The 72,089-nt window shown below is 39.4% G+C and overlaps 2 protein-coding genes across 2 annotated transcripts; one reads left to right on the forward strand and one right to left on the reverse strand.

The window, feature by feature from the left end:
• Nucleotides 1-13,207: 13,207 nt before the first annotated feature.
• Nucleotides 13,208-43,300, forward strand: LOC130876465 (zinc finger protein 431-like). The gene is made up of 4 exons (XM_057773021.1): nucleotides 13,208-13,305; nucleotides 39,833-39,959; nucleotides 40,165-40,225; nucleotides 40,699-43,300. Exons 1-4 carry the CDS (start codon nucleotides 13,303-13,305, stop codon nucleotides 42,287-42,289), a joined length of 1,782 nt encoding a protein of 593 aa, XP_057629004.1. The 5' UTR covers nucleotides 13,208-13,302; the 3' UTR covers nucleotides 42,290-43,300.
• Nucleotides 33,486-34,923, reverse strand: LOC130876466 (G1/S-specific cyclin-E2-like). The gene is given in 2 exon segments (XM_057773022.1): nucleotides 33,486-34,152; nucleotides 34,154-34,923. Coding segments are annotated over 2 exon segments (1,218 nt in total). The 5' UTR covers nucleotides 34,889-34,923; the 3' UTR covers nucleotides 33,486-33,669.
• Nucleotides 43,301-72,089: the final 28,789 nt, after the last annotated feature.

A 72,089-nucleotide genomic window follows, 5' to 3' on the forward strand; every position in this document is an offset into this window, starting at 1 on the left:
AAGAAGATTTCAGAAAATGAAAAGATCTCCCATGCTCTTGGACAGGTAGGACGAACATACTAAAAATGGCAATCTTATCTAAGGCAATCTAAAGACTCAATGCAATCTTCATTAAAATCCCAACACAATTCTTCACAGACCTTGAAAGAACAATACTTAACTTTGCATGGAAAAACAAGTAACCCAGGATAGCTAAAACAATCCTGTACAAGAAAGGAACCTGTGAAAGCATCACCATCCCTGACTTCAAGCTCTACTATAGAGCTATAGTAATGAAAACAGCTTAGTATTGGCATAAAAACAGACAAGTGTGCCAATGATTTCAAATTGAAGACCATGGTATTAATCCACATACCCATGAACCCCAGATTTTTTTTTTTTTTTTTTTTTTTTTGGTTTTTTGAGACAGGGTCTCTCTGTAGCTTTGGTGCCCGTCCCGGAACTAGCTCTTGTAGACCAGGCTGGCCTCGAACTCCCAGAGATCCGCCTGCCTCTGCCTCCCGAGTGCTGGGATTAAAGGCGTGCGCCACCACTGCCCGGCCGAACCCCAGATTTTTGACAAAAGTATTAGTTAAAAGTATACAATGGAAAAAAGAAAGCATCTTCAACAAATGGTGCTGGCATAACTGGATGTCGACATATAGAAGAATGTGATGTGGGAGTGATTTCTTTCTAATCTGTTGCTTTCATTGGTTAATTAATAAAGAAACTGCCTAGGCCCATTTGATAGGCCAACTCTTAGGTGGGTGGAGTAGACAGAACAGAATGCTGGGAGAAAGAAGCCGAGTCAGGCAGTCGCCATGATTCTCCCACTCCAGACAGACACAGGTTAAGATCTTTCCTGGTAAGCCAGCTCGTGGTGCTACACAGAATATTAGAAATGGGTTAGATCAATATGTAAAAGCTAGCCAATAAGAGGCTGGAACTAATGGGCCAGGTGGTGATTAAAAGAATACAGTTTCCATGTTATTATTTCGGGTAAAGCTATCCAGGTGGCAGGATGCAGCCCAGCCAGCCGCTCCTATCACTACAAGAATGCAAATAGATCCAAATCTATCCCTATGCAAAAACTCAAGTCCAAATGGATCAAGGACTTTAACATAAATCCATGCACACTGAACCTCTTAGAAGAAAAAGTGGGCAGTAGCCTTGAATGCGTGGGCACAAGAGACCACTTCCTTAATACAACCCCCAGTTAACACATATTGAGAGCAACAACTAATAAATCAGACCTCCTGAAACTGAGACGCTACTGTAAGGCAAAGGACACAGTCAGAAAGACAAAACAGCAATCTGCTGAATGAGAAAAGATATTCAATAATCTCACATCGGACAGAGGACTGATCTCCAAAATATATAAAGTACTCAAGAAACTAGACATCAAAATACCAAATAATTCAATCAAAATGGGGTACAAATCTAAACAGAATATTCAGGATAAAAATTGCAAATGGCTGAAAGACACTTCAGGAATTGCTCACACACTTAGCCATCAGGGAAATGCAAATCAAAATGACTCTGAGATATCATTTTACAACAGTCAGAATGACTAAGGTAAAAAATACCTTATGCTGGAGGGGATGCAGAATATCAGGGGAACACTCCTGTATTGTTGATGTAATGGCCAGAACCTGGAAACAATGTAGGTGCCCCTTGACTGAAGAATGGATAAAGAAAATGTTGCACATCTACACAGTGGAGCACTATTCAGAGGTCAAAACAAAACAATGACATCTCTAATTTTTCATGCAAATGAATAGCACTAGAAAAAAACATCCTGAGTGAGGTAACCCAGACCCAGAAAGACAAGCATGGTATGTATTCATTCACAAGAGGTTATTAGACATAAAGCAAAAGATAAACAGCATATATTCCATGACCCCAGAGAAGTTTGGTAACAAGAAAAAACCTAAGAGGGACATGCATGGATCTCCCTAGGAAGGTGAATTAGAGAAGAGCTCCTGAGAAAATTTGGAGTATGCAGAGGTGGGGTGGGGTAGAAGGAAAGACCAAAGGGGAGCAGGAGGGGGAAAGAATGAGAGGGAGGAGGAGAACATGAAGGAACTGGCTTGTTGAGATGGGGGAAGGACAGAGAGGGAGAGCAAGGAAAGAGAAATCTTGATTGAGGGAGCCATTATAGGGCTAGCACGAAACCTGGCACTAAGTAAATTCTCAGGACCCACAAGGATAACTCCAGCTAAGACCCTAAACAATAGTGGACATGGTGCCCGAACTGGCCTTCCCCTGTAATAAGATTGCTGCCTACCTTAATTGTCATCATAGAACCTTCATCCAGCTACTGGTGGAAGCAGTACAGAGATCACAGTTAAACACTGGGCTGAGCTTCCGGATACTAGTCCAAGAGAGGGAGGAGCAATACTATCAGCAAAGAGGTCATGACCATAATGGGGAAACCCACAGAAACAGTTGACCTGAGCTGGTGAGAGTTCACTGACTCTGGACTGATAGTAGGGAAACTTGTATAGGACCAAACTAGGCCCTCTGAATGAGGGTGACAGTTGGGTAGCTTGGGAAGTCTATTGGGCCACAGGCAGTGGGACCAGAATTTATTTCTAGCTTGAACTGGAATTTTGAAGCCCATTCTTTTTGGAGGGATCCTTTCTTAAGCCTAAATATAGGGGGAAGGCCTTGGTCCTGCCTCAAAGTGATGTGTCAGACTTTGTTGACTCCCCTTACCCTCCCTTATCCTCTCTGGGGAGTGGATGGGAAGCTGGGGTAGGGGAAAGGTGGGGGGACTGAGAAGAGGGGAGGGAGTGGGAACTGGGATAGGTATGTAAAATGAGAAAGGATTGTTGTAAAAAAATAAACTCAGGGACTGGAGAGATGGTTCAGCAGTTAAGAGCACTGGCTGCTCTTCCAGAGGACACAGGTTCAGCTACCAGCACCTACATGGCAGCTCACAACTGTCTATAACTCCAGTTCCAGGGAATCCAACACCCTCACACCAATGTGCATAAAGCAAAGCTAAATAAAGTGCTTAAAAATGTAAAAAATAATTCAATAAAAAAGAAAAAAAACAACAACAAAACAAAAGAAAACCAAAGGTAACGTGGTGGCCATCGTTCAGCTCAGCTTTGCTGGATCTTTGTCAAGCAGTTGTGCTGGCTTTATGGCTTTTGCTGTTCCCATCATACATGGCTGTGCCACCTAACCTACTCTCCCAAAGCCCTTATTACTCCAAACAATAACATGGTCAGACCTATTACAGCAATACCTCAGTCCTTGCTACCAACATCTTTCTCACTTAGAGTTTCTATTGCTGTGACGAGCACAGTAACTTTTATGAAAAAAAAATCATTTAATTGGTGTGGCTTACTTACGTTTTCAGAGGTTCATTCCATTATCATCATGGTGGGGAGCATGGAGGCATGTGCAGGCAGATTGAGTGCTGGGGAATTAGCTGAGATTCCTATATCTTGCCAACAACGGGAAGTCAAGTGAGACACTGAGCAGTATCCTGAGCACAAAAAACCTAAAAGCTCCCCACCACAATGACTTACTTCCTCTAAAAAGGCAATACTTATTTCAACAAGGGCATACCTCCTAAGTGTGCCACTTTCTATGAGATTATGGGAAGCCAATTACATTCAAACTATCACAAGATTGTACATCATTTTTAAAAAAAGAATTAGCACAAATATTAAAATAACACATATTAGATTTATCTCAGGTTTATTATTGTAATCCTTGGAACATTAGACAAAGAGGTATGAGACAAATTCTGGAAGAATATTGAAAAGACATATAAAAAAGGGGAAAGATTCCTGTTAAATTTTGGGTCAAGGGCATTAATTTATACTCTTATCAAAACACTAAAAGAAGACAAGCAGTATATCGATCATGAAAAAAAGATGGCAAATTCCTTAAATGAATATAAACTAGATGATCAAACCTTTAATTTGGTAGATAAGACCAAAAAGGGAATTTTACAGTGCAGGCAAAATTTAAAATAAACAGTGCCAAGGACTCCTATGCCAGTGAAGATCCCTGAGTTGCCTAACAGAAGCCTCTTTAAATATGAATCTTCTATCGCCTGAAGACAGCCATTGAGAACCTGGTGGAAAATCTGATAATATCATGCTGAATTCTCTGTATTGTTTGAGGAGGTTAAAGTGGAGCATATGAACATGCTAATTACAACCAAGGCATGCTTTGGCACAGCAGGGAAAAGGAATCCGTTTACCAGTTCATCCCAGACTCCTACAATGGGCTTGATGTTTCCAGTGCAATTTCACCAAAATCAAAATATTTTGCATGGATTAGATATGCTTTAAAAAGCACAAATTTCTTATGCACTTACTGTTTCATATAGTTATGAATATATTTTTAATTGCAGCGATGATGAAGAAGTGTTTCCATATGATTGCCATATAAATGATAAAATGGTTCTTAGCCCTTCCCAGTTTCTTCAAGGGAAAATGTGGCTTGCAGAAAAATCCCATGAAAAAGTCAACAACTAGGACTAAATGATAATCCTGGAAATGTCACATATGAAATAGTGAGAGGAGCTAGTACCTAGATAGCAACAGATAATCTGTTGCGTAATAAATCTCTTGCAGCCTTCCCACATATTAGGGACATAGCTGTGGATACATAGATGAATATTGATACAGAATCTCATAGTGGATCTGCTCATATAAAAATTAAGCAAGTTCCCTCTGAGCTGTATGCTGATTTCATAGGGAGACTCAAAGATGCTATAGAGCAACAAGTAAAAGGGGAAGAAATTCAAGAATTATTATTGAAACAGCTGGATTTTGGTGATATGAATAAGGGTCTGGTGCCCAATGTGGTCTACTAACTCCATGTAAAACCTAAGAGGACTTAAAAAGAAATTATAGAACAAAAAAATACAGAGTTTAACACAGCTTTTTGCTCTTTGCTGGTGGCATGGGCAGAGAGAATTTCCTGACTCAGCAGCTGTACAAAAAAAAAAAAAGCCACACGGTTTTAAAACACAGCTTCCTGGGCTGTGCCGCCAGTACAAATGCCAACTATTAAGCATTTCAATGGCATTTGTGGGCCCCGGGTGTTTCTGTGCCCACTAGGGTTGGGAGGAAAATGGCTGAGACCATGCCTGTGACTCAGTGCTCCCTGCCTAGGCAGGTGGAGGGATCACGTTTACTAGGCATGCACAAGCAGGAGAGCATGGCAGATTTCTGCCACCATACAGAGAGATGTTTCCAGGCTGTATAGTGCCCTGCCTGGCAGATTTGTCTAAAACTCAGATAAAAAAGAGTTTATGTGCTGTATGCTCATTCTCAGAGTTAAAGTGATGAGTGTGGCTCCTACCTGGCAGCCCCAGAGCTAGCAGAAATGGTACATCCACCATTTTGAAATTGGAGAGAGGTGGAGTCAACATCCAGAGCAGCTGCAACCAAGCTGCTTAGCATTTTAAAAGCTCTTCTGGACAGTAAAGAATTACAGATTCACAATAGGACAAATTCAGAAGTAAAAGACCTCTAAATGGGTCACAATGTTGAATAAATTGTACATAGGCTTGAAAGAGAAAAGAAATAAAGAGTATAGTCATAAAATAAAGTTAATGCTTAAAAAAGGGTAAAGTCTTTAAAGAGACAGAGTACAGATAGTCACATATTTAAAAAAAAGAAAAATAAGGCACATAAAATAGAAAATTCACAGAGTCTGGATTATGTATTTTATTGTGTTTTCTTTGAATTTTTTGACTGTAAAGGAGGTAAGTACAGACTCACATCTCATTGTGTGGACTACCAAGATAAACCAGGATGTATATTATAAAGGTAACTTGACTTCGGAATTTGGGTCTAAGGATATGATGCTTTGGAAAAGAGATTCTTCTTTTTTTTTTTTTTTCACAGAAGATGAGACCCTGTGGATTGCTTCTAGACCAATATGGTTTCATGGACCCCGCTCTCCTGAAATGTTGCTGTGAACACCCTCAAAAATTACTTCACTCAACTGCTGACTGAGATGAACCTAGCACACAGGATACACCATGAAAGACCTGATTAATGGCGCCCCCATACAGCACAGAGCAGTTTTGAGAGAAATAACTATGCCCATATTCCCAAATATTGTTTATAAATGTTCTTTTACATTTAAAGGGGGATATTGTATAGAGATGAATAATTTGCATTGGTATGGATTTTGCTTTATTGACATAAATTTAAGGTCAATCTTGTTTTTTTTTTGGTTTTGGTTTTGTTTTTTTTTTTTTGTTTTTTTTTGAGACAGGGTTTCTCTGTAGCTTTTGAGCCTGTCCTGGAGCTAGCTCTTGTAGATCAGGCTCAAACTCACAGAGATTCACCTTCCTCTGCCTCCTGAGTGATGGGATTAAAGGTGTGTGCCACCACTGCCTGGGTAAGGTCAATCTTGTTATATGTATATTTCTGCTCTTGATTAAGGTATTGTGATTGTGTAGCTCATTTAAAAATGTAATGTATAATTAGGAAATATAGGTTGTTAATGGATAATCATCTATAATAGTCAATCTTGTAGTCGTGTTAGTTAGATTTTCCAGATATGTGGAGATATGTTTCAGTTAGATAGGCATTCTTCATGTCTTTCAAAGACTTCAGAATATGACATTTAAAATGTTTTAATAACTTAGGGTTTTTCATGACAATGAGACACATCTGCTCCTGGCAGCACCAATCTACTTGAAGAGGAAGATGGGCATTGAAGAGGCTCCTTATGGAGTTGGTTAGCAGTTTGGGCAAGAAACTGCTCTTTCCTGGACTGCTGCATAAACTGGACATGAAGAACCCACAGAGAGAGGACTGCTGAACTTGCCTAAAGGTGAGATAATCCTTTGGAGTTCTTGTTTTGTGAAAGAGTCTGTGAAACATTCTGCAAGACACAGAAAAAAGTGACTGAACTGTCTTTAAAATTTCCTGCTTTATGGAAATGTCTGCTGGATACTATGGGCCTGTAGGCTGAAGATGGATGCCCCAATGGTAAAAAAGAACTTTGGGTGACTGACCAGCCAATGAGATGTCTCTGTCATTTCTAGAGTTTTGGAAGTTGCTTACAATGAGCTTCCTGTTTACTTAGGTAATATTATATTCTTCTGGAGTCTTTGACGGAGTTGAAGAATGGTTAGTTATAGTTTTCCTTTGTTATGATAAAAGATTAAATAGATATAAATGTTTTAACTGTAAATCTTGCTTGATAACTGTTTTGTTATATGTAATTTTACTATGTTAAAGTGAAAACCTTTCTTTTTTGTTTAAACAGGAAAAGGGGAAATGGTGTAGGAGGTCCTTCTATATTTATATTGCTTCCATTGGTTGAATAAAGAAACTACCTTATTCTTTTGATAGGGCAGACTTAGATAGGCAGAGTAGACAGAACAGAATGCTGGGAAGAAGGGAAGTGTGGCAGACGTCATGATTCTCTTGCCTGAGAGGGACGCTGGTTAGACTCATGCTGGTAAGCCACAGTTAAGTGGCGATACACATTAATGGAAATGGGTTAAATCAAGATGTGAGAGTTAGCGAATAAGAGGCTACAACTAATGGGCCAGGCAGTGTTTAAATGAATACAGTTTTTGTGTGATTATTTCGGGTGCAAGCTAGCTGGCCAGGATGAAAAGCAGGCCCTCTCTCCTTTCAACAGTTGGTGTGGGACCCAGCCCGCTTGTCCCCTCTACATATGTTAAACAGAGAAAGGGGAAATGATGTAGGAGGTTCTTCTATGTGTTGCTTTCATTGATTGAATAAAGAAACTGCCTTGGTCTTTTTGATAGGGCAGAACTTAGGTGGGCGAAGTAGACAGAACAGAATGCTGGGAAGAAGGGCAGTATGGCAGACTGCCGGAGACAGATGCTGGTTAGACTCATGCCGGTAAGCCACAGTCAAGTGGCAATACACATTAATGGAAATGGGTTAAATCAAGATGTGAGAGTTAGTCAATAAGAGGCTAGAGATAATGGGCCAGGCAGTAATTTAATTAATACAATTTCTGTGTGGTTATTTCAGGGGTTAAGCTAGCTGGGTGAGATGGAACAAAGGGTCCTGCACTCCTACAATAAGGGTTGCCAAGAATTAACCATATCTCAGAGAAACAGGAAATGTTATGGACATTCTAAATTATGTAACCATGTGGGGACCTATAAATATAAAACAAAATTATCTGCTTTAGAAACGTATGCTCTTCAAAGATAGATATTGGCAACGTGATTGAATTACTGCCATCCTTGCCATTTAAAGAGACAATGTAAATGGCCCTCATGGAAAATGAATGCTCAGAATCATTGGCCTTATGACTTATACCTTAAATGCATGAAAGGAAAAGAATGTGGTAAGGAACATAAAACTGAAAATGATAATGGGGGCCATGCATTGCCTAGTAATACCACCAATACTATAACAATACTAAACAAGGACTGGGAAATAGATTGACAGGCTCCCATGTCTTGGTTAGGGTTTATTGCTATGAATAGACACCATGACCATGGAGATGCTTATAAAGGAACACATTTAAATGGTGCTGGCTTGCAGTTTCAGAGGTTCCGTCCATTATCACTCATAGCAGGGAGCACCCTGGCATGCAGACAGACATGGTGCTGGCTACATTGTGATCCCAAGGCAACAGGAAGTAAACTGAGACACTGGGCATGACTTGAGCATATAGGGGACCTCAAATCTCTCCTCCACAGTGACATATGTCCTCCAACAAAGCCACACCCCTAATAACATCTCCCTATGTGATTATGGGGGCAATTACATTTAAAAAAACACATTACACTCCCTGGTCCTCATGAGCCTGTAACAACATACTAATGCAAAAATGTATTTAGTCCAACTTCAAAAGTCCCTGTAGTCTATCAGAATCTCAACAATGTTATAAAGTCCAAAGTTTAAAGTCTCTTCTGAGAGTCATACAATCTCTTAACTATGATCCCCTACAAAATCAAAAAGCAGGTCACCTGCTTCCAACATATAGTGGCACAGGACATACATCACCAGGTATCAACAATTTCAATAAGGCACACGGAGAATAACTCACACCCGTCTCAACTGCACAATATTGGCCCAAATTTTAGCAGTTGTCCAGCCTTCTGTGGTGGTTCCAGTCCATCATGCCAGCAATTTGGAGGTAGAAGCAGAACACTAAAATTTAAAACAGTTTGGTCTTGGGAGGCCTTGTCAGCCAGTCTTAACCCGATTGTACTGTTTTTTGCCTGCCCAGAAATGAACTGACCTATGCCAATCATTTACTCAGACCAGAGTAGTGATTTACACAGATACCCTGTGATAGGTAAAGAAACTTAATGTGAAACCAGGTGTGACTTAAAGGCCATTGACATTTACTCTGACTCCTAGTAGCCTGTAGGTGAGATAATAATAGGATAATGGCTGTGAGATATTAACAGCTACCTTTGTTTTTATAAAAGGGAAACTATGGAAAATGATGAATTGGTCTTTTTATTGCTGTATAGCAGGAAGTAGAACAGTGTTTCTGCCCAGCTGTGGAGTCCATGGATGGTTACAATACTCACTTTTCTGATATCTGCTTAAAATCCCCATTTTAACCCCCTTCCACACAGCATGCTGTCTTTCATCTAAGGCTGCCTTCCTTTTGAAAGCTGTAAGAATAAATTCATTTAATCTAAATTGGAATGCAGTCTAAGTCTTTGGTCTTTCCCTCTGAAATAGAACACCAAAAGATTCTATGATCAAAACCAACAGAAATTAGGGTCCCCAAAATGGAGGTGTCCCAGGTGAGGACCTGGGTAGAGAAGACAAAGATAGACGGTTGGAATTAGTAGGTCTCGTTTAAGCTGTTGGTTCGTGCTTAACAGAGCACAGTGCAGGAGGAGTTCCCAGCCATCCAGGGCGGCAGAGCGAGACTATGACAAAGAGAATGAATCAACTGCATCACGACACAAAAATACTTACGAGTGTGGCTTATTTTTTACTAGTGATGCAGCATTGAGAGAAAAATAAATCTGTAGCCTCATATGTCAAGTGGACAGTAAAATATGTATAATTTAGTCGTCAGAATATTAAGAGCCTCTATGGTAAATGTGGGGTGATTAAGTAGAAATACTGTAGTGGCATTTCATTTGTATTTTAATAAATAAAGCTTGCCTGAAGATCAGGTCTTCTCTCTCTGGGTTTTTATTAATAGTGCTTCAAAATACTTTGATCCTGTAGGGTTTAGTTGACTAAAATTCTGTATTTACATTGATGGGCCTTTCCTACAGAATAATTGTTCAAGAGATTGCAGATTTTTTTTGTAGCATGAATAATAAAAGCCTAGAGAAAGAAATTGGGGTTCAATCCGAAAACCAGAAAAGTAAAGCAGCCAAGCCACTAGAGAAGTGTTACTTTTACCAAGGCTGAGCGACTGCAAACTAAACAGACAGCCTCTTTCTCCCCTCATTTTATATCCCCTCTAGTGCTGGGATTAATGGTGTAGGCCACCACCACCTGGATCTGTTTCTGCATTGATCTTGTGTAGTCCAGGGTGGTCTTGAACTCACAGAGATTCTTCTGACTCCATCTCCCAGATCATGGGATTAAAGGTGTGCCACCGTTGCCTGACCTCTAGTGGCTTTAGCTTTGCCTCTGGTCTTCAGGCAGGATTTATTTATCAAAATACAAATAATATACCACTACAATTTCTGGTGCATACTTTTAATCAAACCTTCTTTTTGCAAAATTGAAAATCATAGCATGTTTTTCACAGCTGGTCTGATGCATGGCTGACTGTGAACCTGGCAGGTTTTTTTTTTTTTTTTTCTGTCATTTCTCAGTTTCATAGCAAATGCAACTAGTGCCTGAGAAACTACTCATCCGCTCCCATGAAGATGGTCAGAGTTGCTCGGATGGTTCGAACAAAGGTTCTAAATACCACAGTTTTTCTCTTTCTCTCTGGGATTTTTGGGAGCTTATCTCTTCACTCTGCAGGCTATCATAGTGTTACAAAGGGGGCAGGGTTGGCTTGCCAGTCCAGACACTTGCTCTGACAGTGTTCTGAAGGAGTTCTATTTTGGTCAATTGTTTAAGTACCATATAGCTAGCTATTTTTTTCTTTTTTTTTGGAGTTTTTAGTTTTGGTGATTTTTGTTTTTTCTGTTTTCAGTTTTCTTTTCACAAATTCTAAATTTGAGCCTTTTAGACGTGTGTGGACACACATGCCACAGCACATGCGTGAAGGTCAGAGGACAAGTTGAGTTGATCTCAGGCCCTCAGACTTGATTGCAAGAGCCTGTGCTCACTGAGCCAACTAGCTGGCTCCTGCCACAGTCCTCCCTTCTAGCTCACCTATTTCAGTATATTGGTTGTAGCTACTCTGTTTTATTTGGGGGTAGGAATCCTGGAAACTCATTCTAGAACTCGCTCATGGTTGGCAAGCATCTGCCCACTGAGATTTAAACAAAATGTTATTTAGAGGCAGGGTCTGGCTATGTTGTTCACGTTTTTTTGTCAACTCAGTCTGTAGCCATACCAGACCTTAAACTTGTGATGCTCCTGCCTCAACCTTCCATCTGGTGGGATTGCAGGACTGCACCACCACTCCCAGCTCTAAATTCATGTGAGAAAGTAGCAAGTTGAATCTGTCTTCTTTTAAAAGTAGCTTAAGGAAGAATCAATTACGGTTTTTAAAATTAACTTTTGGTGTCATCAATGTTTTCTTATTTCCTATTATGTCAGTTTTACCCCCAGCCTCGGCTAGTCTTTCTAAGCTTTTCTTTCCATGCATTGATCCCTTTGGTTCCATTTTTACTTAGGTTTGAGTTGGGCGTTTTGGGAGCCAGGCCAATCTAAGGCTCTCTCAGATGCCTTGATGAAAGCTCCAAGGGAACTCTAGTTCTCTGTGTTTGTCCAAGCGCTGACTTGCCAAGGTCTGGTCCAGTGCTTGAATGAGCATCTTGAAGGAGACAAAGGAAGCAGGCTCTTTAGCCTAAGAGGCTGTTGCTGTGTGTCATTCCTACTGTGAGCTCTGCCTGAGGTGCCCCGTGTTCCTCTAACAATATGTCTTAATTAGCTTTCTGCTGACGGCCCTATTCTGCCCCTACAGATGGTGCATCAAATGTGGACTTCTTAATAAACTTTCTTAGCATGAGCCATCAGCTTATGCACTACTGACTGGCACCTCCCTGGCACCTTATCTTCAGTGCCCCAAACCCTTGGTGTTTTGTGTCAGAGATTGAGCTGGTTTAAACTTTTGATGTCCTGTCTCCACGTACCCAGTGATGGCATGATACACCACTGCCACCACAGACACCTGGAAATGTGTCTTTGTTTGCATAACAATGTGTAGCTGAGGGAAGCAGGAGCAATTCCGTGAGCCTTATTGAAATTGCTGATATGTGGTGAATTTTAATAAGGTGGTTTAAATTTGACCCGGATGGACTGGGCATCATTTCAGCAGTCAGACAGGGGGACCACTTCAGTATTGGTGAAGTAATGAGTTGTGTATGATAGATTCTGTGAATGGGAGAAAAAAAGAAAGAAAAAAGGACAAGACTGGTCCCAGGTTTAGCCACCAGAAGGAAAGCAAAACAAAAAACAAAAAAACTAAAACAGCAAAGGACCTGACTGCCCCTAGGTCTGGTAGAGGAGAAAGTGTTTTTGATAATGGGAAGATGTAGTGAGAGGCAGGGACATCTGGGAGAGGCCAGAGTGGACATGAGCCTGAACCACATGAGAGGAGGAGGAAGGTAGAGGGTAGATGAAAAACAAAAACAAACCGGGTTATCAGATTGGGTAGATTATATAGGGTAGAGCAGCTCAGCTGCTGAATTGGAGAACTTCGGGGGGGTGGGGGGGAGGGGTAGAGCATGACAGTCATACCCTGTAACCAAGTAAGAACTGAAGGAGGCAAGGAGAATATGGCACCCCAGTGTCTGCTTTTATACGTTAAACATGCACTTTAGCCTTTTATCCGAGGTTTGAGTCCTAACACTCTGTGCCCAGGAGGAGAAAGAAGTGAATATTGAGTACAGAAATAGTTCAGGGCAGACTTTGCAGTTCAGGCCCAAGTTCTGCTGCATCGCCAGTCTCGGCAGGTCTGTGACAATTCTGTGCCTGGGGTGGCAGCCAGGGCTGGGAACCACTGTGCAGAGTTCCTTCACAACACTCTGTAAGGGAGTTGCTCCTGTCACTCAGATCACATTAGCCAATCAGGACTCCTAAGAGGACTGCTAGTCACAATAGGGGAGGGCATTTCCGGTCAACATACAGGAGGCTCTGTGGCTCTGGACTCCGGGACTCCTGTGTTCTTTGTGCTGCGCTGTGACCCGTTGTTGGGAGCTGTGGGGAGAGCGGGGCGAGCTCGGAATCCGCCATGGTGAGCGAGGGCCGCCGTCCCCAAGCGGGGTGGAGTCGCGGGAGCCGATGTGGGGTCCTCCCGGGGCTGTGGGAACCGGCGGCCGGATTCTGCGCCCCTAAGGTCCGTGAGGTCCCTGCAACAAATAACTTCCATCTGCGGGATGCGGCTACGGCTGCATCTAACACGATGGGGTACTGTACATGCCTGGTTCCTTATTGTGACGGCACCATGCAGCGTGTGCGTATGCACCACTTTTCATCATCGCCTTGAAAGGCAGATGATTTGCTAAGCGACAGAGCTACTTTCTCTAGCATCTTCTAGAAGTTCTGCACTTGGCACTGAACATTGAGGTGTCGGATCCGACTGCAGTTAATTCTGTGCAGGGTGTAAAGTCTGTGCCATGAACACATCTGCATGGAGATGCCAGGGTGGACCAGTCATGTGTGTCAGTAAGTCCTAGTGGGTTTCTTGGCCTCATGTGTTCAAATCGACACTGTTTTAATTGTGATTTTGTTTTCAAATTTTCTCTTATGTTCCGTTAAGCTGTTTATTCTTTCCCAGACAGTACAATCTTTATTGCAGTTGCACGGGAAGTTTTAAAGTCAGATGGTGTCACTGTGTGCTATTTACTCCGTCTTGTGTTGACCAGTGTTTCATTGATAATGATTTTTGTCATCATTTCTCTGTTGTAGATAGGAAAATTGTTAGACTTTATTGGAGTGTTGCTGAATCTATAGCTCAGATTCTATGCTGAAATAATATTTAGGCTTCCTGTCTACAATCATGGAATTTCTCTCTGATCAAGTTTCTTGATTTCTTTAATTACATAGGTATAGTTTTGGCTACAGATATTTGTCACATTTCTCTTCATTTCTTACTTTTTATCTATGATGACTTATAAGTATGTGTTTTTAATTTTTCTATATTATTTTATTTCATGTGTTTGAGTGATTTGTTTGCATATGTGTATGTTCACCACGTGTGTGTTTGGTGTCCACCGAAGACAGAAGGAGGCATTAGATCCCCTGCAACAGCATCTAGGGATGATTGTGTGCACCATGTTAGTGTTGGGAACCAAACCCAGGACTTCTACAAGAGCAACAGTGGTGGTACCTGCTGAGCCATTACTCCAGTTGTAAACTTGACAGATTTCCAAAACTTTGTGTGTGTGTGTGTGTGCGCGCACAAGTACACGCTGAAAAGCCAGTGTCAAGAGAGTTGAGGTTTGCTTAAAAATCTGTGTTTGGGGTTTGGGAGATGACTCAGTAGGTATGCTGGTTAGATTTGGTCAACTTGCCACAAGCTAGAGTCAGACTGGCCTGTAGGCAAACCTATAGGGTGTTTTCTTGATAGTGGTTGATAAAATAGGGTACTGTGGTTGGTGCCATCCTGGGCAGGTGATCCTGAGTTGTATAAGGAAGCAAACTGAGCAGGCCATGATAGCAGGGGGCAGTAAGCAGCATTTCTCCAGGTAGACAGATGTGTGGAATGTATAAACCTGTGGTGTATATCAGTTATTACATCTTTTCCTGGACAGATCCTCTCTTTATTCGGTCGAGCTGGAGACTTGTAATTACTGAAGGTATTTTTCTCAATTAATCTTTACGTGTGTGTTTCTCACGTTGATGGCACATTATTTCCAGAACAGCTGCACCTTCAAGCTTTCAGAACAATATTTTAAGACAAAGTTTGTTATGTTGACTTTCTCTGCCTTGATCTCAGGGTTGAGGCCCACAGGGCATTGACCTTGCTGTCCTCCTGATTCAACCTCTTCAATTCTTGATTAAAGGTTTGTAGCATCACACACTTCTAAAACTACCCATTGGAGTCACAGAGTGGACTGTCCACTGCAGTAACAGGAAAGGTGTTTGTGTGGACACAGCTTCTCCACTGAGACCGGAAGAGAAGGAATGGTTTATTGTGTGCACTGCAGAGGAGACTAGGCTGGGCCATAGCTAGGTTAGAGGTTGTTTAGTTCTTTGACCTGTAGGTGTCTCTGTTTTAAAACAGGATCTGATTGGGCTAAGTGAGCACCTTTCTGTCTATTTTTCCAGTGTGCATTAACTCATAGCCTGTGCATGAAGGAAAACCAAATCTGTGGGTGCACAATTTGGGGTGGTTATCTTGAGCCACTGTAATTTCCGACTGGGCAGCTCTCTCATATTGGTATGTACAGACCTCATTGTCTCAGTTTAGTCAGGTGAGAGGATTGAGACGTTGAGCATTTGGCTGTGGCTTGTGTGTTGGCATACAGTACTCAGCAGCTAACATTTTACACAGGGTCATACAGTCTCTTACACACGTGGACATGAGTTCTGTGCAGGATGATGAGTATAGATCTGTTTGCGTTCTTCTACACGCAGACATCCAGTTTGACCAGCACCGTTTGTTGAAGATGCTGTCTGTTCTCCAGTGTGTATTTCTGGCTTCTTTATAAAAACCAGATATCCATAGGAGTGTGAATTCATGTCTGGCTCCCCAGTTTTATTCCATTGACTGAGGTGTCTGTTTTTATGCCGATACCATGTGGTTTCTATTGCCATACATCTGTAGCACACATGCCGTCTGGAACGGGGAGACCTCCAGCAGTTCTTTTATTCTTCAGAATTGCTTTAGCTATCCTTGGTTTTCTTTCTTTTCCGTTTGAAGTTGGGAGTTTTCCTTTCAAGGTTGTAAAGAACTGTTTTGGGCTTTTGATGGGGATTGCATTGAATCTGTAGGTTGCTTTTGGTAGGATTGCCAGTTTTACTATGTTCATCTTACTGATCCATGAATGTTGGAGATCCTTCTATCTTTTCATATCTTCTTCAGTTTCTTTCTTCAGAGACTTGAAGTTTTTATCATAGAAGTCTTCTACTTGCTCGGTTAGAGTTACTGTGAGATATTTTATATAATTTGAGGCTATTTTGAAAAGCATTGTTTCTGTGCTTTCTTTCTCAGTCCCTTTTCCATTTGTTTATAGGAGAGTTACTGATTTTGCAAGTTAATTGTATATCTAAGCTACTTTGTTCAGAGTGTTTTTCAGCCATAGGCATTCTGGGGAATTTCTAGGTTCTCTTACATATTCTATCACATCATCTGCAAATAAAAATACTTCAACTTCTTCCTTTCCAATTTTATCCTTTTGATCTCCTTCAGTTGTTTTATTGCTCTAGCTAAGACTTCAAGTTCTATATTGAATAGACATGGTGAGAGTAGATGACCTTGCTTTCGTCCTGATTTTAAGCAAATAATGTTGAGATTTTCTCCATTTAATTTGATATTGGCTACAGGCTTGTTGGAAATTACTTTATTCTGATTAGGTATGTTTCCTTGTATCCCTTATCTCGGCAGAACTTTTGTCATGAAGGGGTGTTGGAGTTTGTCAAAGGCCTTTTCTCCATCTAATGTGATAATGTAGTTTTTTTTCTTTCTGATTGTTTATATGGTGAATTACATTTTCCGATTTTGTATCTTGACCCATCCCTGAATGTCTTGAATAAAGACTACTTGATCATGGGTAGATGATCTTTTTGACATTCTTGGATTTGGTATGTTGAGTGCTTTATATTGACATTAGGTTCATAAGGGGAAAAGGTCTTTGATTCTCTTTGTTGTGCCTTTATGTGGTATGGGTTTCAGGGTAACTGTTGCATGGAAGCTAGGGTGCTGGGGGCATAGGTCAGAGCTAGAACACTTTTAGTATCTATGATGATGTAAACAAATACAACTAGACCATGCTCTTAAATAGCACTGGTCAACCCCATACTACTGATGTAGCTACACGTTAGTGATGAACTAGATTTTGGTGGGCTTGTGTCCTCATTACAGGAGTTGAGTGCCTTGAATGAGACAGATGGTCAACAAGCTAAGCTGTAAGGTGGGGTGGGTGGAGCGTGGCATGTACCTTTCATCGCAGCACTGGGGATGGGAAATGAAGCTGAATCCTTGCCAAGTTTGAGGGTATGAATGACTTCGCTTATGAGACTGTAGACATCTTTTAATTTTTAAAATGATAATTATTTGTTTACCAGTTTGTATGGTGAGGGGATCCCAGATAACAACTTACATGAGTTGGTTCTTTATTTTCAGTTTGTGGGTCCTTGGGATCAAAAAAGTCAGAATTCCCAGCCATCAGGAAGCTGGGTAGGAAGATCAAATCTGAGGCCATCAAGCTATCATCCTTTAACCACCTTTTCACACATTTTAAGTTCCTGACTGTACTCAGCCCTCACACCTTATTGCCCTTAATCCGTCTAGTCAGTCACCTCTGCAGTTCTAGGCTAAGTTCAGTCCCAATGGATTCTTTTTCTCACATCAATAGTATGCTAAATCTGTCTTACCCAGAGGCTGCCTTTACTTTGACACTCCCCAGTTCCTAATCTATTCTATAACATCATACCTTTACAAACACAAGCCTAATCCTCTCATCTTCCTGATTCTGACCTTGAAATAGCTTTTCATGACACTAAAATAACAAGACAGTGGGTACCAGCATCTTGACACTACCGTCTCTATTCAGGTTTTACTTTTGGCCACTTTTTGTTTAAGGATACCAAAGTGTCAAGCGCATCCTGTAAATTCTGTTCTTTATAGCCAATGATGTTAACAGCATCCCTTTAACCCCAGTGTTCTGGAGGCAAAGTTAGACAGATTCCTCTGAGTTCTGGCCGTGGTCTAATGGTGAATGTCATTCTAGCAAGAATACACAGTGTAATACTGTCTCAACAACGTAGCCAAAGAACAAAGAATCAAGGCTGCATATAATTTGATAGCTTGGGCCGAGGAGATGACTCAGTGAGCAAAGGTGTTTCCGGGCATATGGAGCACATGATGACCTGAACTCAGTCTCCAAAGCCCATGGAAATTGCAGCTGTAAGGAGAGACTCCACAAAGTTGTCTTTGAGCCTCACAAGCACCATGGTGTGCAATGCCTCCTCCCTCACAGAAACACAGGAACAAAGTAGGTCAGGCTGGCCTTGTGGTGAGTTTTGTGTGTTCCTGCACCATGGATCCAGAAGATCCTGTGTTTCTGTTCTTAAGATATTAAATTTTATTATGTGTATGGGTATTATTCTTTTTTTATTTTTTGTTTTTTTTGGTTTTATTCTTATATTGTATGTGTGTGCACCACATGCATTCAGTGCCCTAAAGAATCTAAAAGAGGGTGTCAGGTCCTCTGGGACTGCAGATTCAAGTCATTTTAAGCGGACATGTAGATACAATGAATTGAAATTTGGTCCTTTGCAAGAATAGACAGTGATCTTAACGTGATGAACCCTCTCTCCAGCTCTTTATTCAGATATGTGCTACTGTATTTTTATTCCCAGGAGCAACTTAGGACCCAAGATTAGGTCAAAACCATTCATTGCAGGCTGTTTTGAAAGCTTAATTCTGCCTGGGCTGGAGAGATGGCTCTACAGTTAAAAGCACTGACTGTTCTTCCAGAGGATTTCGGTTCAGTTCCCAGCACCCACATGGCAGACATCAGCTACCTGCAATTCCGGTCTCAGGGGATTCACCAAACCTCTTCTGATCTCCGAGGGCACTTCACAGATATGAAGGATAAACATATATGTAGGCAAAGCGCCCATATATGTTGAACAAAGTTTACAAACACTTCTGTCTACCACTCACTACTTTCTGTTCCCAGATGCCGAAGAAGCAGGTCTAGGAGCACAGCAGGGCTGGGGAAAGGAGCAGGGTATCCCTTCACCCGCCAGGCAAGAGATGTCCTGGAGCGGCATACCGGCATAGCCCTCCGCAGTACAGGATGTGGCTACTGTTAGACAGCGCAGCATGCTGCTCGGCAGTGTCTCTCAGGACTGCAGAGTGGGGTCTGTCAGATGGAAGGCAGGCAGTCAAGCCCCATTACACCTCTCCCACATCTATACAACACAGCAGTAAGATGGGAGCATGTGTGGTTGTCACCTCTCTGCATCTGTGTGGAGATCCCAGGGGTGTCTGTAAGTGTCAGAGGCACCGGACAGCTGTTAGTTACAGCTGTTAGGAGGACTCATGCATGATCCAGCACTTCAGCCCCAGGGAGTCACTGCAGATGTGTGTTGAATGGCCGACTCTTAAGATTACTATTCTCCAAGGCAGGAAGTGTGCACAATAAACTGTTCCCAACAGAAAGAAACGCTATAATGAGCTGATGACCACAGAGCAAACTCAGTCTTCAATCTGGATGCTGTGTAAGCACTGCCTGAACAGGTCTGATGCAAAGTCCATACCACAGAGACAGACCTCCATCATCCTGCTAGGGGACTGATTTAACAGACCCTGTATCCATCATTCTTGTTATAAATTTCTTTGCTTTCCATCTTTCTTTCTTTCTTTCTTTTTCTTTCCTTTCCAGTTTGGAGTAGAGTTAGTTGTTTAATCCAAAGGGAAGTGCGCCAGAGATAAGTATTGCTGTGAGAAACTATTTGTTCCCCTTTAACCTTAGGGGAGCTCTGCAGTGCTAACTTGATGACTTGGTAGGAAGTGACCTGTAAATGCTTTGCTTCCTATGGCCCTCCTGGCCATGTTCTGAAGGAGTTCTGTTCTGGTCAATGGTTGAGCTACAACAGAGCTAGCTGTTTTACTGGATGTTTTAGTTTGGGTGCTTTTTTTTGTCTATCTTGTTTTCAGTTTTCTTTTAAAAGATTGTGAATTTTGACCATTGAGACACATGTGAGCACACATGCCACAGCACATGTGTGAAGGTGAGGGGACAAGTTGGAGATGTGGGTTTTCTCTTGGGTGTTGGTCTCAGGCCCTCAGACGTGGACAAGCATCTTTCCTCACTGAGTCACTTAGCTGGTTCCTGTCACAGTCCTCCCTTCTAGCCCGCCTATTTCAGTATATTGGTTGTCATTGCTCTGTTTTCATTTTTGGGGTAGAGAATCCTGTATACTCATTCTAGAACTCGCTCATATATGGCAAGCATCTGCCCCCTGAGATTTAAACTAAAAGTTATTTTGAGGTTGGGTCTGGTTATGTTGTCCACGTTTTTTGTCAACTCAGTCTGTAGCCATACCAGACCTTAAACTTGTGATGCTCCTGCCTCAACCTTCCATGCTGTGGGATTCCAGGACTGCACCACCACTCCCAGCTCTAAATTCATGTGGGAGATTAGCAATATGAATCTGTCTTCTTATAAAAGTTTTATAACTAAAGGTATATCAACTACAGTTTTTAAAATCACCTTTTGGTGTCATTGGTATTTTTTTTATTCCCTATTATGTGGATTCCACCTCCAATCTCTACTGGTCTTTTTTCCTAAGCCCTGTTTTTCCATGCGTTAGTCCCTATGTTTCCCCTTTTATATGTGTATTTGTTTGTGTAGATTGAAGTTGGTACTTTTGGGAACCTGTTCATGGTTTTGTCAGATGCCCTGATAAAAGCACCAATGGAGCACTACTTTTGTTTCCCGCCCAAGGGCAGACTTGGGAAGTTCTGGTCTAGTGCTTGAGTGAGCATCATGAGGGAGTCAAGGCAACCAGGCTTTTCATGGCCACTGTGAGCTCTGTATGAGTTATCTTGTGTTGCTTTTTCCAACGTTACTAAATTATCTTTCTGCTGACTTTCTCTACGTGCAAATAGTGTATGAGAACTGTCCGTCTTAAGGAACTTAAACACGAGCCATCGTCACCTTATCCAAGACATGTCGACCCAAACTTTCTATGCTTTACATCTCCTCTCACTCCTTACCCTGGTCACCTTCTCTTTTGTGACCCTGATTGTTGGGCTTTGGTATCCTAGACGAAGGTGTCTTGACCTCCCAAACGCTGACATCATATGCCAATGCCAGTACAGAAGACTGGGAAGGTGTTACTGTTTGATTAACAGTGTGCAGCTGAGAGAGGTGTGAGAAAATATAGATGGGGCCTTTTTAAAATTGCTAATTCCTGGGGAATATCAATTAGGTATTTTAAATTTGACCTGGATTCACTGGGTTCCTTTTCAGCTGTGAGGCAGGGGGATTACTCCCTAGCACATTGAGTAATGGTTTGTATATGCTAGAGACCCTGTGCAGAGGAGGAGCGAGGTGAGGTGCCTACTGACTGAAGGGAGGTTTTTAGGGCCAAGATTTTGAGGCCAGGCACACGTTTTATTGCAATGTAAATCTTTGCAAATCCAGGACAGTTTTTCCTGGGGTAGAAGCCAGGGCTTTGTTCCACTAGGCTATATCTCTTCACATTACTCCATCCCTGAGAGAGGTGGTCCTGTCATTCACAGGTTTTTAGATAATCAGCCTTCAGACAGAAGCACTAGGCTAATCCACCTACAGAGTGGGAGGACACTTCCGGTCTACCATGCTTCAGGCTAAGAGGTCCAGGGTTTGTGGTGGTGGGGCTCTGGTGTTCCTGTGTGTTTACATGTGATCTGCTGCCAAGAACTGTGAGGAGAGCAGGGAGAACTCTGAATTTACACCGAAGTCTTCACAAGGGGAGGTGCTACGGGAGCACTTCTAGTGTTTCTCCAGGGTAGGGAGCACTGATGGGAAGCCATGGCCAGACTTCCTGTCTGATGCCATACTGTTTGGTTCCCTGAGGCCTTCAACCCTTACCTTTGAGTAACTTAGTTGCAGTTGTTGGCATTTACAGAGCATGGGGGACAGGAACTCTTGTGTAGAAACATCCTTGTTGCTGACATAACCATGCGATGAGCCTCAGCTGCCTGCCAACCCTTTGTTTCTCTAGTAACTTCTTGAAGTTCTACATTTGGAATTGAGCATTCAGGTGTAGGGTCCACCTGCTAATTCCGTTCATTGCGTGAAGTCTGTGTTATTAATACATTGGCACGTCCATGCCGTGGTGATACTGTGTACCTGTCTTAGTAAGGCCAAGCTTATTGGGTTTCCTGGCCACATTTGTTAAGAATCAACTCTATTTTAATTGAAGTTTTTTCTCATGTTCTGATGATCTCTGATTTTTCTCAGATAGTGCAGTCTTCATTGCAGTTGTATGCTGAGTTTTGAAGTCAGTCAGTATCACTGTCACTGTGTGCACCATTTATTCAATCTTACGTTGTTCATTTTGTCTTTCATGATGACCTTTTGTCATCAGTTTTCTAGTTGTAGTAGAATAAATTGTTAGACATTTTATTGGCCTGTTCCTGAAACGCTAGTTTAAATTCTGTATTGTTGTAATATACTGTTGACATAATAGCCAAGAAGGCGGCAAACCACAAGATTGTTTTTCACTCAAAGTTAGCCCAGCTCATTGCTGAGGCATTCTCATTCTCCATCTTATCCATGTCCAAGTGAGATCTACACTTCTCCAAGGTGCATTGTCACACCCTTTTCTTTCTTTTTTTTTTTTTTTTTTTTTTGGTTTTTCGAGACAGGGTTTCTCTGTAGCTTTGGTGCCTGTCCTGGAACTAGCTCTTGTAGACCAGGCTGGCCTCGAACTCCCAGAAATACGCCTGCCTCTGCCTCCCAAGTGCTGGGATTAAAGGCGTGTGCCACCACCGCCCGGCACACCCTTTTCTTTAAAAAGACACTTTTGTGCGGTAAGCATGAATATAGGAGGAGATGTGACCTATGACCATGGCTGGTGGGCCCTACACAGATAAGGAATAGAGGACAGAAATCCGTGGTCTCGGGTAGAGCGAGTAGAGTCCATCCATGTGTCCTACCACAAACTGTACTGCGGAGCCCAAGCGTTGCCATCCAGGTCTTTCACATTCTTCCCAGTACCCAAACACAAGTTGTTGCTTGGCCCCATTTTATCCCCATTGATTATGGTCTCTGCTGTGATCACACAGGTTTCTGACTATCCATGTTGGCTGTAATTGAAGACTTTCAGGTTTTATCTTGTTCAAATAGTCAGATTTAGATCTGCAGTAATCTTGTGAGGTGCTTCTAACCAGTTAGAATGCAGCTCCAGCGTGGCATCATGTGCAGCAGTCACACTTAACCTCACCAAGAGACGGACGGACTTCATTGCCTCGACTAGACCTGATCAAGGTTTCCCAGGTTCTCTGAGGGAACTGGGTAGGGAGGGAAGCAAGGGATAATGTCATGCACTCAGAGAAAAGATAGAGATGTAAACTTGAGTTTGGAGGCTTTGCATTGTTTAATCTCTTCTTAGATGGGGTATGAAATATTTTAGTAAGGAATCCTTCAACCAGCCAGAGAGCCAGAGAAGTTGGCTCTCTCCCCCATTTGGAAGAAATACTCTCTCTCTCTCTCTCTCTCTCCTCCTTCCCACCCTTCCTCCCTTCCTCCCTCAATGGACTTTAATTCTTTTCCTTTAAAGATCTTTCTTCTTTAGCTTGTGTTCCTGTCAGGTTTAATATTTGCTCAACACCCTTAGGCTCCTGTCACCAAATTTTTGGTCCCCAGTGAGTGGAACTAATGGTGTAAAATTAGGAGGGATGCCCTTGTGAAAGTAGGTATGTCTTGTTTGTATAGCTCTGTCACTGTAGTTGGGCTTGAGATTTCACAATACAAGTGGAAGGCAAGTGTTTTCTTTCTGCCTTCATGCACATCAGGATGTAGCACTCAGCCCCATGCATGCCCACTGAGGCTTCCTTTCAGGGTGATAATGGACTAACCCTCTGCCACTGTAATCCATCCCAAAATTTAATGCCTTCCATTATAAGAATTGCCTTGGCCATTGTGCTTCTTCACAGCAATTTAACAGTCACTAAGACAGGTTTGTGTAATATTTTGGTGCATTATTTTGCTGTATTCTGCCCATTTCCTGTGAAATTTAATATGGCTCAATGAGAGAACCATGGACTGATTTCTTGACCAAACATTCTATCTGCAATATGGTTATTTCTAGAAAGTCTTTAATTTCTTACCTTATTTCTATCTTGTTCCCTTATTTATTTTGTAGAGAGGTGTTGAGGTTCCACAAGTTTATAAGCGTTTTAATGTTTCTACTGTTATTGATATCCAACTTTAATCTGTGATGGTCTGATAGGATGCAGCGGTTATTTCAGTTTTCTTGTATTTGTTGGGACTTGGTTTGTATCCGAATTTGTAGCCAATCTTGGATAAAGTTCCATGAGGTGCTGGGAAGGTCTATTCTTTTTGTGTTTGTGTGAAATGTTCTGTAAATATTCGTTAAGTCCCTCTGTTAGCTCCATAATGTCTGTTAGCTCCATTTGGTGTATAATGTCTGTTAGCTCTGTTTATTTTTTTTCTAGGTTACCTTTCTATGGGGGAGAATGGAGTATCACTATCTCCCACTATCAGTTTGTGAGCGCTAGTAGTGTTTATTTTTTATTTTTAACTAATGAAGGCACCCCTTTGTTTGGGGAATACATGTTAAGAATTGAAACATCTGCTTGGTAGATTTTTTTCCATTGCTGAATATATAGATATAGTTTCCTTCCCTGTAGGCTGAGGCTGCTCAATTCATTTCCCAGCTTCCCAGACCTGAAATAATCACATATGTATTATTATAACCCTGCTTGACCAATTAGCTCATGCTTCTTATTGACTAGCTGTTATATCTTAAATTAACCCATTTCTATTAATCTATGTATTGCCATATGGTTGAGGCCTACTGGTAAGATTCCATCCAGCGTCTGTCTCTTGCAGCAGCTACATGACTTCTGTCTGACTCTGGCTACTCTTTCCTCTTCTGTCTGCTTGGAATTCCTGCCTTGCCCTATTCTGCGCTGCAATAGGCCCAAAGCAACTTCTTTATTAACCAGTGGTATTCACAGCACACAGAGGGGAATCCCATATCACCTCTCCTTTTCTGTTTAAATAAAAAGGAAGGTTTTAACTTTAACATAGTAAAATTACATATAACAAAACAGGTATCAAGCAAGAATTACAGTCACAATATTTATGTCTATCTTTTATCATAACTAAGGAAAACTATAATTATAATCATCTATTCTTCAACTCCATGAAAGACTCCAGAAGGATATAATATAACCTAAGTAAACAGGAAGCATTGTAAGCAACATCCAAAACTCTAGAATTGACAGGGACATCTCACTGTGTGGAGAGTCACCCAAAGTTTTTCTGCAACACTGGGGCAAATCCATCTTCAGCTTACAGGTCCATAATATCTGGCAGAATTTTTCATGAAGCAGAAAATTTCAAAAAACAGTTCCACCTACTTTGGCAGTTTGTCAGTCACTTTCTTTTGTGTCCTGCAGAATGTCTGTCAGACTCTTTCATGAAAAGGAATCTTGAAGAACTGTCTCACCTTTAGACAACTTCAGCAGTCATTTTTCTGTGGATCCTGCATGTCCAGTTCATACAACATAACATCAAGGAGTCCAGGCAAGAGCAGTTTCTTGCCCAAATGGCTAACCAACTCCATAAGGATTTTCCTTGATGCCTATCATCTTCTTGAAGTAGCTTGGTGCTGCTAGGAGCAGATGTGTCTCACTGTCATGAAAAGTCCTAGGTTTTTAAAAAAAAAATTTAAATGCCATATTTTGTAAGTCTTTGAAAGGTTTGAAGCATAACTATCCATCTGAAATATATCTCTGTATATCTAGAAAACCTAAATAACATGACCACAAATGACTATTATAGATGATTATCTATTAACCTGTATTTCTTAGTTATACATTACCTTTTTAAATGAGCTGCACAAACACAATATCTTAATCAAGAGCAGAAATATATACATAACAAAGCTGACCTTAAATTTGTATCAGTAAACCAAGATCCATACTAATGCAAAGTATTTATATCATATCCCCCTTTAAATGTAAATAAACATTTATAAACAATATTTGGGAATTTGGGCGTAGTTTCCTCCAAACTGCTTCCTGCTTTTTGTTGGGTGAAGTATTTTTTAGGGTTCATGCCAAGAAGTTCTTTATTAAGCAAGGCAAAGAGACAGGTAGCTGAATCTGAATTGGACAGAAACAGTAGTAGGCAGCCTGGTAACTATTCAAGAGGAAAAAGAGGTATGTATTAGAATGAGCTGGAATATGTTGATAAGTTCTTTTTGGGCATTTTGATTAGGTTAGTCAAAATAATGAATTTCAGTCACTGGAGCTTGACATTTTAATAGTTGGACCTTGGTGATCTATTGCTGAAGGAGGCTGTTAATTCATCCCTGGCCATTCAGGCCTGAAATAATCACACAGAAACTATATTATTTAAATCACTGCTTGGCTAACGACTTAAGCATATTGCTAGCTAGCTCTTATATTTTTGGCTAATGCATTTTTATTATTTTATCTTTTACCATGAGGCTAGTGGCCTACCAGCAAGGTTCCAGCTGTTGGCTCACATTTTTCTTCTCTGACGGCTCCATGGCAACTCTGTTGGGTGGGACAGAAAACCTCAGTCAACGAATGGTGCCCAACATGTAGACAACTACATCCACATAAGCCTGAGAGAGCTTGGGAAGTTATTCTAGATAGAAAAGAATAGAGTTAAGCATGGCTTCTTGATAAGCATGGCTACTTTCTCAGGTAGGCTGTACTTGCTAGAGGCAAGCACTCTCATTTAAGATAGGCTTCCTTACTCAGCTTTAGGTGCAAAACCTGGCAGCTCTTTTAAGAGGTCCTGCCATGAAATGGTGTTGATGAGAAGCTGACTGCATGCTTTTCGGTGGTGGCAGGGACCTTGAAATGCCATAGAGTTGTGGCAATAAACATGGCTCCGACTGGTACCTCCTCCATAAGTCTGGAATCTCAGAAAGCTAAGGAATGGACTGGATCCAGCCATCAAAGCCATGGCTTTAGTCCTAGCCATATTGCTTAGCAAATTAAAGTGTTGTCAGAAAAAGAGATATAAAGATAGATTCAAAGACAAAGAAAAACTCTAAATGGTTTACAGTGTGTTTAATTATATATGTAGGCTTGGAAGACAAAGGAAAAGGATAAAGTCCTTAAAATAAAAAATAAAGAGAGTAGTTGGGTATGGTGGCACACACCTTTAATTCCATCACTTGGGAGGCAGAGGCAGGCAGATCTCTGTGAGTTCAAGGTGTGGTGGCCCACACTTTTAATCCCAGCACTTGGGAGGTAGAGGCAGGCAGATCTCTGTGAGTTCAAAGACAGTTTGGTCTATGGAGTGAATTCCTGGACAGCCAAAAATACACAGGGAAACCTAGTCTCAAAAAAACAAAAATTAAAAATAAAAATAAAAGAAATAGAGTTTAAAAAAAGGCCACATAAAGATAGAAAATACACAGAGTGTCTGAATTATGTATATTATTGTGTTGTCTTTGAATTGTTTGATGGCTGAGGAAGGAGCAACATCTGCTAAAAGACATTTGTTTATATATGCTGCTGAATTAATCAAAGATAGGTATTTTGGAAATACCTTGACTTCAAAATTGAAGTCAAAATATATGTTACTTTAGAGAAGAGGTTTTGCTTTTGTTTCTCTAGGAGAGGCCATAGATTCATTCTGAGTTAAGAAAAATCAGGTTTGATCAAGGAAGACTATCTGAGAAATCTCTGGTAGGAACAGATGGCCCAGATGTCAGAGTTCTGCATCCAGAACAGATTCAAGACTGCTGCCTGAGATGATCAAGCCTCATAGGATAATCCAGTCATGACTTGATAATAATTCTAAGTTTTCTTCAGGTCCCCATAAGATTATCAGCACCCCCAATCAGCAGGAAGTAGCCTGGAAAACTATGCCCACATTCCCAAAAAATAGACTATGGATACTTTCCTTTGTTTAGAATGTTGGTTACAAGTTGTTATGGATAATGGTCTGGAGAAAAGCCAAACAAAGGAGATTAGATTCAGAGTTCTTGTTTTAAAAAAAATGGGGGGGGGTGCTGTGGGACAATGATCTTTTATCTTGTCACTTGTATTATTTTTAATAAAATGCTGATTGGCCAGTAGCCAGACAGGAAGTATAGGTGGGGCAACCAGACAGGAAGTAGAAACAGGGCAATGGCAATTCTGGGAAGAGGGAAGTTTAAGTCCACAGTTGTGACCCAGCCTCAGAGGAAGCAAGATGTGACTGCCTCACCGAAAAAGGTACCAAGCCAAAAACAGGTACCAAGCCACATGGCTGACTCAGACAAGAATTATGGGCATGTAAGTTATAAAAATTAGTAAATAAGAAGCATGAGCTAATGGCATCTTTCTCCTTCAGAAACTACATGGCATCTCTCTAACTCTGCCTCCTTCCTCCCTGCATTCAGTTTAGTTTTCCTGCCTATCTGTATTCTTCCCTGCGATAGGTCAAAGGCGCTTCCTTATTAACCAATAGTAATAAAACATATTCACAGCATACAGAGGGGAATCCCACATAACCCCTACATTAATGCTGAGCAAGGTATCCCACTTTAGGGAATGAGCTTCAGAAAGCCTGTTCATGCACCAGGAATAGATCCTGGTCCTACTGCCAAGGGCCCCACAAACAGACCAAGCTGCAAAACTGTCACCCACATGCAGAGGGCCTAGTTTGGTCCCATGTAGGCTCCCCAGCTGTTGGGCCAGAGTTCATGACATACCACTTGCTTGGATAGCTGTCTCTGGGTTTCCCCATCATGATCTTGACCTGCCTTGCTCATATAACCCCCCTTTCCTCTCTTCAAATGGACTTCAGGAGCTGGACCCATTGCTTATCTGTAGGTCTCTGTATCTGCTTTCATCAATTACTGGATGAAGTTACTATGATAACATTATAGTAGTCACTAATCTGATTACAGAAGTCCAGTTCAGGGACCCTCTCCACTATTGCTAAGAGCTGGGGTCATCTGTGTTGATTTCTGAGAATTTTCCTAGTACCAGGTTTCCCCGTAACCCCATAATGGCTTCTTCTATCAAGATATCTCTTTTATTCCTCTCCCTCTCTTTCCCTACCTCAACTAGACCATCCCATTCCATCATGTTTTCATCCCTTAACCCCTCCCCACTTTCCCCCACTCCCAGTTTACCAAGGTGATCTTATCTATTTCCCCTTTCTAGGGCAATCCATGTGTGTCCCTCTTGGGGACTCCTTGTTACTTAACTTCTCAGGGACTGTGAATTAACGCCCAGTGATCTTTTGCTTTACATCTAATATCCACTTATGAGTGAGTACATACTGTATTTATCTTTCTGGGTCTGGGTTACCTCACTCAAGATGATTTTTTTCTGGTTCCTTTCATCTACCTACAAATTTCATAATGTAGGTAATTATGCAGAGATCTGCAGACAAGCAATGGGTCCAGCTCCTGAAGTCCATTTGAAGAGAGGGAAGAGGGGTTATATGAGCAAGGCAAGTCAAGACTAAAATGTCATTGTTTTTTCACAGCTGAGTAATACTTCATTGTACAAAAGTACCACATTTTCTTTATCCATTCTTTGGTTGAGGGGCAGCTAGGTTGTTTCCAGGTTCTTGCTATCATGAATATCGTTGATCAGGTGTCCTTTTAGTATATTGAGCATCCTTTGGGTATATGCTCAAGAGTGGTATCACTGGGTTTTGAGGTAGATTGATTCCCATTTTTCTGAGAAACCAACATACTGATTTCCAAAGTGACTGTATAAGTTTGCATTCCCATCAGCAGTACAGAAGTGTTCCCCTTTCTCCATGTCTCTCCAACATAAGCTGTCATCAGTGTTTTTGATCTTAGTCATTCTGACAGGTGTAAGATAATATCTGAGTCATTTTGATTTGCCTTTCCCTCATGACTAAGGATGTTGAGCAGTTCCTTAAATGTCTTTTGACCATTTGAGATTCTCCTGTTGAGAATTATGTTTAAATCTATACCCCATTTATTAATTGGATTATTTTGTATTTTGTTGTCTAGTTTATTGAGTTCTTCATTTATTTTGGAGATCAGCCCTCTGTCAGATCAGACAGATGTGGGGTTGCTAAAGATCTTTTCTCATTTTGTAGGCTACCATTTTGTCTTATTTACCATATCCTTTGCCTTACAGAAGCTTCTCAGTTTCAGGAGGTCCCATTTTTTAATTGTTGCTCTCAGTGTCTGTGTTCCTGGTGTTATAGTTAGGAAGTATTCTCCTGTGTCAATGCATTCAAGGTTACTTCCCACCTTCTCTTTATCAGTTCAGTATACCTGTATTTACATCGAGGTCTTTGATTCACTTGGACTTGATATGGATCTTTTTGCATTTTTCTACGCATTGACATCCAGCACCATTTGTTAAAGATGCTTTTATTCATTGTACAATTTTGGCTTCTTTGTCAAAAATCATATGCTCTTAGGTGTGTGGATTAATGTCAGGGTCTTCAATTCTATTCCATTAGTCCACCTGTCTGTTTTGATGCTAACACCAAACTGTTTTATTACTATAGCTTTATAGTAGAGCTTGAAGTCAGGGATGGTGTTGCCTCTGAAAGTTTCTTTATTGTACAGAATTGCTTTGACTGTGCTGGGTTTTTTGTTTTTCTATAAAAAGTTGAGTATTGTTTTCTTGAGGTCTGTGAAAACTTGTGTTGGGATTTGATAGGAATTGTATTGAATATGTAGATTGATTTTGGTAAGATTCCAATTTTTACTGTGTTGATCTTACCTATCCATGAGCATGGGAGATCTTTCCATTTTCTGATATCTTTTTCAGTTTCTTCAAAGTCTTAAAGTTCTTGTCATACAGACTTTTCACGTGTTTGGTTAAAGGTACCCCAAGATATTTTATGTTATTTGTGACTATTGTAAAGGGGGATATTCCTCTGATTTCTTTCTCAGCCCATTTACCATTTGTATATAGGAGGGCTACTGATTTTTTGACTTACTCTTGTATCCTGCCACATTAGTGAAGGTGTTTATCAGGTGTAGGAGTTCCCTCATATAATTTTTGTGGTTACTTATGTATACTATCATATCATCTGCAAATTGCAAAAGTTTGAAATCTTTCTTTCCAATTTCTATTCCCTTGATCTTCTTTTGTTCTTATTGCTCTAACTAAAACTTCAAGTACTGTGTTGAATAGATATATAGATAGTGGACAGCATTGTCTTCATGATTTTAGTGAGATCACCTTAACATTTCTCTCCATTTAGTTTGAAGTTTGCTGTTGGCTTGCTGTATATGGCGTTTATTATATTTAGGTATGTTCCTTGTATCACTGCTCTCTCATGAAGGTGTGCTGGATTTTGTTGAAGGTTTTTTCAATACTTAGTGAGATGATCATTTTCTTTCAGTTTGTTTATATAATGGATTACATTGACAGATTTTCATATGTTGAACCATCCCTGCATCTCTGGGATAAAGCCTACTTGATTATGGTGGATGATTTTGTTGTTGTTGTTGTTGTGTTCTTAGATTCTCTTTGTCAGTAGTTTATTGAGTAATTTTGCATCAATGTTCTTGAGGGAGATTGGTCTGTAATTCTCTTTCTTAGTTGTGTCTTTTTGTGGTTTGCATATCAGGCTAACTGTAGCCTTATAAAAAGAGTTTGACAGCGTTCCGTCTGTTTCTGTTATGTGGAACACTTTGAGGTGTATTGCTATTAGCTCTTCTTTGAAATTCTGGTAAAATTCTATACTGAAACCATCTGGCCCTGGTCATTTTTTTTTTTTTTTTTGATTGGGAGACTTTAAATGACTCTTTCGAATTCTTTAAGAGTTATAGGTTTATTTAAATTGTTTGTGTGGTATTTAATTTTGTTATGTGGTACCTATCTATAAAATTATGCATATATTTTAAATTTTCCAATTTTTGGAGTACAGGTTTTTGAAGTACAACCTACTGATTTTCTAGATTTCCTTAGTGTTACGAGCTGGGGGACTTCAGCTCCAGGTTCTTTTTGAGTAATATCTATGAGGACTCTGTGCCCTTCTCCCCAGAGAGTGATGAGTAACCAGACCAAGCAAGAGAATTGTTTTTATGATGATTCTTTACTAGTAACTTCAATATCCAATACATCAATGGGGTTTACAATCCTAATAGGCATGGGGGATTGATGATGGGCAACACACAGGCAATTCAATATCACAATTATTAATCCTACTAAACCTAATACATAAAACCAATTCATAACTTTAATCTAACTTATCACTTATCTATAAAATACTTCTTAACCTTAATACAACTTATCCATTACTTATCTATAACCTTAATACAACTTATTCATTATTTATTTATAAAACACTCCTTAACCTTAACTTATCCATTAATTATCTATAAAACGCTTTTTAACCTTAACTTATCCATTAATATTTCCTAATCTTATCAATTATCCATAAAATATCTCTTAACATTTCACACACTAAACTTACGTATTAACACGTCTATACTTTTCTCTTAACATCTCATACACACATGAAATAGCATCATATGACCTGGTATTCCCTGGCTTAAAAAGGGCTTTTTGAATTTCTTCAGGCTGGGCTCTTGTCCGTGCTGGGGGCTGGGTAGCGAAGATCGACTCTTTTTTTTTTTTTTTTTAATTTTTTAAACTTTTATTTTTTAAACATGGGCTAAAAGTAAACAGTATTAAAAGATTAAGTTTATATAATACATATGTACAATTTAGTGGTGTTTTCTTTTCAGACAAAAACTGAAGCAAACTAGTTTTATAAACAAAAACTACACAAGAACGTCACACATTAACAAATAGTTCACAATTTCTTCAAAGAGAGAAAAGGTTTACATGTCTGGTAACCTGGCATCAATTTTTTTCTGATGAAATTGACTTTAGGCCCAAATTTCTTTTTCAAAGGCTAACTTATAAAGTGACTTTCCTATATAAATAGTTTGAAAAGGCATTAAAGTTTTACCCAGATTGTGATGTATGAAACGACCATAAAGCAACCTTTAGATCAAGTAAAACCCCATAGAAGCCAAAGCATTTATCTTGTTTATAATTTCTTTGGTTCTCCCATTGTTTAGAACAGTTTAAACATTTGGTTCATGCCTTACTGATTAAGAAATATTATGGTAAGACAAACTAAAAACAGATTGAACTTCACCATTTGTAAAAATTCAAGTTTTATCATTGTTTGTTACAAACAGCTTTAGATAAATTAGTCACTGTATTACAAAACAATCTTTGTAAATAAGTTTAAATTTCATTTTCAAAAGACAAATTGCACCATTCAAGAGTATAGGAACTTAGGAATCAAAGTTGTGTGTCAGCGATGTATCTTTTAAGTATCACTAGTTTAGTCCATATTCCAATGATAAAATAAATCCTAGTTTATCAAAAGAAACACAGTAACGAACAGAAACTGCTATAGCACCAATTGTTGCTGGCATCTAGCCACTGTCCTTGGGCGTGAAGTCACCCTGTAAACAAGTCCTCTTTTCTTTTAAACAGCTAGAGGAAATTTCTTTAGTGCCAACTTTTTTTTTTAAGTTTGTTTTGTTCTTTTGTAGTGCTGGGGATTGAGCCCACGGCTTCATGTACCCTAGGCATTTATTGCCAAATTGATGTAGTTTTTAAACAACATGGCAGCATAACTCCTCAGTGGGCAAGGATAGCCACAACACTACTTTCCTGTAAAACTTACTCATTTGTATGAACTTTATCCAGTGTCTTTTCAATTCCAATTTGATGTTAACTTCAGGGTTTTATTGATGGTTTTTCAGTACTCTTCGGAGGTGTCATAATGCCGCCATTACACACTGGTGACAACTGCCCTCCTTTTCTGAAGGTGTTCACATAGTTTACTTCACTCAGCAAAGCCAAATAATTTGTATGTGTCTGGATATTGTGCCTGTCTTCCATGGCTATCTTCTTAAAGGTCTTCAGCTTCACTGGACTTACACTTTTTACTACACTGACAAAAGGCACCATCCAGTCTACACACTTGGAAATGTCCTCCCATTCCAAACCTGAGACTTTCTTAACCACTTCAATGGAGGTAAAATGGCATAAGGCTGCAGCTGCCAGAATTCTGTACTGGAATTCTAATGAGTCAATAGCGAGGATACACAGATCTAAAAGCTGAGCTATCTGGATGAATGTCTCCTGGGAATACTGAGGTAGAAGAACCTTAGGAACATCTTTAACAGCATCAACTTGGAGAAAAAGATTCAACCAGGAAAATGGCTGTTACAGGACAAAGTTCCCATTTTAAAGCCTTTAAGATATTGAATTCCATCTTTAAGATATCTACTTCACTGCAAGCACCATCAGTGACATAAGCAAACTCTTGGAGTTTGGGAGCGTAGATTTCCTCAAGTTTAGAAGCAATGAACAATGAGGTAATCCCAATGAGTTGAAGCATATTTTTATTTACATCTTTTTGTGTCAACATAAATCTGTCAAAAAAGTCTTGGGCAAGGTAGAATGTCTCCCTATGAAGTGTGTAGACTTCACATACCTCTAAAAGCCAGTCTAAAAGTATTGCCCTCATCTGTGGTTCCAGGTCAGAGTGAAGAACTTGAAAATGTTTGCCATGTACGTATCTGCTCTCCTTCTGCAGCATGTTGTGCCAAACCTCCTGCGAACATCCCCAGCTTAAATCTGGCAGAGGTGAAGGATTAATAAAAAGGTTTTTAAATCTGTAATTTGTAAATCTAGAGAAGTCGCTTGTTCCTATTTCTTTATGGGGTGTTTCAATGATAATGCAAGGACTGATTCCTCCAGACAGTACAGGCGGCCAACAATTCCGAATCTCGTACTGATGCTTCTTGCTGATTTCCTCTTTTCCTTTTTTGATATCCTGTGCTGTTTTCCTCTTCTTGGCCTGAATTATCTGGGCTTCTTGTGGGGAGTCTGGCTGGCTGGGCTGGGCATGCTGCTGCTTAGCTTGTAAACGGCTACTGCGTCTCGACATTCTCTTCTTAAGGTCTATGAAACCCTCCTCACCGCCAGACCCTCTACAGCTCGGCTCCTCGACTCTTGACCCCATAGTCTGCACTCGGGAGATAAGGTTCTGATGTTCCAGGCTGGTATCTGGTAGGGCCTTGGACTCGGCTACTTGGGTGACTGAGTCTCGGGAGACAAGGCTTTTAGCTCTCTACTCTCGAAGACGAGGCTTTGCTCTCGGGATGGCAAAGCGTTCTGAAAGGCAGAGCATCTAGTCTGTTCTCGGGAGACAGACCTTCAATGTCCACTCTCATGGAATGAGGATTTGCATTCGGGATGCAAGGTGTTAAATATCTGTTTTCGGGAATTGAAGCTCTGTACTCGGGAGACAAAGCATTAAATGTTTAGGCAAGGCGTTTAATATTGCTGCTTTTCGGGATGTAGGCTAGGAGGATCTCTCTTTCCACAGAGGCCTGGTGCCAGAGCCATTGTGAGAAGTGAGATAACCGTCCTGCTTCAGCTACCTCTTTTAAGTCAGTTTGAAATTGCCCCTCATTTGATCCTTCCGATAACCAGATGTCCTAGGTTATCAGTATCGACTGGCCACAGAAGGGTGGGGGTCCCTCTTGTGTGGCAAGATTATTTCGTTACCACGGTTGCTGGGTGCAGCCCCCACATCTGGCAGGGCCAGATGGGTGTGGCAGCCTTCAAGCGGGCAAATGTTCTCTTAATATTTCACCTTAGTAATTTTCCATACCACACACAAGAAGAAATGCTTTTACATTACACCAGGTTACATTCATTCTTATTCTATAAATTTTCTGCTCTATCTACACTACAGATTCCCCTTTTTTTATTCATTCAGAGGAATCTGCTTCCATGCTCATTACACTTAGCATCTGTTGTTGTATCCCCTTTTCATTTCTGAATTTGTTAATTTGTGAATACTATGTCTTTTGGTTCGTTTGGATAAGGGTTTTTCCACTGTTGATTTTTTTCAAAGAACCAACTCTTTGTCTCATGGATTGTTTGTATTGTTCTCATTGTTTCTTTTTTATTGATATCAGCCCTCAGTTTGAATGTTTCCTGTCATCTACTTCTCCTGAGTGAATTTGCTTCTTTTTGTTCTAGGACTTTCAGGTGTATTGTTAAGTCACTATTGTGAGATTTCTCCAAATTCTTTATGTAGGCACTTAGTACTATGAACTTTCCTTTTAGCACTGCTTTCATGGTGTTCCATGTGTTTGGGTATGTTGTGTATTTAGTTTCATTGAATTCCAGGGAGTCTTTGATTTTTTTTTTCTTACTTTACCCAGGGGAATTCAGTTGAACAGTGTTCAATTTCCATGAGTTTTTAGGCTTTCTGTAATGTGCGTTGTTGTTTTATTCTAACTTTAAGCCATGGTGGTCCAGTGAAATACAAGGGGTTATTCCAATTTTTGATTCTGTTGAGATTTTCCTTGTTACTGAGTATGTGGTCACTTTTAGGGAAGGTTCCATAATGTGCTGAGAAGAAGATATATTCTTTGTTGTTTGGGTGGAATCTTTTTATAAATGTCTGTTAAGTCCATTTGAGTCATGACGTCTGTTAATTCTCTTATTTCTCTGTTAAGCTGCAATGTGGCAGACCTGTCCGTTCGTGAGAACAGGTTGTTAAAGTCTCCCACTATTAGTGTGTGTGGTTTGATGTGTGATTTAGCTTTAGTAATGTTTCATTTACAAATATGCATGCCCTTGTATTTGGGGAATAGATATGTTCAGCACTGAGATTTCATGTCGATGGATTTTTTTGTTTGATGATTATTAAATGTCCTCCATCCCTTTTGATTAAGTTTAGCTTGAACTCTACCTTTTTATATATTAGGATATCTGCACCAGCATATTTCTTAGGTCCATTTGATTAGAAAATTTTTTCCCCAACCATTTACTCTGTGGTAATGTCTGTCTAAGACCTTCTGGCTTTCAGAGTCTCCATTGAGAAGTCAGGTGTTACTCTGATAAGTCTGTCTTTATTTATTACTTGTCCTTTTTTTTAGCTTTTAATATTCTTTCTTTATTTTGTATGCTTAGTGTTTTGACTTTTTTCTGTTTAGTCTATTAGGTGTTCTGTAAGCTTTTTGTATCTCCATAGGAATGTTCTTCTTTAGGCTGGAAAGGTTTTCTGCTGTGATTTTTTTTTGAATATATTTTCTGTGCCTTTGAGCTGGTATTCTCCTTCTGTCCCTATCATTCTTAGGTTTTGTCTTTTCATGGTGTCTCAGATTTCCTCAATGTTTTGTGTTAAGGATTTGTTGGACTTAACCTTTTCTTTGACCAATGAATCTCTTTTCTTTATCTTATCTTTAATGCCTGAGATTCTCTCTTCCATCTTTTGCATTCTGTTGCTTATGCTTGCATATGTAGTTCTTGTTCATTTATCCAGAGTTTTCATTTTCAGAATTCAGTCAATTTGTGTTTTATTTCCTCTATTTGAATTTTTAAATCCTGAATTGTTTCCTTCACCTGTTTGATTCTTTCTTTCTCTTTGGTTTCTTGGATTTCTTTAAGGACTTTATTGATTTCTTCCAATTTTTGTTTGTCTTTTCTGTGGGGAGTGTGAGTTTTACAGCTCTGGAGCTGCAAAAATGTCCTTACTTACCAGGAAGCCAGACTATACTTAGAGCCACAACAGGACAGCTCTGGGGGGGGCGGGGAGGGTAGAGCCACAACAGGACAGCTCTGGGGGTGGTGGTGGTAGAGCTGCAGTAGGAAGCTCTGGATGGGTAGATATGCAGTAGGACAACTGTGGAGGGATAGAGGACAGCTCTGGAGGCTGGAGCCACAATAGGAGGGCTCAGCCCTAGAGGAAAAAGTGTCCCGAATTGTAGGGAAGCGAAGCTACCTGAAGCTGGGACTCATTATGGCCCTTCCGTGCCTGCCCTAACACACACATGATACACACGCAATTCTAAATGTTTAATTGTCTAGATGGGATAACGGAATACACTTTGGTCTTTAATCACACTTAAAATTTTTGATGGGATTAAAATATCCCATCAGTTTATGTATAGATATTATTAAACAGTTAAGTATTACAATGAAAAATGAAGTGTTTTATGTGGCACTGTTTCTCGATTTTTTCCTAGAGCTCCTTTTAATCAATTGGGACCTTTATGTTTGTTTTTCTTTCCTTTTTGAGATAGGACCTTTTGGGCCAAAATCTGGCCTTGAAGTCCTGTCCCTATTCTCTTGCTTCCTTCCACTTCCCACTTGGTGAGATCAGGGATTTCAGGCCTCCGTGTCTATCTGAAGAAGACCTTTTCTAAAGACTTGATTTTAGGGAGACCTCTTTTTTGCAGACTACAGTCTTTAACCCAAATGTCAATATTTTGGTTTCAGAACTATATATAATTATATAGGGATCTGATGTTGTTAACTTGACAAGCAAGAACTGTTCATTTGGTCCTGTGGATTCTTGCTGGTGGACAGTAAAATCCTGTTTCCTTTAGATACAGCCCTTTCTGGGACATTCTGAGGGTCTGCTTTCTCCAAGATAAATATATCTTCTGCTGGTGATAACAGTCAGAAACTGAAACCACATTGTACATAAACAGTTTCTAGGAGCTGAAAAGATGGCTCAGTGGAAAGAATCTATATAAACTTTGCAGAAGACAGAGTTCAGTTCCCATACCCATTTTGCCATTTCTGTTGACTAGGATCCATTCCTATTCCAGATTTGTGGGCTTTCAAAAAGCTCTAATAGCTTGTATCCTATATTCTTTTCTTTCTCCTGGGATATTCTTGTGTTAATTTCTTTTGTGTTGTTTCTAAAGGCAATGTTTCATATAGGCCAGGCTGCCCTCAAACTTCCTATGTCCCCAAGAATGATTTTCAATGTCTGATCTTACTACATCCACCTCTTCACGTGTTGTGATTAGAGGCATCCCAATCCTTGTCCCCTTTCTGGATCAGGAATTGAACTGAGGGATTCACACTTGCTAGGCAAGAATGCTACCAGCTGAGATGGATCTGTGGTCCCTTTATTCTTTTTGATTTATTAGGATTTTATGACTTCAGTGCCTATTTACATGCTTGCATAAACTGTGTCTGCCTGGTGCTCCTGCAGACCAGAAAGAGTCAGATCCCCTAGGGGTGTAGTTACAAATGGTTGTGAGTGACTGTCACTTGTCTGCCTGGTATTTACTCAAGTCAGAACAGGGCATTGAGTTCTCCTGACCTGATGATAGGAATAGTTGGTAACTACAAGTGAGTACTGAGAACTGTCTAGGACAGGTGATCTTATGTGTTGACACATCTTTATATACTCCATCATTTTATTATTCTTTTTGGGATAAGCATTTACTCTACTAATGTTTCTGAGAACTTTGATTTGTCAGTCAGAACTAAACATGCATTACTCCCTAGGAATTATTAGCCATACAAATTTATAAGGGATCACTTCAGATTATGATTGAGAAGTACAGAGCTGGATTGAATATTTTAACTCTTTGAGTGCTTTCTATTTGTTTGATTGAGACAGTCTCAGTATGTAACTTTGACTGTTCTGGAAATCTCTACACAGACGAGGCTATCTTGTAAATCATTAAGTATCACCTGCCTTTACCTCCTGAGATTTACAATTAATATGGGCCCCAACATACCCATATTGTCTATCCTTTTTCAGTTGATAATTTAAAAAAATTTCTGATGTATACCAGATAGTGTTATTCTGTTTACATGTCTCTCTGTGTTTATTACTAGGCATTTCTCCTGCAATGACAGATTCTGTTTTATGGCCACAGATATGGAAGGCATGATTCTCCTTTTCTGTTTCCTTTTAAAATGTGTTGGTGACTGCCTTTGTTATTTTATGACCAATGTGACATTATGTAATGAGCACAATGAATTATGTAAATATATTCTCAATGAAATATACATTTACAATGCAGTCAGACTCAACACTTCTATTATGTACATATGTGGGACACTTTAGGATGCAGTGACCTATGAGGATGTGCATGTGAATTTCACTCACGAAGAGTGGGCTTTGCTGGATCCTTCCCAGAAGAGTCTCTACAAAGATGTCATGGTGGAAACCTACTGGAACCTCATTTCTATAGGTAGGAATATGAGCTTTCTGTCACTTTTCAACTTATGGGACAATCCTCTCTTGATGATTGTTGCTCTTCTGTGATTTTGAACATGAAAGAGAAAGAATCTAGTGAATAACTCAGACATTGTTCAATAATTCATGAAAGATAGAGTATTCGACTGTGCCTAATTTCCAGTAATATATCATATACGTTTTCTGGTACTATATTTTAGGTTACAAATGGGACGACCACAATATTGAAGAAGATTATCAAAGTTCTAGAAGACATGGAAGGTAATTTTCATGTGCGAGCTGGTGCATATATACCATGGAAGAAGTGTCCAACACCATGTATTCCAGTGTCAGGGACCTGATTTGAAAAACATTCCTTTAAGGATAAGATAAGGAAACAATGCTATAGCGCATGTCACAGTTTTAATCATAGCCATATGAAAAGCATTTTGTAGAATTGTCCATCCAATTATTATCATGCCGTTCAATCATCATATAAGGTATAGATGCTGATAACACAATTATACTATGTCCAAGATCTTTTATAAGCAAAACTTCCATACTATGTCTAGTGTTCCTCATATACTTAAAGTGAGTGACTTACCATAATTTAGTGAGAAGAGCACTTTATGAGAGACAAGGAATGTATTGTGGTGTAGAAACCTGAATCCATACAGCACGTCTCTGAGGCACAAAGTGTTAGACTATGTGAATGCAATGTGAAAACCTTTTATTTGCTATTGTTCCTTTAATAGGCATATCAACTGCCACTCTGGATACAAGCCATATGAGCATCAGGGATATGGAAAGAAGCAATATACCTCTTTTCCTCCTGGAACAGTTAGAAGATATGCTGTAGTCCCTGCTGCAAGAAGACATGATGGCTGTGATACAAGTTTACACTCTCACATTGCAGAAAACCCTTATGAGAACAAGGAATATGGAAATCCATCTGTCTGTATTGGTTCACTTTGCTCATGCAGTGTGACTCACAGTGTATGTTATACATACAATCAGTGTTATAAAACCCTGAGTTCTTCCAATTTTTTTCAAAGATATGAAAAAGCTTATTTTGGAAAAGGAAGTGAAAAATGTGAGCTTCGTACTAAGGACTTTAGCCATCACAGGTATCTTCAGATACACAAAACAACCGATAATGAAGAGAATCTCAATGAATGTGATCAACATGATAAACCCATTCAATATGATTCTACTTTACAAGTACACCAAAGAACCCATTTGGAAGAAAAACCCTACAAATATAATCAAAGTGATAATGTCTCTGCATGTCATAGTTTTCATCAAGCACATAGAACTCATTCTAGAGAGAAAAGGTATGAATATGAGCAATGCAGTAAAGCCTTTGCAAGTCCCAGTTATCTTCAAATATATAAAACTATTTATACTGGAGAGAAACCCTATGAATGTAATCAATGTGGTAAAACCTTTGTACAGAAGAGTAATCTTCACAGGCATGAAAAAAGTCACACTGGAGAGAAACGCTATGAATGTAATCAGTGTGGTAAAGCCTTTGCACACAAGTATAAGCTTCTTATTCATGAAAGAATTCATACTGGAGAGAAACCTTATGAATGTAATCAATGTGGTAAAGCCTTTGTAGAGAAGTGTAATCTTCGTAGTCATGAAAGAAGTCACACTGGAGAGAAACCCTTTGAATGTAGTCAGTGTCACAAAGCCTTTGCACAGAAGAGTTCTCTTCGCAGTCATGAAAGAGTTCATTCTGGAGAGAAACCCTATGAATGTAATCAATGTAGTAAAGCCTTTGCTCAGAAGAGTAATCTTCTCATTCATGAAAGAATTCATACTGGAGAGAAACCCTATGAATGTAATCAATGTGGTAAAGCCTTTGCTCAGAAGAGTAATCTTCTTAGTCATGAAAGAAGTCATACTGGAGAGAAACTCTATGAATATAATCAAAATGCTAACTCCTTTACACAGAAGAATAATCTTCTCATGCATGAAAGAAGTCATACAGGAGAAAAACCCTATGAATGTAATCTATGTGGTAAAGTCTTTGCAAGGAAGAGTCATCTTCTTAGTCATGAAAGAACTCATACTGGGGAAAAACCCTATGTATGTAGTCAATGTGGTAAAGCCTTTGGACATAACAGTCATCTTCACAGTCATGAAAGAATTCATACTGGAGAGAAACCCTTTGAATGTAAGCAGTGTGATAAAGCATTTGCACGTAAAAGTCATCTTCATAGGCATGAAAGATGTCATACTAGAGAGAAATCCTATGGATATAATCAATGTGGTAGAGACTTTGCACTTAATAGTCATCTTCAAATAGAAGAAAACTCATACTGGAGGCAAATCCTATGAATGTAATCAATATGGTAAAGTCTTTGCATGTTGCAGTATCCTTCAAAATCATAAAAATAATCACACTGGTGGAAATCTCCATCAATTTAATAAATGAGGTCAAGCCTTGCTGTCCACAAATGAAAAAGCCTACATTTTTATCTCAATGGTGCTTCAGTAATATTAGTAGAGCCACTCCATAGTTAAAATATTCTTTTTCAAGTTGTAAACATTTGTATTCCAAGAATATAGAAACATGATAATTTGAATAATAAAATATATTTCCAATTGAAAGTGATATTTATACTGTCATTCCATTATTTTTGGGTCATGGTACTTGGTTCTGAGGTTAAATACTTCTTATATTTTCAGAAACACAAATGAATGGCAGAGAATTTTATCAGTAAGAAAATGTGATTGCCGCTAAGCCTGATGACCTAATATTGAGTTCCAGAATGGTACTACTTTACAGAGGGATCCTTTCTCAAAATATCCAAAAAAGGGATCTGGAAAGATGGTTGGATTTCCTCAGGACCTGAGTTCAATCCCAAGCACCAACATAGAAGCTCAAAACTCTGGAAGTATAGTTCTAGGGGATCCATCACACATGCAGGTATACACACAGGCAAAACACCTTTTCATGTAAAAGAAAAATAATCATTTTTAAATGTATGCATCACATTGTGGAACTTTTCGTTGCATAATTTGGGCTCATTTCCAATCATCTAAATCATTTTCTGGGATCATTCACATTAAGAGAATTATGTTAACAACTAAAATAAGCAATGTGCAGAGTCTATTCACAAAGGGATTAAATTCATTCAATTCATCACAGAACAAGTAGCAGGGACTTTCCTCACCTCCAAATGATGAGGATGGAATAAAGGAGAGTATTCATTTTCTGTATAATGATATCTTTTGGAGCTGCATAATTGACTCAGTAGCATTGCATCTGTAGGGCATTCAAGTTTGGTTCCTAGCACCCACGTGAGGTGGCTCAGAAGTATCTGTAAATTCTGGTCCAGGTGTGATGCACTTCTTTGCCTTCCTTGGGAACTGGAATGTTAATGTTATAAAGATGGATATATACATATATACACTTAACATACATATACATACATATGTATATGCATATATGTATATATATGTGTGTGTGTGTGACAGGAGACTCCATATTTTAAAAAGCTTTATTCGTGTATGTGTTATTTTTTTTCTTAAAATTGCTTTTGTTCAAGTATATTATTGGAACACTGTCCTGGTTGAAGTTATGTGAGAAAGAAACAGGACAAGGCTATTGTGATGTAAGTTTCTGCAAAACACAGAATTGTTCTTTGAATGTGTTTTCTTGTTCCTTACAATATAGCAGTGAGTTTACGTCTTTTTAGTCATTACTGTTTGTTGTTTTTATTCAATTAAATTATACTTTATATGCCTTCATGGAAAAAGTTGTTACTATTCCATGTATGTTGGAGGAAGCTGCTTGTTCATTTCCAGGCTGCTCAGACCCAAAATAATTACACAGAAGCTATATTATTTAAATCACTGCTTGGCCAATAGCTTAAGTGTATTGCTAGGTAACTCATATCCTAAATTAACCCATTTCTATTAATTTGTGTATTGCCATGTGGCTGTGGCTTACTGGGCAAAGTTCCAGTATCTGCCTTTTCTGGTGACTACATGGCTTCCCATTGAGCCTGCCTTCTTTCTCCCAGCATAGTTTTCTCACCTATCTCTACTCTTCTCTATCACAGGCCAAAGCAGCTTCTTTATTCATTAACCAATAAAAGCAACACATATACAGAAGGACTTCCCCTTTTCTGTCTAAATGAAAAGGAAGGTTTTAACTTTAACATAGTAAAACTACATAAAACTAAACAGGTATCAAGCAAGAATTACAGTTATAATATTTATATTTACTTCATCTTTTATTATAACTAATGAAAACTGTAACTATTCTTCACCAAAGACCCCAAAAGGACATAATATTACCTAAGTAAACAGGATGTGCATTGTAAGCAACTTTCAAAACGTTAGAATTGACAGAGACATCTCACTACCTGGACTGTCACCCACAGTTTTTCTGTAACATTCGGGCATCTATCTTCAGCTTACAGGCCCGTAGTGTCCAGCAGACTTTTCCATGAAGCAGGAATTTCAAAGACATTTTTGCCTACATCAGCAATTTGTCATTTATTTTCTTCTGCATCCTGCAGAATGTCTGGCAGTCTTTCATGAAGCAGGGACCCGAAGGACCATCTTACCTATAGGCAAGTTTTGTTATATGTAATTTTACTACGTCAAAGTTAAAACATCCCTTTTCATTTAGACAGAAAAGGAGAAATGGTGTGGGACATCCTTCTGTACCAATTGAGCTTCAATTTCATCCCGGGAAAAATCACAAACATGCCCTCTCCCCATACCCAAACAGTGTTGGGACACAAACCAGTGGATGGATTTTTCCATTAGACATGAACAAATTATATGGTGATGTTTTCATGCCAAAATCTATTCACATTTTAAAAATATAAAATTTTAAATAAGATATGTATGGTTATAACCCTAACTCCACCTTCTAATTTTATGTTTAATTCAGTCTTACAACTCCCATGTGCTCTTTAAAAATTCCTTGACCCTGCAAAGTACATCATCTCATATCCTTAAGATGAATTTGTTCCAGGCTGTTATCAGGGTTTTTGCATCATTAGCTTAATGGTACCCAGATAGTAATTATCATTTATTCAAGGCATCAATGACCCAAATCCCTTTGATGACAGAAAGAGAAATTCCCCTTTTACCTAACATTCCTGGGAGGAAAAAGGGATGATGTATTCATTTCTGCAATTACTTCCTGCTGACCTCAGGATGTTGTTCTCATGGCCCTGGAAGGCTAGAATGTTAGTCAAAGGCAATGAGGAAACTTAGAAGTATCTAGTTGATAGCCATGCTGAAAAACAGCAATCACATTGGCTGGATTGGTCCATATCAAGTTTCAGCAAGTTCAGTGTTCATAGTTATTTGGAGTAAGGTGTCAGCAATTGATGTTTAGATAGATTTGTTATCCAAATGAAAACCTGTTAAGAGAGATACAAACTAGGAACAGATGTTAAAATTTATTAACTTATTTTAAAATTGTAGACTCACAGTCTCAATAATTAAGGAAGGGGAAGAGTCCCAAGACCAGGAGAGAGAGAATATACCATAATCCTTTTAATTTGGGAGAAGTGGATCCAAATTGTATAATCCTCTTGATTTTCTAAAGCTTGTTTGAGTCTTCATTTTATAAAAGAAAAACATAAAAGTTGTAGATATATTGGCATTATCAGTCTGTACTGAAATCCATATTGTAGAAAAAGCAGGTAACAAGTATCTATAAAATAGCTGGAATAATTCACATCCTTGAGTTCGAGCAAAAACTAGATTTGGGTTAAACAACATGTAAACCTATATTCAGAAGATAACCAAAAGAAATTTAAAATCTTGAGCTTGTGACCCAAACAGTAAGCAGTCATTGCTCTGCTAGTTTGTTAGAACTCTATTAATGTTAAATTCTGAACTTTTGAAATCCTAGTATAATAATATTATGGAAAGGAAATAAATTCTGTAATATTTTTATATACAGCTTAAGCCATTATTATAAATTTGTATCTATATTTTTCAGAATATCTTCTCAGACCCATATATTCTAAGCTTTTATGCCTTCAAATTCTTATAACCTATATGACCTTATAACCTTATAACCTATGTCCTAAGGCCTTTATATCTTTAGACTCTCAGAGTTTATATAAGCTCATAAGCATTTTGTCCTATTATTAACCATTATAGGAGCAGTTAGACTGCAGTTTGCATTTATAGACCACAGATGTGATGTTGGCAGTTTTTAATAAACATGTTTGGACTTGTCCATGAAAGTCTAAATAGCTAAGAGCATTAGCCTTGTCATTTCATAGGAGGCCAATCATAAAATTCTATAACTTAGGGGGTTGTAATATGTTAATTATTAACTTGTATTTTTAACCTCAGTCCTCCTTTTACATTTACAGATCATGATTCCATTTTTAACATAAATGTTCTGCAGTGAATAATCACCAGCCTTTTTTATGAAGAAAATCAAACAGATTAACATGATGAAATCTCCAACATTATTTATAGTTTCCCTTAAAACTCAATAGTTTTAAGACGAATAAGGAATTATTGACAAATTCCTTTTTCTATATTATTATAGTCTCTTGTTTGTCCCCTAATCCTTCAGAAAACGTGCAAATCTCCATCAGTGTCTTCTGTTCTGATTTCTTCCAGCAGTCCAGAACATTGCATGGATATATTTCAAATAAGAGCGTGTGTGTGTGTGTGTGTGTGTGTGTGTGTGTATCAATCACAATAAGAATAACTTAAATTTGCATTAACATGTAAAAAAACCTGTACCAATGTGAAACTTTCCAAACCAACAGCACTTTTCTTTATCTTAATAATTTGTACTCAATTTCCTTAAAAGATGATTATTTGTAACCCATCAGATTTAAATGATTAAAACCCATATATTTTTCTTTTCCTGTGGAAACAAGAGCATAACTTTCCCCAAACAATGCATCTTTAACTTTTAAAAATCAATGCTTCTCCCCTCCCTTACCTGCCTCAGCTTCTCTAGCCAGCCAGCAGGAGAGGTTCCTGCAGGTAGGCTGCTCCAAAACCCCAAAGATGCAGACAGTGACAGTACAGATCAGACCACTGCAAGGATTGGACCAAGATGCAAATACACTGTTGGCATCAGTTGAAGGAAGAGATAAGTAGGCATCAATGCAAGAATTCACCCAACAACCTAAAAAGCAACATGGTAACACCAGAATTCAGTGGTCATACAACAGGAAGACTTGACCATCCTAACCCAGAAGAAGCAGAAGAAAATGATTATAACATAACTTTATGAAAGTGATGGAGACCTTTAAAGAGAAAATGGAAAACTCCCTTAAAGAAATGGAGGAAAAGACAAACAAAGAGTTGGAAGACATTAATAAATCTCTAATGAAACTCAAGAAAAATATCAAATAGGTAAAGCAAACTGTTCAAGACCTGAATTCTGAAATAGAGGCAATAAAGAAAACACAAACCAAGGGAGTTCTGGATATAGAAAACCTGGGTAAACTACATGGAAACTACAGAGGCAAACATAACCAACAGAATACCAGAGATGGAAAACAAAATCTCAGGGGCTGAAGATATTATTGAGGAAATAGACTCATTGGTCAAAGATAATATTAAATCCAAAAAACTCTTAACACAAAACATCCAGGAAATCTGGAACACCATGAAAAGGCCAAACCTAATAATAATAGGGGTAGAAGAAGGACTCCACTTCAAAGGCACAGAAAATATATTCATCAAAATCATAGAAGAAAACTTTTCCAACCTAAAGAAGGATATCCCTATAAAGGTACAAGAAGCATACAGAACACCAAATAGACTGGATAAAAAGGTCCCCTTTCCATATAATCAAAAGGTAAAACATAACAGAATAAAGAAAGAGTATTAAGAGCTGCAAGGGAAAAAGATCAAGTAACATATAAAGGTATACCTATCAGAATTACACCCAACTTCTCAATGGAAACCATGAAAGCCAGAAGGTCCTGGGCACACAGAAGGTCTGTATGTGCTGCAGATACTAAGAAACCACAGATGCAAGCCCAGACTACTATGCTCAGCAAAGCTTTCAATCATCATCGATGGAGAACAAAAGATATTCCATGACAAAACCAGATTTAAACAATATCTATGCACAAATCCAGCCCTACAGAAATTACTACAAGGAAAATGCCAACCCAAGGAAGCTAACTGTACCCACAAAACCACAAAAAGCATAACCCCACCCCCCCACACAAAAAACCAAGGGGAACACATGTAGTACCACCAAAAAATAACAGGAATTAACAATCATTGGTCATTACTATCTTTTAATATCAATGGACTCAATTCACCTATAAAAAGACACAGGCTAAGGGAATGGATATGAAAGCAGGATCCAGCTTTCTGCTAAGTATAGAAGAAACACACCTCAACCTCAAAAACAGACATTACCTCAGAGTTAAGGGTTGAGAAAAGATTTTCGCATCAAATGGATCTAAGAAACAAGTAGGTCTTAATATCCAACAAAGTACACTTCAGACTAAAATCAATCAAAAGAGATGGAGAAGGACACTTTAGACTCATAACAAGAACAGTCCATCAAGATGAAGTCTCAATCCTGAACATCTATTCCTCAAATGCAAGAGCACCCACATATGTAAAAGAAACATTACTTAAATCACACATACTAATAGTAGGTGACTTCAACACCTTACCCTCAATGGATGGGTCAGCCAGATGGAAACCTAACAGAAATGAGAGAACTAACAGATATCATGACTCAAATAGAATTGACAGACATCTACAGAACATTCCACCCAAACACAAGAGAATAAACTTCAGCACTTCATAGAACCTCTAAAATTGATCACATACTGGGTAACAAAGCAAACCTCCACAGATACAAAAAAATTGGAATAACCCCTTTATCTGATCAAATCACATGGTTTAAAATTAGAATTCAGCTGAAACACTGATTTCAAAAAGTCCACAAACACATGGAAATTAAACAGTGCTCTATTGAGCCACCACTGAGTCAAAGAAGAAGTAAAAAAAGAAATTAAAGACTCCTATAATTCAATGAAAATGAAGGAACAATGTACCCAAATCTATGGAAGACTATGAAAGCAGTGCTAAGAGGAAAGTTTATAGCACCAAGTGCCTACATAAAGTGGAGAAAGCTCATACTCATAACTTAATAGCACACCTGAAAGCTCTACAATGAAACAAAGCAGACTCACCCAAGAGGAGTAGAAAACAGGAAATAACTCAAATTGAGGGCTGAAATCAATAAAATAGAAACAAAGAAAACAATACAATGAATGAAACAAAGAGCTAGTTCTTTGAGAAAATCAACAAGATAGACAAACCCTTATCCAAACTAGCCAAAAGGCAGAGAGAACATCCAAATTAACAAAATCAGAAATGAAAAGAGGGGCATAACAACAGACACTGAGGAAATCTAGAGAATTATTAGGTCATGCTACAAAAACCTGCAGTCAACAAAATTGGAACATGTAAAAGAAATAGACAATTTTCTTGATAGGTATCACATACCAAAATTAATTCAAGACCAAGTGAACAATTTAAATAGACCTATAATCTTCAAGGAAACAGAAGTGGTCATCAAAAGCCTCCCAATTAAAAAAAAAAAAAGCCCAGGACCGGATGGTTTTACTGCAGAATTCTACCAGAACTTCAAAGAGCTATTACCTGTATTCCTCAAGGTGAACCACATAATAGAAACAGAAGGAACATTGCCAAACTTTGTTTATGAGGCTATAGTTACTCTGATAACAAAACACACAAAGACTCAACCAAGTAAGAGTATTACAGACCAGTCTTACTCATGAACATACATGCAAAAATACTCAATAAAATACTGGCAAGCCAAATCCAAGAACACAGCAAAAAAAAAAAAAATCATCCACCATGATCAAGTTGGCTTCATCCCAGTGATGCAGAGATAGATCAACATATGAAACTCTATGAATATAATCTACCACATAAATAAACTGAAAGAAAAAAAAACATATGATCATCTCATTACATGCTGAAAAAGCATTTGACAAAATCCAACACCCCTTCTTGATAAACATCTTGGAGAGATCAGGGAAACAAGGAACATATCTAAACATAATAAAAGCTATATACAACAAGCCAACAGCCAACATCAAATTAAGTGGAGAGAAACTCAAAGCAATCCCACTACAATCAGGAACAAGGCAAGGCTGTCTACTCTCTCCATATCTATTCAACATAGTTCTGGAAGTTCTGGTTATAATAGGACAAGAAAAGGTGATTAAGGGGATTCAAATTGGAAAGGAAGAAGTCAAATTTTTGTTATTTGCAGGTAATATTATAGTATAAATAAGTGGTCCCAAAATCTCTACCAAAGAACTCCTACAGCTGATGAATATCTTCAGTAATGTGGCAGGATACAATATCAACTCAAAAAAAAAAAATCAGTAGCCCTTCTATATCAAAATGATAAAAAAAAAATGCTGAAAAAAAATCAGAGGAACATCACCATGCACAATAGCCACAAATAACATAAAATATCATGGGGTAACACTAACTAAAGAAGTGAAAGACCTGTTCAACAAAAACTTTAAGACTTTGAAGAAAGAAACTGAAAGAGAGACCAGAAAATGGAAAAATTTCCCATGCTTTTAGATACCTAGCATCATCATAATAAAAACAGCAATTCTACCACAAGCAATATATAGATTCAGTGCAATCCCCATCAAAATCAACACAATTCTTCACAGACCTTGAAAGAACAATATTCAACCTCATATAAAAAAAAAGCCAGGATAGTCAAAACAATCCTGTACAATAAAGGAACTTCCAGAGGTATCACCATCCCTGATATCAAGTTCTGTTATAGAGCTACAGTAATGCAAATAACCCAGTATTGGCATAAAAACAGAGAGGTTGGCCAACAGATCAAATTGAAGACCCGGACATTAGTCCACACACCCATAAATACCTGATTTTTGACAAAGAAGCCAAAAATATACAATTGAAAAAAGAAAGCATCTTCAACAAATGGTGCTGGCATAACTGGATGTCAACATGTAGAAGAATGAAAATAGATTCATATCTATTGCTATGCACAAAACTCAAGTCCAAATGGATTAAAGACCTCAATATAAGCTGGGCGGTGGTGGTGCACGCCTTTAATCCCAGCACTCGGGAGGCAGAGGCAGGTGGATCTCTGTGAGTTCAAGGCCAGCCTGGTCTACAAGAGCTAGTTCCAGGACAGGCTCCAAAGACACAGAGAAACCCTGTCTCGAAAAACAAAAAAACAAAACAACAACAACAAAAAAAGACCTCAATGTAAATCTGACCACACTGAACATGATAGAAGAGAAAATGGGAAGTAGCCTTCAATGCATGGTCACAGGAGACCATTTCCTAAGTATAACCCCAGTAGCACAGACAATAAGAGCAACACTAAATAAATGGGACCTCCTGAAACTGAGAAGCTTCTGTAAAGCAAAGGACACAGTCAATTAGACAAAAAGGCAGCCTATTGAATGAGAAAAAAAAATCTTCACCAACCCCACATCAGACATAAGACTGATCTCCAAAAGATATAAAGAACTTGAGAAATTAGACATCAAAATTCCAAATAACCCACTTAAAAATGGGATACAGAACTAAACAGAATTCTCAACAGAAGAATCTCAAATGGCCAAAAGACACTTAAGGAAATGTTCAACATCCTTAGCCATCAGGGAAATGCAAATGAAAACAACTCTGAGATACCATTTTACAACAGTCAGAATGGCTGAAATCAAAAACAGATAGCTTATGCTGAAGATGTGGATAAGGGGAACACTCCTCCATTGCTGGTGGGAATGCAAACTTTGGAAATCAGTATGGTGGTTTCTCAGAAAATTGTTAATCAACTTACCTCAGGACCTAGCAATATCACTCTGGGGCATATGCCCAATAGATGCTCAATCATACTACAAGGACATTTGTTCCAACTATGTTCATAACAGCATTATTTGTATTAGCCAGAATGTGGAAACAATCTAGATGCCCCTCAAGTGAAGAATGGATAAAGAAAATGTGACACATTTACATATTAGAGTACTACTCAGTGATAAAAAACAATGACACCTTGAAATTTGCATGTAAATGGATGGAACTAGAAAAAAACCATCCTGAGTGAGGTAACCCAGACCCAGAAAGATGAATATTGTATATACTCATTCATAAATGGATACTTGCAAAGGATATTGAGCCTATAGTTCATGAACCTAGAGAAGCTAAGTAACAAGGTGAACCCTAAGAAAACATATATAGATCCATCTGGAAAGGGGAAATAGACAAGATTGCTTGACAAAATTGGGAGCATGGGGGTGGGGGGAGAAGGGAGGACAGAAGGGAAAGAGGAGGGGAGAAGGGGAGGTAGAAGAACCTGAGGAAACAGGATAGGTGAGATGGAGGAAAGAGATGAGAGCAAGGAAAGAGATATTTTGATGAGAGAGCCATTATGTTGCTCTCAAAAAACCTGGCACTAGAGAAATTCCCAAGAAACCTAGAGAATGACCCCAGCTAAGATCCTAAGCAAGAGGAGAGAATGCCCAAGCTGGCCTTGCTCTGTAGTCAGACTGATAAATATCTTAAATATCACCAATGATCCTTCATCCAGCAACTGATGGAAACAGAGGCAGAGACCTGCATTGGAACACTGGACTCCCAAAGCCCAGTTGACTGGACTTTGACTGGGTGGGAGGAGTGAGAATATGAGCAAAGAGGTCAAGACCATGATGGATACACCCGCTGAAACAGTTTACGTGAGCTAGTGGGAGCTCCAGCTGGACAGGAAAGCAAACAGCATTTGTTCAAACTCGTCCCTCTGAATGTGGTTGACAGTTGCATGACTGGGGCAGGCTGAGGGGCCACTGGCAGTGGGACCAGGATTCATCCCTACTGTTTGAACTGGCTTTTTTTGAGCATATTCTCTTTGGATGGATACCTTGTTCAGCCTAGATATAGTAGGGAGGGCCTTGGACCTTACCCTCTCTGAGGAATGGATGGAGGTTAGGGTGGAAGAGTAGGTGGATGGAATGGGCAGAGGGGAGGGAGAAGGAACGGATTGGTATGTAAAATGAAAAAGATAGGTTTTTTTTCTTTTTAAAAAAAAAGATAAAAAGCCAATGTTTCTCAAAGTATATAGGTTGATATAAGTCAACATTTTTTCAAGCAGTATCAGGACAGAGAAGGGTTAAGATGAGAAACTGCTGGCCAGCAGAAGAGTCCTTGAGTGTTATCACATTGAAGAAGAGCTTGTCTTAGGGAAAAAAAGGGAGCAGCTCTGGTGGGCGCAGAGTATATCCTTGGCTGCCTGTATTCCTGAAAAGAAAATGGTAAATTTCTCCAGCCATAGTCTCAGATTATTTGTTTCACTTCTGTGCAGTTTTTCAATTGCAAGCAGTCAATTCTCTGCTACTCAGCATGTCTCCCTGAAGTGTCCTCTCTGCCCACCTGAGCATGCTCATCCCCTGCTCTCCACAGGAACTGCTGACTGGCTGTGGAGCAGAGAACAGTGGAGGGAGGTGGCCCTTCCCATGCCTCTCCTTTTGAGAAGTTTTTCTTTTGGCACTCAAGGTCCTGGAACTGATCCAATAAAAATGCACAGGAGTATAGAGGCAGAGGCTGCCTACCTCATCTCCAGGTTAACAAAGATCAATAGACAAAAACGGACAGTAATGACAGACAGGCACTGGTACCACTTAAGCTTTCTAAAGAAATGAACACAAAATCGAACAGCAACATAGTAACAGTCAAAACAAAGACCATGACAAAGAGCGCTCATCCACTCACTTTTTTTTTTAAATCTCTAGACTCATATTCCCTTCTGCAGGAAACAAGGGACACACATCCTTTATACATTTCAAAAATGGAAGCAATTGTTGTTGTGCTTCCTTAGTACCCCTGACCTTTAAAATGTTTACAAGTAAATGTACAAATTCTAAAAATTTACACAGTTGCTAATGTTCTACGTAAGTGCCTCTGGCTTTTAAATTATCTCTAAGTATGTACAAACAGCTGTTTGATGTTTCCTTGGCCTATATTTACTTTTTACACTTATATTCAAGTCACTTCTTACTGATTTTACATCTATACTTGTGTCACTTCTTACCTGTTTTCTCACACTGCGCAACCAACCTCCTTTTTTCTCTATGTATACCCTTGTGTTTACTTACCTTTATATTTACACTGCAGGACTCCTGTTAAACTCACCACAGATCTCCCTTTTATTGAGTGTACTCTTTCATCCCGCAGTGACCATCACATTTATCCCCCATGCCCAGCCCCATGCTTGGTGCCACTCTGTGGAGCCCACTCAAACAGGAATCAGCTGGGAGTACCTGGAAGGGGGCAAAAGGTTATAGGAAATGGTAGATTAAGAGAAATGGAGACAAAACATAGGGTAGACTGGGAGAACTGAAGGTGAGTACCAGACAGCCCCAAGTTTATTTCTCAGCCAGCATATATACTAATTATGGGCAAAAGGCAGAACAAAGAGCAGCACAGTCAGCTGACCACCTCCCTGCACTGTCCTTGGGAGGAAGCTCAAGCAGATGCATTATCTCATTCAGTTAAATAACTTCTAATCTCTAATGAAGAGTGCCTCTGGTTGGCATACACCAGCCCACATCTTAATAGATAATGTGTTCTTTCATCTTGGCAAAAATTCTCTTTCTTATGGGCTTACTCGGAATTTTCTCGCAACCCTCAAGGATACAAGCAGAGCAGGAAACTTGAACTCAAATGTTTTAAGTCAGTAATGACTCCAGATGGAAACTGAGTCACACGTGGGCTACCAGACCTATAGTTACATTAAAGAAGAGATCTTTGGGTTCTTGGAGCAAGAATTTGCAACCATCTGTAGACATGTATTCTCCCTTTTAGAGAAAGCTTTTGAGATACTTTTGGGACTTAGTGGAAACCGAATATTAGAGCCACTAAGTTACATGCGACCTGACCTGCATTCCCATCATGACCTGGGTGCTATCTGATCGATCATGTCATCTATTAGGAAATTCACAGCAGTAATCTAGTATCAAATGGAAGCAATGTATTTGTGATTTGCCAGTTAATGTCCTGTAGACACACATAAGTCATAGTAAGGTTTCCACTCAGAAATGCCTTGCAGCCAGGTATTTAGCTGTAGACTCAGGGAAGTGGGTTGGTCCCAGGAGGCTTGATGTTGGAGGGGGAAAGAATGTTGGATTATTGCTGTCATTAAGGAGACAGAAGCAGAGCAGGGTTGGGTGAGAAGTTGTGGGTGGGAAAGAGGCTAGGTATTGTTGAAGACATGGATGGGGGTTCAAGTTTGGGGAAAGCTGGGAAAGCATTCAGACAGGGTTGATTGTTCATAGTCAATGGAGCCAGTGGTAGCAGTGGGAATTTAGGCACAGCCACATGCAAGGTACTGGGCAGGGCAGAGGCTTGGTCAGGGAAATGAATGGGAATTACAAGTGCAGGGGTGAGTAGAACCAAGAGAGTTGGGCTGGTGTTGATAAGCTTGCCATGTCTGTGAGTGCCAGGTCAACCACGACATACCAGAGTTTCACACAGGCAACCTTTTGCATTCACAACACTTCTGCCACACACAACTCCTATAAACCCAAACACCCATGCAGATTTCTCCAAACACACATGTAAATATGGCACCCATGCTCTCTCACACACACATAAACACACCACAGTGTTCAACACATGTAAATATGCCAGTAATAGATGCTTACCACAAATATATACTCCCATATTTCTCAAAATGTATAATCAAAGCCAGCAAGATGGAGCAGTCAATAATGTGGCTTTCTGCCAGCCCTACTTACCTAAATTTGCTCCCCACATGACTGAAGGATAGATCCAATTCTCAAGTTGTCCTCTGTATGTCACATATGCAAAGTGGTATCTGTGTACACACCTGCAGATATACATAAAAAATAAAATGTGCTAAAATACCTTTACAAGTACATAATTACACAAACATGCTCAAAGATACTCATCTATTTGGGAGGTGGTGGATGCCTTAATCATACCTTGCTCCACCTGGGATGCAGCCAGCAAGGGCAGGAGCATATGGTCTGCACATCCTGCTGGATCACATAACCCAACTACAAAGGCAGCTGGTGGACTTGGGATCTAGGTATGAGAGGACAAGAAAGAGTTCTTCCATGTGAATGGCTACTAGGCTTGCCTTAAGGTATATTTCCCCATGACCCTTGGAATCTGTCTACATATTTGTTCACACACAAGGGCACTGCCTATTCAGCAAGAAGAGGTGGTTGGATTCCATGAAACATTGAAGTTCCAGATGTGAGCTGCCATGTGGGGCTAGAAATTGAACTGTTTTCTACAAAAGATACTTGCCAGAGTCCAGCTGCAGTGGAATTCTCATCCCAAAGTGATGTAGGTGGGCCTTCTATCTATCTGTTGCTTTCATTGGTTAATTAATAAAGAAAACTGCTTGGCCTGATAGGTCAGAACATAGGTAGGTGGGGTAGACAGAAAAGAATTCTAGGAGGAAGAAGGCAGTGAGACAGACACCATAGCTCTCCTCTCCGAGATGGATGCAGATTAGAATCTTTCCGGTAACCCACCACCTCATGGTGCTACACAGATTACTAAATATGGGTTAAAGCAAGATGTGAAAATTAGCCAATAAGAGGCTGAAACTAATGGGCCAGGCAGTGTTTAAATGAATACAATTTGTGTGTTGTTATTTCGGGTGTAAAGCTAGCTGTGCAGGAGCTGAGTGGGATGAAAAGCAGGCCTGCTTGCCTCATCACTGCACCAAAGAGGAGGTGTAGAGTCATTATAATGGAAGGAAACTGACAATATCTGAGAATGAATTAGTATAGTGGCTGGTTTATTTTAAAACACTACACCTTTTGTACTCTATAACTGTGCAATAGTTTAGCCATAAGCAAGAATGAATGCAGACTTAATTATTTTGGGATGAACCAGGCCATCAACCTTATCACGGCATTATTGCTGAGGAAAAAAGCAGTACATTCAGCTAAGTACCTAAATGCCTATCTGAATGTGAGCCTGTTGTTTCTCTCCATAATGTGCTTCCATCCTTGATTCCAGGTGTGTCCTGTCCTCTATTCTTGGTGTAACTGTGGAGTGGGCACAATACAGATTCTTTTCTGGGAGTAGGCAGTTATATAGTTCCATGAGGTGGGGGACTTTTTCCAAAGAATTATTTTTGTTTAAAGAAACTGCCACTTTATACATCCTTATTCTCCACTGAAGCCCACACAAAATTTCCCAAAGGAAAAGGCATAAGGAAACTCCCATAACACATACTGAGAATTACTAAAAATGAAAGTAGAAAGATGTTGGAGAATTGTGATCAGCAATGTTACAACACTGAAACTTTGAGAAGCAGCAATGGTTGTTGTGTGCTCCATGCCAGGTACTAAACTGTGAAACCATCTCAAAATTCTAATTCTTTTAAAATTTAATGATTATTCTTTGTGCATACAAATGCAAAGAATAATTTGAAATCAGATGACAGCCTGTGTGATGCAGTCCTCTCCTACCATCTGGGTCCCTAGGGACCAAAGCACGTCCATCAGTTTTGCTGGTAAGCCTTGATCTTTTTTGTTAATCATTGCTTTTGATGTTTTGTTTTTAAATCAGGCTCATGAAGTTCAGGCTGACCTTGAAATCATGACCTTCCCGCTTCCACTTACAGTTACTAGAATGAGAAGTTTCAATATCGTGCCCTCTTTATGCAGAGACAGTGAATGCTTACTTCTTGCTCTACTGAATGAGACCCATCTGAGCTGAAAACATTCAGCATACAAAAACTTAATTCCTAGTTACCTGATAGAAACTCAAATCTGAAATCATGTACAGGAGGCTAGATGAAGCCTTTCTCTACAATTAGTATTCTATATGGCCATTAATATCATGACAGAAAGTTTAAAATATACATACATATAATTTTATAAATTTTGAGATAATGGTTATACCTTATGAAAAGTTTAAAAGAGTCAAAATAAAACCAAAGACTTATGAGATTAATGGCAATAAAACAGTTCCTTAACTTTGGTTTTTCTTCTATCCCATATTAGGTGGCTCTTCTGACATAAGATTTTAGATTTTCCTTTAAGAAGCATGCTTGGGTTTAGAGAAGGAGAGAGCCACACTTCAACTCTAAAGCCAGCTTTAATTTTTAGTTGAACTAGGACTACTAAAAGACCATTTGCCTTACATGTTTTGAGAGAACAGCATAAGTAAACATTTGGGGATATTTACGAAATTTTATCCTGTTGGAAATGTGATATATTATTAGGTCAATGTACTCTTTTTATTGGGCCATTTTCTCTGGATTATTCATTCTTTTTCTTCAGATGTCTTTTTTCCCCAGTAGTCTTCAGGTTCCTTAGCTGTATGCCTTCATTCTTCACAAAAGACAACAACAAAATCCTGCTCCAAACCTAACCTTCGAGAGTTTCTTTTTTGGCAAGTTACTGTTGATCAAATGAAAGTCATTTGTTAGTCTTATATGTTAGTTTATATTAGTGGTCATTCTGTGTGAACTATTGCCTCATTGAATGAAGAGGTCTCCCCTGTTCAAATCTAATCTTTATCAATTTTGAGGGTATCCATAGCTTTTCCTCTCCCATGGAAACAAAAGCAAAATCTCTTTCCCAATGTAACACATATCCTGGCTTCCATTCTGAGATCAATACATCTTTAAAGGATACAGGCTGATTTAATTCAGCAAATGTTTTCTATTATTTAATGTCTCTCTGTAGCTGTCATTCTTTTCTCATTAACATTTAAAAATTAAGTTAATAAAGCATTGTGAAATCTATCTCTTTGGGTCTTTATTACCCCTTTCTGGTTATTAAGCCTATTTTTTAGAGTGTGATCCAATCTTCCTATAACTGCCTATTCTGTAGGATTGTGTGGTATACCTTCAATATGTTTTATGTTGTGATATGCAAAAGTCTGTTTCATTTTACTAGAGATATATTTTGGAGCATTGTCAGTCTTAATTTGTACAGATATCCCCATGATGTCCATAATTAATAAATATGTCATTACAGAATCAATCTTTTTAGAACTGAAAGCAGATGCCCATTGAAAACTGAATATGTATCTATGGTATGGTGTACATATTTTAATTTTTCAAACTCTGCAAAAACGAAACATATCTATTTGTAAAACTTTATTTCTTTGTGTACCATTTGAGTTTCTTCATGCAGGTAGTAGAGTGTGATTATACAAAGAACAAGTAGGACATTTCTTTATAATTCTCTTGGTTTGTTACCAAGTGATAGAAAACTCCTTTTACAACCCCTTGCTATTAACATGGTGCTTCTTATAAAATTCTGAGGTTTCTAACACATTTCCTACAAATAACAGATAATTTTCATCGTTACCTTTTGCTAGAGTGCCTGGTAGAACCATATGGGATCTGATATGTGTTACATATAAGGGATGATTTCTATTTTTGATAGTTTCTTTTAATTGAGTAAATGACATAGTTAATTCGAAATCACCTGGAATAAGTTCAACAGTTTTAATATGTAAAACAATGGTTTTTTGCATATTGAGAGTCAGTAACTGTATTAAGAATTTCTGGAAAATCTAATAATACCATTAGAATAGCACATAATTCTGACTTTTGAACAAAATTATAAGGTCTTTGAGCCACTTTACTTAAATTTCCTGACTTATAATCTGCCTTTTCTGATTTGTTTGCACCAGTTTATAATCTAGGGACTCCAGAAATTCATATTCCCTGTACAATATGAGAAAGGATCCAATTAATTCTCTTTATAAACTGAAGTCTCCTACTTTGGGGATATTTGCTGCTAATCTCTCCAAAAAACTACTGTAAGCTCTTTGGCAATGTTCATTTTTCTGCCCATGATGAGGAAATCTCAGTATTAGTGAAAGATATCACAATTCCCACTAGCTCAATTCCTGCCAATTGTTGAAGTTTTAATTTTCCTTTCAGGATCACTTCAGAAAATTTTTCTACATAGGTCTTTAATTTTTACTCAGTTTGTATGGTTAAAAATATTTATCCTAAGATATTATCTTCTCTCTGCATTAGAATTCTAGTAGGAGAATGCATAGAAGGTAAAATAACAAGAAAAATCAAGCTGTGAATCAAGAGTTACACATGTGCATCCTGTAATTTCTTTTCTATCAAACCCAATTCTCTCTCAGCCTCAGCAGATAATTTTTTTGATACTACTTAAGTCCAAATCAACTTGTAAGGGTTTATATAAATTACTTAGTTCTTGAACTGCCAAATCAATTGTGGGCCATATCCAGTTATTATCTTCCAGTAATTTTTGAAAATCATTAAGAGTTTGTAATTGATTTCTTCTGATTTGTAATTTTTGCAGTTGAATTTTCTGTAAACTTATCTTATATCCTAGATAATTAATATACTCTCCTCTTTGTATTTTTAAGGAGCATTTTTTTCACCAATGAGGCATTTTTTTTTACTTCTTTAAACATTTTATCTAAGGTATTTGCACCTGAATCAGCTATAAGATATCTACATAATTGTAAGTTATATAAATTATGGATTATTTACAGTGGATGCTGTACAAAATATTGACATAAGGTAGGGTTCTTTAACATTCCTTGTGGAAGAATTTTGTACTGATATTTTTAACAGGCTTGGAATTACTATAAGTAGTCATTGTGGAGGCTAATTTTTCCTCTATCCTGTTCTTGAAAAGGTATAGTAACAAAAAAGCAGTCTTTTAAATAAATCACTATAATAAACAATTCTTTAGGTAATAGAGAAGGCAAGGGAATTCCAGACTGTAAAGAACCCATTGCTTGACTCACTGTATTAATATCTCTTAGATCTGCTACTACTCTCCATGTTCCAGATTCCTGTTTACTGACTAATTAGGAGAATTCCAAGACTTGCCAATTATTTGATATGTTTAGCATTTAGCTGCTCCTGTACCAACTGTTCTAATGCTTGTAATTTTTCTGATGTCAAAGGTCATTGTTCCACCCAGACAGGTTTGTCAGTTAACCATGTTAATGATAGGACCGTTGGTACCTTTGAAAGATCAGTGACAGTTATGTTCTGTGTATGTACAATCTGAATGGTTGTTGACTGTTCTTTTTAATTACTTTTAGTATTTTCCCTAGAAACATACATTAGGTTATGATTTGTTTTTTAAATTGGGAGAATGTTAATCTGAATATTCCATTGTTGTAACAAATCACATCTCTATAAATTTACTGCTATGTTAACCATGTATGGTTTTAATTTTCTTTCCTGTCCTTCCAGTCCTATACATTTGAACCATCTCATGTTTTATTTTTAATTACCTGAGGTAAATTCTAATTCCTTTAAGATTCACATTTACCTTCTTTTGGATGCCAAGGTTTTGGTGCAATTATTGTTACATCTGCCCCTCTATCTGTCAAACCCTCAATTGCAATGCCATTTATTTATATCTTTAACTTTGGTCTTTGATCATCCATAGAACTTTGCCAAAGTAATTGCTTTATGCTTAATAAAGCTGCCCTATCATTCAGAGCTGTATGAATTTGCATGACAAGCATTAAGTCTATGGAGGATTTTGCCCAATGCTGACAGGGGATGATTGAACAAAATTTGATATGAGGGTCTGTGAGAGGCCTACCTTGTCTGTTACATTGATTTGCATTCATTAGTCCAATGTTGGTCTTTGTCACATGTTCTGCATGTTCCCGAATGTTGGTGATTTATGTTTAGATTCTCTCCAGAAAACACATTTTTCCTAAGAACATCTTGCCTACAATCCCTTTTCATATGACCTGGATTACCACAATTAAAACATCTAAACTTTTAAATTTTCTTAAAATTTTAGAAGTCACTTACTCTCCAAGTATCATCATAAGAATGAGATCCAACATCAGGTATATTTTTAATCCATTCATCTGAGGGTATAGATCTCACCTTTATAGGCCTGATCACCCTTTTACATTCTGAATTAGCGTTTTCAAAAGCCAATGATTCAATTAATATTCATCTAACTTCTGGATCAGATATCATTATACTTATGGCTAAAGTCTTCTTTGTAAAAAGAAAAAGAGTCAGAAAAATTTGTTTTGGGGCCTCGTATAATTTTACTAAATTGCTCAGTCCTTTTTCCTAATTCTTCAATCTTGCCCCAAGCATTCAAAGCTGCTGTATTACCTAGGACCAAGATGTGACCATCAAATATATTCTGTTTTTTCATATCAGTATAATGGCCCTCATCAAGGATTTGATCTTGGGTAATCTTATAACATCTAACCCTACCTTGTTGTTCAAAGACCCTAGCTTTGTTTCTCCACCAGGTTCTCCACTGTAACTGAGGACTAACTTTCAATACTGCCATAACAAAATCTTTCCAGTCTTGTGGAATAATTATTCTTAAAGTGACCCATTAATTTAACATCTGCTTCACAATAGATGAATGCATACCACATGAAGCTATTGCTTCCTTAAATCTCTTAAAGTCTAACATTTCTATAGAATCTGATTTTACTTCTGAATAGCCTTCAGAATGCCTGTCATCTGGTGGCTGTTCTTGAATAGTAACTGGATAAATTAAAGTTGGTTTTTAAATAACATTGGGCTGCTCCTCTTCCGTTTCATAATACAATGTTGTGGCAACTTCAGCTGTAAACTCCTCTGTCTATGCCTGAGTATTTTTCTTAGTTCCATTAGTCTGTCTTTCTAAGGATTTTATGTTATCAGTCATTTTTTCATATTTGTCACTGGTATCAACGAACATTTTTAGGGATAAAACAAGAATTACCAAACTAGTAATGATTATAATTGACATTATTTAAACTCCAGATAGGTTAATTATCCTTTCATTTCATTGTTTCATTTTCAAACTAGCCATTGTAGAATTATACAGAGACCTAACTACCTTCATTATAATATTGTTTCCCATTTTAACATAGTAAAAAAATCTTTTTTTTAAAAAACCTCACCCCTCCCCTATAGTATTCACATTTGTCTCACCAGATATTCTGACAATGACAGTGAAACATGAGGATGGCTGTCACTGCACAGCATAGTTGGGCAGAGAACACAGACAATGCACAGTCTGGCTGAGGGCAGCTGCTGGCATGTATATGAGAGCTGAGAATTTGTGGTTTTAAAAACAATAGAAGATCAATAAGGTGTGGAGGTGTCTGATCTAGTGCGACAGAAGATCCAGGGAAAGTCTGCAAACCATGGGGAGGAGCCAAGGATTCAGTCATCTGAAAAGAAGACATGGGTTGTCGACTTCCCATGATGGCAGAGCTGGCTATTTAAATCTGGTGCTTCAAGCCCAGGCACCTTTAGAGTTTGGGGCTTGTGGATTTGGGGTTGCAGATGAGAGTTGTTTTAGAGGCTGCAACAGAAAATCCCATACATGCGCATAAGGCTTGGGTCAAGGGAGGAACAAAAAACATCAATTCTGGTGGCTGTAGAGCCAATGGTGGCTGCATTTGCTACAGTCAACTCTGCTGGCTGCAAAGCCAGGGGCAAGTGGCTATTTCATGATTTCATGCCAGATGAAGTGTTTATCTAACTATTCTTTTTTTGTTTACAGTGATATTTTGTGTTTTAACAAAGTTTGCCTGAAGATCAGAGTGCAGAGCTAATCCTCTAGAGGTCAGGCAGTGGTGGCATATGCCTTTTTTCCCCAGGACTTGGGAGACAGAGGCAGACAGATCTCTGTTAGTTCAAAGCCACCCAGGGCTTCATGAAATTGATCCAGTCTAAAAGAGAAACAGAGTTCACACAAAGGTTGATCCTTGAGCTTTACCTCTATACCTGACTCTAGATTTTTGTTATTAAGACCAATTATAATTTGTGCTGTATTGATCATTACTTTTTTTATTTTTAAGTTCATTCTACAAACCATTTTTGTCTTTCTGGGTCCTGGTTACCTCAGGGACACTTGCTCAACTATATTAATAGTAGCATTATTTGTAACAGCTAGAACCTGGGAACAACCTAGATACCCCTCAACCAAAAAAAAAAAAAAAGATAAAATGTGGTACATTTACACAATGTAGTATTGCTCAGTTGTAAAACAAATGATATGATAAAATTTTCAGGCAAGTTGGACTAGAAGAAATCATCCTGAGTGAGGTAGCTTAGATCTAATTTCTAATTATTCTTTATCAATAAAAAATTGGGAGTCAGGGGAACAGTTTCCTGCCCTTTCACTAAGGCTACCAGCCCAGACCAGTGAGTGCCTGACTAGAGGGCAGGCCTCAAGGTCCCCACCAGGGGAAGCGGGCCCCCGCTGCTGGGGCTGCAGTCTCTGCTTGTGATCTCCTGGACCTGCTCTCCCTGCCCCCTATTTCCCTTGGTCCCGGGCTCATTGGGGCCACCAGGAATCCCTGCATAGGTGCTGAGAAGTCCCATCTGGATGGGTGAGTGTGTGCTATCCTGGGGCGCACTGTCCCGGTAGAGAGCACAAACGCCCCCCCCCCCCAGCTCCTGCTGCAAGGCTTTCTTTCCTACACACCCGCCCCCCACCCCCACCCCCAAGCCTGCCTTGTCTGCAAGGTCCTTAGCTGTGGAACAGTTTCCTGCCCTTTCACTAAGGCTACCAACCCAGAGCAGTGAGGGCCTGACTAGAGGGCAGGCCTCAAGGTCCCCGCCAGGGAAAGCGGGCCCCCGCTGCTGGGGCTGCAGTCTCTGCTGTGATCTCCTGGACCTGCTCTGCCTGCGCCCTACTTCCCTTTGTCCCTGGCTCATTGGGGCATCCAGGAGTTCCTGTGTAGGTGCCGAGAAGTTTCATCGGGACGGGTGAGTGTGTGCTATCCTGGGGCGGACGGTCCCGGTAGAGAGCACAAACGCCCCTCCCCCAGCTCCTGCTGCAGGGCTTTCTCTCCTACACACCCGCCCCCACCCCCACCCCCAAGCCTGCCTTGTCTGCAAGGTCCTTAGCTGTGGAACAGTTTCCTGCCCTTTCACTAAGGCTACCAGCCCAGACCAGTGAGTGCCTGACTAGAGGGCAGGCCTCAAGGTCCCCACCAGGGGAAGCAGGCCCCTGCTGCTGGGGTTGCAGTCTCTGCTTGTGATCTCCTGGACCTGCTCTCCCTGCCCCCTATTTCCCTTGGTCCCGGGCTCATTGGGGCCACCAGGAATCCCTGCATAGGTGCTGAGAAGTCCCATCTGGATGGGTGAGTGTGTGCTATCCTGGGGCGCACTGTCCCGGTAGAGAGCACAAACGCCCCCCCCCCCCCAGCTCCTGCTGCAAGGCTTTCTTTCCTACACACCCGCCCCCCACCCCCACCCCCAAGCCTGCCTTGTCTGCAAGGTCCTTAGCTGTGGAACAGTTTCCTGCCCTTTCACTAAGGCTACCAGCCCAGAGCAGTGAGTGCCTGACTAGAGGGCAGGCCTCAAGGTCCCCGCCAGGGAAAGCGGGCCCCTGCTGCTGGGGCTGCAGTCTCTGCTGTGATCTCCTGGACCTGCTCTGCCTGCACCCTACTTCCCTTTGTCCCTGGCTCATTGTGGCATCCAGGAGTTCCTGTGTAGGTGCCGAGAAGTTTCATCGGGACGGGTGAGTGTGTACTATCCTGGGGCGGACGGTCCCGGTAGAGAGCACAAACGCCCCTACACTAAGGCTACCCAACCAGAGCAGTGAGTGCCTGCCTAGCGGGCAGGCCTCAGCAACCCCCGAAAGGGAGTGCAGGCACCTCCAGCTTGTACTGCAGTGTCGCCTGTGTTCTACTCGACCCCGCCCGACCCCTTGCATTCGGCCTTCTTTACGCGGGTCATTGGAATACCACGCATCCATGTTTTGGTGTTGAGGAGTTCATCTGGAAGGGAACGGTTCCTGCCCCTACACTGAGGAGATACACCTAGAGAGTTAGTCACAGCAAAGACTGGTCCAAGACATCAGGCCTCTCCTGGCTCCATTTGAAGGAAAAGATGGGCAGGCGCCAATGCAAGAATTCCCCCAACAACTTGAAAGGCAACGTGACATCACCAGGATCCAGGAATACCGAAATGAGAAGTGTACACCCTAATCCAGAAGAATTAGAAGAATTCGACTCAAAAGTGAATTTTATGAAAATAATAGAGGACCTTAAACAGGAGGTGAAAAACTGCCACAACCAATTAGAGATTACAAACAAAAAGGTAGAGGAAATGAATAAATCTCTCAAAGATACCCAAGAAAACCAAGAGAAACAAGAAAAAGTAATCAAACAGGTAAGGGAAACGGTTCAAGACTTGAAGAATGAAGTGGAAGTAATAAAGAAAACACAAACCGAGGGAAGGATGGAGATGGAAAATTTGAATAAACGAACAGGAACTACAGAGACAAGTACCACCAACAGATTACAAGAGATAGAAGAAAGAATCTCAGACACTGAAGATACCATAGAGAAAATAAACACTCTCATCAAAGAAAACAGCATAACCAACAAATTCTCATCACAAAACATTCAGGAAATCTGGGACACAATAAAAAGACCAAACCTAAGAATAATAGGGATAGAAGAAGGAGAAGAAGTACAGCTCAATGGTCCAGAAAATATATTTAATAAAATTATAGAAGAAAACTTTCCCAACCTTAAGAAAGATATTCCTTTGAAGGTCCAAGAAGCATACAGAACACCAAATCGACTGGATCAAAAAAAAACATCTCCTCGTCATATAATAATCAAAACACAAAACATACAGAATAAAGAAAGAATATTAAGAGCTGCAAAGGAAAAAGGTCAAGTTACCTATAAAGGTAAACCTATCAGACTTACACCTGATTTCTCTATGGAAACCATGAAAGCCAGAAGGTCCTGGATAGATATACTGCAGAAACTACGAGACCATGGATGCAAGCCCAGACTACTATACCCAGCCAAGCTTTCATTCACTATAAATGGAGAAAACAAAATTTTCCAGGATAAAAACAAATTTAAACAATACGTAGCCACAAATCCAGCCCTTCAGAAAGTAATTGAAGGAAAATCACAAACCAAGGAGTCCAACAATGCCCACAATAACTCAGACATCTAATGACCCTTCACCAGCACAACTTGAAGAAGGGAAACACACAAACTCTACTACCAAAAGAAGGAAAGAAAGAAAGAAAGGAAAAATGACCGGAGTTAACAACCACTGGTCATTAATATCACTTAATATCAATGGACTCAACTCACCTATAAAGAGGCACAGGCTAAGAGATTGGATACGAAAACAGGATCCAACATTCTGTTGCTTACAAGAAACACACCTCAACCACAAAGACAGACATCTACTCAAAGTAAAGGGCTGGGAAAAGGTTTATCAAGCAAATGGACCTAAGAAACAAGCAGGTGTGGCCATACTAATTTCTAAGAAAGTTGACTTCAAACTAAAATCAATCAAAAGAGATGGAGATGGACATTTTTTACTCATAACAGGAACAATTCACCAGGATGAAGTCTCAATCCTGAATATCTATGCCCCTAATATAAAAGCACCCACTTATGTAAAAGAAACGTTACTAAAACTCAAGGCAGTCATCAAACCACACACACTAATAGTAGGAGATTTCAACACTCCTCTCTCACCAATGGACAGGTCAATCAGACAGAAACCTAACAGAGAAATAAGAGGATTAAGGGAGGTAATGAATCAAATGGACTTAACAGACATCTATAGAACATTCCACTCAAATAAGAAAGAATATACCTTCTTCTCTGCAGCTCATGGAACCTTCTCGAAAATAGACCACATACTCGGTAACAAAGCAAACTTACACAGTTACAAAAAAATATCGGTAACCACCTGTGTCTTATCAGATCACCATGGATTAAAGTTAGAATTCAACAACAATGCTATCCCCAGAAAGCCTATGAACTCATGGAAATTGGACAGTCAACTACTGAACCACACCTGGATCAAGGAAGAAATAAAGAAAGAAATTAAAGTCTTTCTTGAATTCAATGAAAACGAAGACTCAACATACTCAAACCTATGGGACACTATGAAAGCAGTGCTAAGAGGAAAGTTCATAGCATTAAGTGCCCACATAAAGAAAACGGAGAAAGCACACATTGGAGACCTAATAGCCCACCTTAAAGCTTTAGAAAGAAAAGAAGCAGACTCACCTAGGAGAAGTAGAAGACTGGAAATAATCAAATTGAGGGCTGAAATCAACAAAATAGAAACACAGAAAACAATCCAAAGAATCAATGAAACAAAAAGCTGGTTCTTGGAGAAAATCAATAAGATTGATAAACCCCTATCCAAACTAATCAAACGGCGGAGAGAGAATACGCAAATTAACAAAATCAGAAACGAAAAGGGAGACATAACCACAGACACAGACGAAATTCAGAGAATCATTAGATCTTACTACAAAAACCTGTATGCCACAAAATTGGAAAATGTAAAAGAAATGGACACTTTTTTAGATATGTACCATATACCAAAGTTAAACCAGGACCAGGTGAACAATCTAAATAGACCTGTTAGTCGCGAAGAATTAGAAGTTGTTATAAAAAACCTTCCCACCAAAAAAAGCCCAGGTCCAGACGGCTTTAATGCAGAATTCTACCAGAACTTCCAAGAAGACCTAATACCTATACTCCTTAATGTATTTCACAATATTGAAACAGAGAAGTCATTGCCAAATTCCTTTTATGAAGCTGAAGTTACTCTGATACCAAAACCACACAAAGACACAACCAAGAAAGAGAACTACAGGCCAATCTCACTCATGAACATCGACGCAAAAATACTCAATAAAATACTGGCAAACCGAATCCAAGAACACATTAGAAAAATTATCCATTATGATCAAGTAGGCTTCATCCCAGAGATGCAGGGCTGGTTCAACATACGAAAATCTATCAATGTAATCCATCATATAAATAATCTGAAAGAAAAAAACCATATGATCATTTCATTAGATGCGGAAAAAGCATTTGACAAAATTCAACATCCCTTTATGATAAAGGTCTTAGAGAGATTAGGAATACAAGGGTCGTTCCTAAATATAATAAAAGCAATTTATAGCAAGCCGTCAGCTAACATCAAATTAAATGGAGAGAAACTCAAAGCTATTCCACTAAAATCAGGAACACGACAAGGTTGTCCACTCTCTCCATACCTCTTTAATATAGTGCTTGAAATTCTAGCAACAGCAATAAGACAACATAAGGGGATCAAAGGGATTCAAATCGGAAAGGAAGAAGTTAAACTTTCATTATTTGCAGACGATATGATAGTGTACATAAGCGACCCCAAAAACTCCAGCAAAGAACTCCTTCAGCTGATAAACACCTTTAGTAGCGTTGCAGGATACAAGATCAATTCCAAAAAATCAGTTGCCCTCCTATACACAAAGGATAAGGAAGCAGAGATGGAAATCAGAGAAGCATCACCCTTCACGATAGCCACAAATAGCATAAAATATCTTGGGGTAACCCTAACCAAGGAAGTAAAGGATCTATTTGACAAGAACTTTAAGTCAATGAAGAAAGAAATTGAGGAGGATACCAGAAAATGGAAGGATCTCCCTTGCTCTTGGATAGGGAGGATCAACATAGTAAAAATGGCAATTCTACCAAGGGCAATTTATAGATTCAATGCAATCCCCATTAAAATCCCATCAAAATTCTTCACAGATCTTGAGAGGACAATAATCAACTTTATATGGAGAAACAAAAAACCCAGGATAGCCAAAACAATCTTATATAATAAAGGATCGTCTGGAGGCATTACCATCCCTGACCTCAAACTCTATTACAGAGCCTCAGTATTGAAAACAGCTTGGTATTGGTATAAAAACAGAGAAGTTGATCAATGGAACCGAGTAGAAGACCCTGATTTCAACCCACAAACTTATGAACACCTAATTTTTGATAAAGGAGCTAAAAGTATTCAATGGAAAAAAGAGAGCATCTTCAACAAATGGTGCTGGCAGAACTGGTTGTCAACGTGTAGAAGAATGAAAATAGATCCATATCTATCACCATGCACAAAACTCAAGTCCAAATGGATTAAAGACCTCAATATTAGTCTGAACACACTGAACCTGATAGAAGAAAAAGTTGGAAGTACTCTACAACATATGGGTACAGGAGATCACTTCCTACGTTTATCCCCAGCAGCACAGACATTAAGGGCAACATTGAATAAATGGGACCTCCTGAAACTGAGTAGCTTCTGTAAAGCAAAGGACACTGTCACTAAGACAAAAAGGCAACCCACTGACTGGGAGAAGATCTTCACCAACCCTGCAACAGACAAAGGTCTGATCACCAAAATATATAAAGAACTCAAGAAACTAAACTTTAAAATGCTAATGAACCCAATAAAAAAATGGGGCACTGATCTGAACAGAGAATTCTCAACAGAAGAAATTCAAATGGCCAAAAGACACCTAAGGTCATGCTCAACCTCCTTAGCGATAAGGGAAATGCAAATTAAAACAACTTTGAGATACCATCTTACACCTGTCAGAATGGCTAAAATCAAGAACACCAATGATAGCCTTTGCTGGAGAGGTTGTGGAGAACGAGGCACACTCATTCATTGCTGGTGGGAATGCAAACTTGTGCAACCACTTTGGAAATCAGTGTGGCGATTTCTCAGGAAATTTGGGATCAACCTACCCCAAGATCCAGTAATACCACTATTGGGAATATACCCAAGAGATGCCACATCAAATGACAAAAGTATCTGTTCAACTATGTTCATAGCAGCATTGTTTGTAATAGCCAAAACCTGGAAACAACCTAGATGCCCTTCAATGGAGGAATGGATAAAGAAAGTGTGGAATATATACATATTAGAGTACTACTCAGCAGTAAAAAACAATGACTTCTCGAATTTTGCGTGCAAATGGATGGAAATAGAAAACACTATCCTGAGTGAGGTATCCCAGACCCAAAAAGAGGAACATGGGATGTACTCACTCATAATCGGTTTCTAGCCATAAGTAAAAGACATTAAGCATATAATGTGTGATCCTATAGAAGTTAAATAAGAAAGTGAACCCAAAGAAAATCATATAGTCATCCGCATGGAGAGGGGGAAGTAGACAAGATTGCAGGGCAAAAACTGGGAACTTGCGGGTGAGGTGGCATGGGGCAAAGGGGAAATGGGATGAGAAATATGAGAAGGGGAGGATGGGAGGAGCTCGGGGGATTGGGATGGTTGGGATATAGGAAGGATGGATACGGGAGCAGCGAAGTATATATCCTATCTAAGGGAGCCATCTTAGGGCTGGCAAGAGACTTGACTCTAGAGGGGTTCGCAGGTGTCCAGGAATATGTCCCCAGCTGGTACCTTGGGCAACTAAGGAGAGGGAACCTGAAATGACCCTATCCTATACTGATGAATTTCTTGCATATCACCTTAGAACCTTCATCTGGCGATGGATCGAGGTAGAGACAGATTCTCAATTTGGAGCAACGGTCTGAGCTCTTAAGGTCCAAATGAGGAGCAGAAGGAGGGAGAACAAGAGCAAAAAATCAGGACCACGAGGGATGCACCCACCCACTGTGACAGTGGAACTGATTTATTAGGAGCCCACCAAGGCCAGCTGGTCTGGGACTGAATAAGCATGGGTTGATTCCGGACTCTCTGAGCATGGCGGTCAATGAAGACTGATGAGAAGCCAAGGACAATGGCACTAGGTTTCAATCCTAATACATGAACTGGCTTTGTGGGAGCTTAGCCTGTTTAGAAGCTCACCTTCCTGGACGTAGATAGAAGACCTTCGTCTTCCCGCAGGGCAGAGAATTTGGACTGCTCTTCAGTATCGAGAGGGAGGGGGAATGGTGTGGGGGGAGGAGAAGAGGAGTGGGGATAGGGGGAGGGGAGTGGGGGGAGGGGGCAATATTTGGGAGGAGGGGAGGGAAATGGGAAACGGGGAGCAGGTGGAAATTTTAATTAAAAAAGAATAAAAAAATAAATAAAAGAAAAAAAAAAAAAAAAAAAAAATTGGGAGTCAGATATCAGGGTAAGAACCTGAATGATGAGAGAAGTGATAGAGAAAATACCAATGAATTCTTTTGTCTTCTGTTCTTTAATTCAAAAGGCTGAGATCTTCTTAGTCCTGACTTACCACTTCCTATCTCCTATCTGTACCCAGTCCTTTAGAACCTCCATGGTTCATTTTGGTCAGTAATGGCTAGCTCCACCCTCTGGCTCAAAGAAAACTTTATTGTCAGAATGTGATCT

Source organism: Chionomys nivalis, chromosome 6 (assembly GCF_950005125.1).
Source record: "Chionomys nivalis chromosome 6, mChiNiv1.1, whole genome shotgun sequence".
NCBI lineage: Eukaryota > Metazoa > Chordata > Mammalia > Rodentia > Cricetidae > Chionomys > Chionomys nivalis.

Bases quoted from the DNA above. Each gene is read 5' to 3' on its own strand.
- LOC130876465 (XM_057773021.1), top strand. The intron at 39,960-40,164 runs GTAGGAATATGA...ACTATATTTTAG, and splicing joins CTGGAACCTCATTTCTATAG to GTTACAAATGGGACGACCAC. The intron at 40,226-40,698 runs GTAATTTTCATG...TTCCTTTAATAG, and splicing joins AGTTCTAGAAGACATGGAAG to GCATATCAACTGCCACTCTG.